Source organism: Leptodactylus fuscus, chromosome 2 (genome assembly GCF_031893055.1).
Source record: "Leptodactylus fuscus isolate aLepFus1 chromosome 2, aLepFus1.hap2, whole genome shotgun sequence".
Taxonomy (NCBI): domain Eukaryota; kingdom Metazoa; phylum Chordata; class Amphibia; order Anura; family Leptodactylidae; genus Leptodactylus; species Leptodactylus fuscus.
The window spans coordinates 23,976,839-24,048,927 of record NC_134266.1 but is presented as its reverse complement, the minus strand read 5'-3'; positions in this window follow the sequence as shown (position 1 = coordinate 24,048,927).

Below are 72,089 nucleotides of genomic sequence, written 5' to 3'. Positions count from 1 at the left end.
TATTTTGAGAAGTGACCTCGAGACTGAATCCATTTTTGAGTCAGGAAATAATTTATCTGGAATCTGAATTTCTCGGTATGCAGTATTGTAGACTTTGTGACACAGTCAAGCCAGACAAGGCATCAACTTGACTTTTAAAATTTTGGGGTCAAGTCTGGGGTCTGAATTAATTTGAGGGTCTGGGTTCTTAGCACTGAATTAATTCATGTTTCTGAACTGAGGTCTGAAGTAATTCAGAGGCCTAGTCTGGAGCCTGCATTTATTTTGGAGGTCTGAGTGAATTTGGGGGTTAGTTCTGGGGTCTGAATTAATTTTAGGGACTCATCTTGGATTTGAATGTATTTTAGGGTTTGGTTCTGAATTAATTTGCGGGTCTGAATTAATTTATGGGGTTCATCAGGGATCTGAATTTATTTTGGGGGTCTGAGCTCTGAATTAATTTAGATGTCCAGTCTGAAGTCTGAAATAATTTAGAGATCTAGTCTGGGGTCTGAATTTATTTTGGAGGTCTGAGTTTATTTTGAGAAGTGACCTCGGGTCTGAATCCATTTTGGAGTCAGGAATTAATTTAATGTCTTATCTGGAATCTGAATTTCTCCCTATGCAGTACTGTAGACTTTACCACACAGCCAGTGTGGTAGTCCCCCCATTGTGGGACTATTAAAGGATTATCTTATCTTATAAGGAATCAACGTGACTTTTTAAGTGGACAAAAATAATAAATGTTTAAAAATCATAAAAAAATAACAAACAGACACCAAAGACTTTTTCTTGGGTCCATTAGTTCCTAGTGAGGAACAAACCTCATGAGATTAATTTTGCAAATGTTAGGGGGTGGCTCAGTGGTTAGCACTGTAGCCTTGTAGTGCTGGAATCCTGGGTTCGAATCCCATCAGGAACATCATCTGCAAGGAGTTTGTATGTTCTCTCTGTGTTTGCGTGGATTTCCATCCCATTCTACAAAGACATACTGATAGGAAAAAAAAATGAACATTGTGATCCCTATATGGGGCTCACAATATACATAAAAAAAAATAAAATAAATTTCCAAATGTTTGCATGATTCTCTCGCAAGTTCCAATTCGGACTGAACTTTTTCAGTCTGGTCTTCTTTCCCGGAAACCATTCTTCACCTCTGGGGGTTCTTGTAACCTCTTCCGGTGTTTTCTCTCACATCACTCTGAGTATTTCTTCTATTTTGGTCACATTTCCCCTGGGCCTCTTCTTTTTATAATCTGGGGTCTAAAGAGAACCTAAAGTAGGTGACAAAGTACAAAAATTTCTGGTTCAGCCAAGAAATTTTTTGTGAAAATTTCAAAATGAATGTGACAAATTATGAACCGATTCACTTGTCTGTTAGTTACCTGGCTCCTGAAATTTGACGCTCTCTGTAAGCTACTAATTTTATTTTAAAAAAACATATTTAAAAAAAATGTATATTGTTTTTGGTGAACTTGATAAAAAAAATAGATTTTTATAAGGATGTTTTCCTATTGACAACTGTCCTGTAATGAATCTGTGTATTGTCTCTTTGGTCACATCCCAGTTTAAACCCGTTTTCAGGATCCTCATCTCTGGATCAGAATGTACAAAGAGTTTTTAGAAAGAGTGCCCCTCAATCTGGAGAACCCGTCCTGTCCTGCATTATACATACAACACATTGATTTGAATGGAAAATGTGTAATACCTAATACTTCCTGCAGTGGTGCTGTAGGAAAATGGAACACTAATGGATTATGACATAGAGAGTCCATTTTCCAGTATGTGACTATAACAGGTTGTTCGTGGATCCTTCCAGACAAAATTGACCCTCCTATTAAGTCACTTACAAATGGGGAGGGCCATTGGGGCCCATTATTTTATCAGAGTCTGAGCTCTTCGTAAAGATGTATAAAGAGATCTTTTTCTCACAAGTAAATTATCTATGTACTGTATGTAGAATTTCTGTCTTCATTTTCAGACACCTCCTATGGATATAATAAGAATGCACAGATATAGATGCATAATATCAGCACATACTTTACTAGACAATTTCCACCTTCGAGTTTTACAGTGATGTTGTATTTTTTCACCTTAAGAAAATTTATTTACAAAAGATGTTGTTTGTGGGAATCTTCCCTAACACTAATAGGCCATTAGTAATGCCGCCATCTATTATTTATTAATTATGGCTTCCATTAAAGTTTAATCTCCTCTGTCCAAGCAGATTCCAAACTACACGTTTAATTACATTGTAGCCATGTAAATCTTCCAGGAAAGCGGAATAATATGTCCCCATATCTTGTATTATTCTATCCTTGTCCATCAGCTGGATGAAAAAATACAAAATCTGCAAGTCAAATATACCGTGTGCTAACTTTCCGGAAACAGACAAAAAAGATCAAACTTTAGTTAAAAGCTAATGCACCTAAATGGCCTGATAAAGGGAATGTACAATAGATATTAAAGGATAAGAAGAGGGAACGGGAAGATTGTCTGTTAGTAATTCATTTGTAATCTAAACCTGTGTATTATATCTCCTATCTATCATCTATCTACTGTATCTCCTATCTATCTATCTATCTATCTATCTATCTATCTATCTATCTATCTATCTCAAATCTATCTCCTATCTATCTATCTATCTATCTATCTATCTATCTATCTATCTATCTATCTATCTCTCTTGTTCATATCTATTTATCTATCTTATGTCTATCTCTCTGTATAAACTATCTATCTATCTAGACAAAAAAAGTATTGGCACCCCTGCAATTCTGTCAGATAATACTCGTGTTCTTCCAGATAATGATTGCAAGCACAAACTCTTTGGTAATATCTTCATTTATTTTGCTTGCAATGAAAAAACACAAAAGAGAATGAAAAAAAAAGTCAAATCATTGATCATTTTACACAAAACTCCAAAAATGGTGCGGACAGAAGTATTGGCGCCCTCAGCCTAATACTTGGTAGCACAACCTTTAGACATAATAACTGAGCACAACCGCTTCCGGTAACCAGCAATGAGTTTCTTACAAGGCTCTGCTGGAATTTTAGACCATTCTTCTTTGGCAAACTGCTCCAGGTCCCCCCTGAGATGTGAAGGGGGCCTTCTCCAAACTGCCACCAAGAGATCTCTCCCCCTCCCCCACAGGTGTTCTATGGGATTCAGGGCTGGACTCATTGCTGCCACTTTACAAGTCTCCAGGGCTTTCTCTCACCACCATTTTCTAGTGCTGACCTGAAGTGTGTTTTGGGTCATTGTCCTGCTGGAAGACCCCTGACCTCTGAGGGAGACCCAGCTTTCTCACACTGGGCCCTACATTATGCTGCACAATGTGTTGGTCGTCTTCAGACTTCATAATGCCATGTACACGGTCAAGCAGTCCAGTGCCAGAGGCAGCAAAGCAACCCCAAAACATCAGGGAACCTCCGCCATGTCTGACTGTAGGGACCGTGTTCTTTTCTTTGAAGGCCTCTTTTTTTTTCCCCCTGTAAACTCTATGTTGATGCCTTTTCCTACTTTTGTCTCATCTGACCAGAGAACATTCTTCCAGAACGTTTTTGGCTTTCTCAGGTAAGTTTTGGCAAACTCCAGCCTGGCTTATGTCTCCGGGTAAGAAGTGGGGTCTTCCTGGGTCTCCTACCATACAGTCCCTTCTCATTCAGACGCCGACGGTTAGTACGGTTTGACACTGTTGTACCCTCGGACTGCAGGGCAGCTTGGACTTGTTTGGATGTTAGTCGAGGTTCTTTATCCACCATCCGCACAATCTTGCGTTGAAATCTCTCGTCAATTTTTCTTTTCCGTCCACATCTAGGGAGGTTAGCCACAGTGCCATGGGCTTTACACTTCTTGATGACACTGCACACGGTAGACACAGGAACATTCAGGTCTTTGGAGATGGACTTGTAGCCTTGAGATTGCTCATGCTTCCTCACAATTTTGCTTCTCAAGTCCTCAGACAGTTGTTTGGTCTTCTTTCTTTTCTCAATGCTCAATGTGGTACACACAAGGACACAGGACAGAGGTGGAGTCAACTTTAATCCATTTCAACTGGCTGCAAGTGTGATTTAGTTATTGCCACCTGTTAGGTGCCAGTTAGGTAAGTAACAGGTGCTGTTAATTACACAAATTAGAGAAGCATCACATGATTTTTCAAGCAGTGCCAATACTTTTGTCCACCCCCTTTTTATGTTTGGTGTGGAATTATATCCAATTTGGCTTTTTGACAATTCTTTTTGTGGTTTTCCATTGAAGACAAATTAAATGAAGATAATAATTCCAAAGAATTTGTCATTGCAATCATTTTCTGGAAGAATGAGTATTATCTGACAGAATTGCAGGGGTGCCAATACTTTTGGCCAACACTGTATGTATTTAAAACACATAGCATTTAGAGCAGCACCACGTAAAAATTTAAATTCAAATCCATAGGATCCAGTAATTGATCCCTCCAGTGCAAAATAGTGAAAAAAAACTGATTTGAATTTATTCCAAGAGCTACGTTCTGGTCCTCGGAGTGTTTGGACCTTTCTCAAACAAGACTTTAGTGCACACGGCACACTGTTATAGTGAAACATCTCCCAGTGTATAATACATTGTTAATTACATCAATTAAGATCAAAGAGAGTCATAATATCAAATACACACACACACAATACAGACCTAAAGTTTGGACACACCGCCTCATACAAAGAGTTTTCTGTATTTTCATGACTATGACAATTGTAGATTCACACTGAAGGCATCAAAACTATGAAGTAACACATGTGGAATTATATACTTAACAAAAAAGTGTGACACAACTGAAAATCTGTTTTATATTCTCGGTTCTTCAAAGTAGCCACATTTTGCTTTGATTATTGCTTTGCACAATCTTGGCATTCTCTTGATGAGCTTTGAGAGGTAGTCACCTGAAATGGTTTTCCATCAGTTTTGAAGGAGTTTCCAGAGATGCTTAGCACTTGTTGGCCATTTTGCCTTCACTCTGCGGTCCAGCTCACCCCAAACCATCTCGATTGGGTTCAGGTCTGGAGACTGTGGAGGCCAGGTCATCTGGCGTAGCCCCCCATCACTCTCCTTCTTGGTCAAATAGCCCTTACACAGTCCCGGAGACTTCAGTATGGTGCCTCATTCATACTGGCAAGCAGCACTTTTCTCTCTTTTTTGTGCGGATACCACACAGATCCTGTTATAATCTATGGGGTCTGTGGGTTTGCTTAGATAACTGCTTTTTTATGTGTATAGGTTTCCATTCAGGGGGTCCCCAAGTGGACTCCCTGAACGGAAGCCGGAACGCAAAAAAAACTGATCAAAAAGTCTCCTGTACCATCAAAGTACAAGATCTTGTAAAGAAACATTGAAATAAAATGTAAAAAGTTATCAAAGCCGGAACGTAGAGAAGGGTAAACTGTGACTGGTGTAAGGCTAAAAGTGATAGGGCGCTAAAGGGTTAAACTGCACATCAGGCCCCGGAGATGTGCCAGGAACATTTACTGGAGCCAGAAACACAAAATCTGCAATAAACAAAGGGACCATTTCAGGAGAGTTTTTATAATTTTAATGTGACTGTTAGAGGGTTAATTTATGGGGCACTGAAGATCGGGGACTCCAAGTGAGGGACCCCTTCATAACACCCTTATGGGACCACCATTATAGGGTAAAAAATTTCTTTAAAGCCACATGATCACATGTTGTGGAAAATAGACACGTCAATATTTAAATAGTTAAATCCCATCAATATTCGGTGTGACCTTTGCCCTTTATCAGTTCTTCTCGGAACTTGCAGACAGTTTTCGACAGAACTGGGCAGGGAGGTTGTTCCGCCGCCATCTTGGAGAACTAAGCCCAGAACTTGTGTGGATGTAGGCTTGTTCCAATCCATCTGCCTCTTCACGTCATCCAAGACGGACTGGATGATGATGAGATCATGTAGGGTGCCATACCATCACATCCAGGACTCTTCCTCCAAAGGGCAAAGGTCACACCAAATATTGATGGGATTTACATTTTTTTGATTTTTGTTAATTGATAGAATGAAACTATTAACCCTTCTCTTTCTAAAAGCTTTTCTTACTTCCACTTTGCACCGTGCTACTCGGTCTTGTCTTTGATGGGACATGATGGGAAGGCAGCCATCTCCATATTTTATGCGTATCATTCTCATTGCTAATATGATGGAAATTGAACATGTCAGCGAGTGCCGCCCTGGATGCTCTTACAAACCAGGAGAGAGGTTATACTGCTGGTGAAGGCTTTCTATTAGAATACAACAATCAATGCTGGGAACATTTGCTTATCAATAATTCATATCGGTTATAAACTACTCAGTGGCTTTAAAAAATTAACCATACGTGACACCGATATAGAATCAGAAGTGGATACCGCGTCACACCGGCAAATCCGCAGCGGCCGACCAAGTCAGTAAATAAGAGTTGGGAGCCTCATGGCTATAAATCAGGCCCTAACCCGGCGTCTGATACAATGTGAACCCTGTCCTCGGTCGAGTATTATCCTCATACCACACATCAATATTTCATGAAAACATTTCAAAATCAAGTCATAGTGTTGGGCATAAATTAGGAAACTGCGGTAATAAAGCATTTCGCCTTTTATCGGGTGGGTAGAAGAGTCACCATTAGTCGATGACTAGTCACGCCGCCCTGTACATTGTTTGCATCCGGGCTAATGTTTGTATTATTAATTACTTCCATAATTGCTCATCTTACAGCCCGTCATACAGGGATTTATGTCCTACTAATGATGGCGTCCATCTGGAAAACAATTACGGATGGTCGACATCCAGATAGCTATACAGAGGCTGGAAACATTCTGTGTCTGGTTGTCAAATGGAGGTGGAAAAAACAATTGGGCATGAATGAGCACTTGTATACAAGCGGTATCCGCATATTCACCCTTGTATTACATGAATGGCCGCTCATCGGAATATCCGCCATGTCATTCTACACTTATCCAAGCAACCACGTTTTGGCCGGGGATACCAAACCCATGATGATCACCCGACTTTCTGATTCTAATGGTACAAGCCCTTTAAGGGTCACACTGTTTGAAGAATTCATAACCGTAACATCATTGTGTTTTAGGGGAGATGGTTATAATAGGTACCATTCTGGGGATATTAGCGTTTCATTTTATGAAGATAATATTTTTTGGGAAGAAATATGCAAATTAAAATTTTTCAGAATTCTATATATTGATGACCTTATTTAGGTTAAGGTATCAGATAGATGGAAGTTTCATTATAGTCATTAAAAAAATTCTTAAAGGGAATCTACCAACCCAGGTCAGCAAATTAGATAGGTTACCTATTTTCCAAAGAGGTAAATTACACTAAGGGCTCGTTCACATCTGCGCCTGTACTCTGTGCTGCAGGTTTCGGTTTCCAGAGCAGGAGACAGAGACCTGCCGGCATGTTTCAAGCCCATTCATTTGATATTGATATATTCATTGATATGCTGGTTCTGGTGACACTAACCTATCTATCTGCAGGGCTGGGGTGATATGCTGGGGTCTGGTGACACTAACCTATCTATCTGCAGTGCTGGGGTGATATGCTGGTTCTGGTGACACTAACCTATCTATCTGCAGGGCTGGGGTGATATGCTGGGTCTGGTGACAGTAACCTATCTATCCGCAGGGCTGGGGTGATATGCTGGTTCTGGTGACACTAACCTATCTATCTGCAGGGCTGGGGTGATATGCTGGGTCTGGTGACAGTAACCTATCTATCCGCAGGGCTGGGGTGATATGCTGGTTCTGGTAACACTAACCTATCTATCTGCAGGGCTGGGGTGATATGCTGGTTCTGGTGACAGTAACCTATCTATCTGCAGGGCTGGGGTGATATGCTGGGTCTGGTGACAGTAACCTATCTATCTGCAGGACTGGGGTGATATGCTGGTTCTGGTGACACTAACCTATCTATCTGCAGGACTGGGGTGATATGCTGGTTCTGGTGACAGTAACCTATCTATCTGCAGGGTTGGAGTGATATGCTGGTTCTGGTGACAGTAACCTACCTATCTGCAGGGCTGGGGTATGGCTCAGTCCATTAAGAATGGTTCAGTCAAGGGAATTCCATCTCCATCCCTTTACCTAGGTCCTCTACCCCTGCCCATTCCTACCATATTCGAAGTACCAAATATAAACTGCTATCTCCTGGGTGAACAGAGTTCCCATTTCTATATTATTTAGCTTAATGCCTTATATAGCAAAGCAGGAACATGTTTCTGGTCACCCAATGAAAGGTTATATTTATGGATTCCACTAACTGGAAGTTTATCCACAGTCTTAAGAAGTAGTTTATGGAAAATCCTAGGCTACCGGGAATAGGGCATTGGGAACACAGACCCTTCTATTACCAAGCCAAGATTGAGAATTCAAAAGCAACTCAAAAAGTCACCAATTAAAGGTTTTATTGATTTACCGCCACCTGCAAAACAGTTCTGACTCTCAGACAGGACTTCTCTGGTTTTCCCACAGCTCTCCTGTGAATACTGAGGGTTCACTGCCGGCATCATCCCTGACTATACATCTCTTAGTAAATTTTACAACCCACAAGTGACTCCTATGAGGAGGTTCCTTGAAGCAGTCAATAGCTTTAGGTGAGTGTTGATAGTAAATCTGTGCTCACTCAGCCTGTACCAAAATAACTGGACAAGATCAGCCATACAATCCTACTAATATTACAAATGTGAAAGTTTGTGTGTTTGGATGTTTGTTCCTCAATCACGCAAAAACGGCTGAACGGATTTGAATGAAATTTGGCACATAGATAGATTGTAACCCCAATTAACACATGGGCTTTTTTTATCCTGGTAAATGACATGGCTTCACGAGTGTTATGAATTAATATTCACATACTATATTACACTGCTCTTATCTCAGTTTCTGAGAAAGCCAGGGCTGTTATCTCTCTGCGTAAACACACGATAACCCTCAGTGTACATGCATTTGCATATTATCTGATCTGCTTCAGACACTGCTGACACACTGACATGGGCAAACACCTTTAATCCAAATTGGCAGTTTGCCAATTTTCAACATACCTGGAACAAGAAAATCCAATTTGTCGCAAATGACAAGAGCTATGAAGGTAGCCAGAAGTATTGGAGTTCCCCTCAAGTGTACCTGAGGGGGATCATCGACGCCAACAACACACTCATTATATGGTTTCCCAGCAAGCTGCTGGGATACCGGAACAATCACGGGCACTGCTCGAGGAATGAGTTCAGCGGCAAGCCAGCTTGACAGCTGCCTAAATGCCGCAGCAGGCGGATCATCAACACCAACAACACGCTCCTTATATGACATTCCAGGGAGGTGCTGAGATGCCGGAACAATCACAGGCACAGTGCAAGAAGCAAGTTCAGCAGCAGCAGCCCAACTTGAGAGCTGCCAAAATGCCAGATCATCAGTGCCAACAACACGCTCATTATATGACATCCCAGCGAGCTGCTGAGATACCGGAACAATCCCAGGCACAGCACAAGGAACGAGCTCAGCAGCAGGCCATCTTGACAGCTGTCAAAACGCCGGAGCAGGCGGATCATCATGTTGACCACTTTATAACTTCATGCTTATCCTTATAGTTGTCTCTCATCTCTTAACTTTGTCTTTGTTTTTAGGTTGCCTCTTTGGTTTTATCTCGTGCCTGATCCTGACTACTGTAAGACAATGTGGCTTCTCTTCTGATTGTCTCTCCACTCTTTATTTCGGTCCTGCTCTAGTTATCTGCTCTGGTTATCTCTTTGGCTTCTTCCTCAATACTGTAAGACTACATGGTTGTCCTGGTGTCTCTCATGTCTTGATTTTGGCCTTGTCCTTCTGTTGGCTTCTTTTGTTTCAATCCATGTCTAGTCCTGACTACTGTAAGATCATATGATCGTCTCTAAAGTTCTTAATTTTGGTCTCGCCCTTCTGGTTGTAATTTTGGTTTCAACTCATGCCTGGTCCTCACTACTATGAGCCCTTATGGTTGTCCATCAGCTCTTGATTTTTTTGGAACCTCTTTGGTTTCAACCCATGCCTTGTCCGGACTACTGTACAACTTTGTGGTTGTCCTGGTTTTCTATAACCTCTTGACTTTGACCTGGCCATTCTGGTTGCCTCATTAATTTCAGCTCATTACAAGTCCTAACTACTTGGTTGTCCTTCTGATGGTCTCTTAACTCTTGATTTTGGCATTGACCTTCTCGTTCCCTCTTTGGTTTCAATCCATGTCTAGCCGTTACTACTTTGATTGTCCATCTGGCTGTCTTTTAGATCTTCTTAATATTGGTATGTCCATTGACCATATCCATTTTGGCACCGATATTATCTCACCTGTGACCATAGACCAACTGGTTGCATCTGCCATTCATGGAAGACTTCTATAGAAAATGGGACATCAGAGCACCCTAAAGAAAATACTATACCGTTCTGCAGATTAAGAGTAACCAACAATAATGTCTGCCTGGTTTAGCCTGCACCAGCCTGATGTTTCTTTAGAGGATCCACTGCCAAGTCCACCATTGCCGAGTCCTACAATCATCTCTACATAAAGCTTCTCTAGCTAAAGAAATCAGTATAAAGAAATTCATTCACTCCTACAGAACTTTCTGACTTGGTGAATGTGAGTATATTTTGTGGTGATGACTTCCATAGGCTATTGACTATTGAATGCCAAAGGAATGATTGGAACTTTTCAATTACTGTCTGGAAATATGAGCGTGGACACTAATGTTTGCCTCCGACTGCCAAACAAGCTTTCATATTTCAACATCTTTCCCATATAAATTCTTTAAAAATATCATTTCTTGTAATATTGTTATAGCATTTACTCAAATTATTGGCCGGTCTGGGGAGAACATTATTGCCTTTCAAGCACTGCCATTGACCTCAGAGGATGAGTGACCACCTGGGTTTCTGCAGTTTGATGTAAAGTAAATATTGCGGGTTCGTTTGGCAAGTCAATGGACAAAAACATTCATTTATATACAAAAAAAGCCGCAGCAGAAGGAATTGTCTTCAAGTCCTGAGATACACCTCAACTTGGTCATCATGAGACTTGACAAAGACCAAGTAAAGAATTGAACAATTTCTGAAACTTGATGGCCACCATTAAAGAGTTCACATGGGTTGTCACTCCACTCCATCCATGTAAAGTGTGTCACTGCAAAAGTAGAGGAATATCTCATGCAATATATCAAAAACAGTCACCAAAACCCTGGTCTGGTAGACCCAAGGAATATCAGTCGGATACTGCCCAAAGCTGAATTATTCCTGGGGCAGAACTCTAATGACAGCCATATTGGTTCTGAAAATTTCTACGTAGTGGAAAAGCAGCTTTTATGTTGCAGATTTTGCTGTGGTTTTTTGAGCCAAAGCTGAGAAGGACTACGAAATGAAAGGGAAAACTCTTTTGGAACATAGGAGGTGACCTATGGAAGACTCTTGATTAGATGCCACCTTGGAGATTAAGTGACCATGGCAGGTTTGGCTTCTATAATCTTCACCCTTCCATGGTCATGTAGACTTAGCCTGAGCAGCAGCCATTCTCCGCAGTGGTCACTTCGCGTCTTGTAAGAGGAGGTCCCCATTGGGGGACTCCCTTCTATAACATCCATGTCTTGAGGTCCCCATACACATTAACTCTCGTACAACCACCAGCCATATGTCTCCACCTGCCCATAAATCTGCAGACTTAGTTTGGACAAGCATACATGTGTTCTTATTGGGAAGACATAAGTAACCACAACTGGAAACCTCTGTTGGTGGCTTATCTTCTGGGAGAACAAAGGATTGTTCATATACATCATGTTTGATCCATCTTTCCCTTGACGTCAATTATGGTTATGTCATGAGGTGCACGTGAATAATCAGGATCAGCTGACTTTCCTGTTATGTGTTTTGGGTCCTTTAGTAGGACATTAAAGAGGGGTTTTCTAAATGAGACAACCCCTATGGTGCTATAGTGGAATTCTCTATATTTTTGTTCCTTGTTCTTATAGTTTAGGGTTTGAGTATAAGATCCCCTTCAAAGTCTGAGGATTCAAAAATGGACCCCATGGAATTTGGCTTCGTTGTAAATGCAACAGTTTTGGAAGTTCTCAGCTTGACAACAACAAGAGATTGTTCTGTCTAAAAACTATCTGTAACCACAAGTTGCAATGAGGGAATTAATGCTGTCATGGTTGGTTTCAGTCCACAATGCCACTACTGTGATACAAATGAAATTACAATTAATCCAAAATTACATAATTAATTATCCAGCATCGCTTCTCTTCTTCACCACTGATGCTGATTTGGTTTTCTCGCTGACGCCATCTTCTTAGGGGTCATTTTTTATACTATATTAATTAACTCTTTTACTATGAGTCTCCATCTGGGGTTCCAAGGAGGTTTCTGTCACTTTGACAGCTAGAAGGGTACAGCATGTGGCACTTTATTCGCCTAAAAAATTGATAGAAACCTAAACCAACCACATAATGTCAATTGGGTTTACAGATCCCTTCCTTTGTAGGATAGAATCGGCAGTGTTATGGCTTCTGTTAGCCCAAATGGAAAAGACTAAGATTCCTTGGATCCGCCAGATACAATGATTTTGAGGGCCCACCCTTCAATAACCTCTAGGAAATAGACTATAGTACCCTTCAAAATTGGGTGTCTTCTGGTATTCTGGTGGGCCAGTCTGACTCTGGCATAGAATGTTGCGCAAGGATATATCAGTCAGTTTTGACCACTTTTTTGCCATGTTGTAGACTTTTAGGAGAGGGGCTAGTCCAGGAACTGGAACAATTCTGGATGCCATGACCAGTGAGGCTTCAACGGACCATGGAAAGGACATGGGACATCACTACCTACAGTGCCATCCAGTGTCATCCAGTCTCAGATTGGCCTGCCAATTACCATAGGATCCCAACACAAGAAGACATCTACGCTCCAATGGTGCTTTATTATATGTTCTATGATATGTAGGCCCCCATAATATGTTATCTGTTAGGCTCAAGGAATCTCATTTTAACATTGGCGCTACCAATGGGAAAATTAGGTATTACATGGTGACCACGGAAATCAATCCATGCATTCTAATAATATTCTAGATCCTTTTATTCTCTACTAGGTCTTGCAATGCTTATATGAAAGCATTTTCTGATCAGGTCCTCCTTCCTCCCTATTAGTCAAAGCAGAGAGCTATTTTATAGTCCATTATGACTATTAGCACTAGAGGACCCTAATGTTCTGCACATCAAGGGATTGCCTATGTGCTGTATTCTCTACTATATGCTACAATGCTTATATGGGAGTATCTACTGCTCTGGCTCTTACCAATTAGTCAAAGCAGACTTAGTATGTGTCCACCATGACTGTGAGCACTAGGGGACCCAAAGAAGACACTCTAGACACCTAGGGCTGTTTTTCAAAGGGGTTGTACATGTGGCATTTTATATATTAGGTCATGCAATGCTTATATGGGAACATCTACTGCTCAGGCCCCTCCCTCTTCCCCATTAGTCAAAGCAGAGAGCTACTGTACAAGTCCACCATGGCTATTAGCACTTGAGGACCCAACATAAATTCTCTGGAAATCTAGATCAGTTTTTCAAAATGGGTTGTCTACATACTGTATCTTTTACTAGGTCATGAATGCTAATATTGGAGCATCTACAGCTTTGGCCCCTATCCACCCTATTAGTCAAAGCTGAGCCCTAATGTATGGGTCCACCATGGCTGCTAGAACTCGAGGACCCAACATAGATGCTCTGAACTTCTAGATCAGTTTTTCAAATGGGTTGTCTTCATACTTTATTCTTACATGGAAGCTTTTACTTATCAGGCCCTCCTTTCTCCCTATTAGTCAAAGCAGAGAGCTATTACATGTGTCCACCATGACTATTAGCACTAGAGGACCCAAAGTAGATGCACTGGACATCTAGAGCAGGTTGTGCTATATTCTCAACTAGGTCATGCAATGCTAATACGGGAGCATCTAGTACTCAGACCCCTCCTTCATCCCTATTAGTCAAAGCAGGGGACTACTATATACATTTACCAAACACCCAAGATAGATGCTTTGGACGTCAATGGTAGGCTCTATTATGTTTTAGGTTGACTATGCAGTGTCCAAACTGGACAATCCCTTTAAATCCTATTAATACTATAAATGTGAAAGTTTGTGAGTTTGGATGTTTGTGGGTTTGTGTTTGGATGTTTGGATGTTTGGATGTTTGTTCCTCAATCACGCAAAACCCGCTCGACCGATTTGGCTGAAAGTTTCCACAAACATAGTTAATACACCCGATTGCGCAATAGGCTACTTTTCGTCACAACAGCGCACATACGTTTGTGCCAGGACCCCCACAAAACCCAAACTCACACCACCATCTCTGCAATCTCACACACTTTGGACCATAGCAAGCCACAAAATTCATATTGCCCTCTACAGCCTCACCCCTAACCCCACACAATCTCATATACATACACTTTACCACTTCGCCCCTCCCCTTAACGATTCTCCAGGAGGCGCTCTTTAACGTTCCGGAGCAGCCATGTTTGCCGACCCCCACCGCTCTGACAATCCGCGACACCGCCCACCCATGTCAATACCCCTAGGCGGTCTAATAAATGCAAAAAAAAAGTTTAAAAAAAAATTAAAAACATATAAAAACAAATAAAAAGGATTAAAAATTCAAATCACCCCCCTTTCCCTAGAACACATATAAAAGTAGTTAAAAACTGTGAAACACATACATGTTAGGTATCCCCGCGTCCGAAATCGCCCGCTCCACAAAACTATACAAATATTTTTCCTGTTCGGTAAACTCCGTAGCGGGAAAAATGGTCAAAAGTGCCAAACCGCCGTTTTTTCACTCTTTTGATTCTGATAAAAATTTGAATAAAAATTGATCAAAGCAATACCATTTCCCCAAAATGGTAGAACTAAAAAGTACACCCGACCCCGCAAAAAAGGACGCCCTATACATCCCCGTACACGGACGTATAAAAAAGTTACGGCTGTCGGAATATGGCGACTTTTCAAAAAAAAAAATGTTTTAACACAGTTTTGGATTTTTTTAAAGGGTCAAAAAGTAAATAAAACCATATAAATTTGGTATCCCTGGAACCGTACCGAAACACAGAATACAGGGGACAGGTCATTTTGGTTGCACAGTGAACGCCGTAAAACCAAAGCCCGTAAGAAAGTTGCAGAAATGCATTGTTTTTTTGTCAAATCCACTCCATTCTGAATTTTTTCCCTGCTTCCCAGTACATTATATAGAATAAATAATGGTGGCATCATGAAGAAAAATTTGTCCCAAGAAAAATTAAGACCTCATATGGCTCTGGGAGCAGAGAAATAAAAAAGTTATGGGGTTTAGAAGGAGGGGAGTCAAAAATGAAAAACCAAAATCAAAAAATGCCATCGACGGGAAAGGGTTAACTTCAAATACTTCTGTCCCAAAGTCACTATGTAAAGTTTCTCACAACACCGTATATATAGCAGCTCAAATACAAAGTAACTTCAACACAAAAGTCTCACGTATTCTCTGAATTACAGCAAAAACAAGATACAAACTTACATTTCATATCCCATACCTTATACACAGTACGAAAACCTTACCCACGCCTGTATATACCCACTTCTACAATCACCGCAGACGAAGTCGCGGGTACCAGCTAGTACTGTATAATAGAGAATATATCTGCACGGATAATGGTCAGAGACCAGAAGATATTGATGAGATGCAGATGAAAATTTGCGGAGCTGTCACCCGCCTAACTCTTCAGCATTTAATTGATGCGTACACTACACAAAATTCAATTTCACAATTCTGCTTACAGTTCAGAAAACTAGGAGACGGACATCGGATCCCGCAGCCAATTCTATATAAAATTAATGATTAGTAGATGTTAATAATAACTGATTTCTCCGCCACCCCCCTCCTCCTGGAATAATTTGTCACTGGCAGGAAAATGCAAAGCCGTGATTAGTGAATAAAGGCCGTGCATAATTCTAACATTTGTTACTCAGAAAGTGACGTTTCTTTAAGTACGTCTGAGGAAACGCACGCGTATCGACAAGAGTGACTAACAAATTGGGAGAACATGAAATCAGCCTCATCCTAATATAACGATAGTATACTAACTGATATTCTAATATGCAGATGTTGTAGAGCTGAGATTATTTGGTACAATTCACAGTGGTTGTGTTATCTATGTGTTTACATAGGACTGCAGACAGTATTAATATGGTCATAATGGTGCCATAAAGATGTGTCTTTCCGCTTGGCCTGATATGTCCCGAGATGTGTGGTGTGAGATGATCATCTATTCAAAAAAATATGATCTTGCAATACCCTGTCACCAGATCTCTATCGTATACTAGCAGGAGGACCCGGATTCGCACGGGTATATTACATTTTATGTTTGTGTAGTGGCCCCATAGGAAATGTCCAATTTTGCACTGGTGTATCTTGTATGTTGTTTGTGTGTATGTCCATAAGCGTCATGTGATAATATGTTTCTCATTTTGGTTATCAGTGAAAAACCTGTGATCAGTTGTTATGGTTACCTGGAGTAAAGCTGTATCTAATCCTCTAGCATGTGAAACTGTGTGCAGACGAGTGTATCTAATACTATGGCATGTGGTACGGTGTGCAGACGTGCGTTTCTAATCTTCTGGCGTATGGAACTGTGTGCAGATGTGCGTATCTAATCCTCCCCTGTGTAGTACTTTGTGCAGACACACGTATCTAATCCTTCAGCGTGTGGAAGTGTGTGCAGATGCACATATCTAACCCTCGGTCGTGTGGTACTGTGTGCAGACGCACGTATCGAATCCTCCCCTGTGCGGTATTGCGTGAAGAGGTGCATATCTAATCCTACGGCGTGTGGAACTGTGTGTAGATGTGCGTATCTAATCCTCTGGCGTGTGGTACTGTCTGCAGACGCGCGTATCTAATCCCCCCATGTGTGGTACTGTGTGCTGAGACGCATATCTAATTCTCTGGCTTGTGGTACTGTTTGCAGACACACAAATCTAATTCTCCCCTGTGTGGAATTGTGTGAAGAGGCGCATATCTAATCCTACAGCGTGTGGAACTGTGTGTAGATGTGCGTATGTAATCCAACGGCATGTGGTACTGTGTGCAGACGTGTGTATCTAATCCTATGGCGTGTAAAACTGTGTGCAGACGCACGTATCTAATCCTATGGAGTGTGGAACTGTGTGTAGATGCGCGTATCTAATCCTATGGCATGTGGTACTATGTGCAGACGTGCTTATCTTATGCTGTGGTGTGTGGTACTGTGTGCAGACGCATGTATCTAATCCCCAGGCATGTGGTACTGTGTGCAGACGCATGTATCTAATCCCCCGGCGTGTGGTACTGTGTGCAGACGCATGTATCTAATCCCCCGGCGTGTGGTACTGTGTGCAGACGCATGTATCTAAGCCTTCGGCATGTGGAACCGTGTGCAGACGCACGTATCTAATCCTTCGGCATGTGGAACCGTGTGCAGACGCACGTATCTAATCTTTCAGTGTGTGGAACTGTGTGCAGAAGCGCGTATTTAATCCTCTGGTGAGTGGGACTGTGTGCAGACGCGTGTATCTAATCCTCTGGCATGTGATACTGTGTGCTGATCTGTGTATCTAATCCTCTGATGTGTGTATCTCAGTTTGGATATCAGTGTTGGATTGTGCATGTGGAGTGACCATGTGTATTGCAGTTGGAATATGAGTGAAAGTCTTGCAGGTTTGTATTGGCTAAGGGGGGGGGGGGCATTGTGTTTGGAATGCTGTATCTCAGCAACGGTACATCCGAGCAAGTTGGAGTCTCGTCTTAAACCTTCCCGGATACCTAAAGTATCTCTGTACCAAATTTGGTGGAGATCGGTCCAGTCGTTTGGTTTACAATAGAGAACAGACAGACAGACAGAAAGACAGAAATTCATTTTTATAATATAGAGATATATTGTATATGTGTGGGTGTGGCCACCAAGTGGTTGTGTTATGTGTTGCAGCCTATCAAGACTTTTCATAGTATGTCACATTAGTTTATTGAATCATCCGCATGAAATCTGAGCCCTTAAGACTTGGGTTACACATTGGGAAAATGTAGCAATTTACAGTATCTGAAATGTAAAATGTAATGTGTTTATGCTGCTGTCTTTTCCGCAACATTTTTTGGCTGCAGCTCGCTACGCAGGGCCTGAGCCTAAAGGGATTGTCCAGACTTATTAATGGATGATCCCTGCATACAGTATGATGCCCCATAGTGGCGCTTGCACAAAGTATCATACCCCATTATGTACCACCCATGAACAATTATTATTCAGACTCCAGAGTATAATAATTGGAGACCCAGGGGAGGATACAAACATAAAAACCACTCTTTCTTACCTCTCCTGGGCTCCGGCGCACTTCCTGCTGATGTTGGCCATCTTCAATGATGGACCAGACGTCACGTGAGCTGGCTTGCAACGCATAAGGACACAAGCCCAGCCCATGACATGTCTGTGATGACATCTAGTAAAGACCCCCCAAGAATAATGATAGCAGTGTTTGTGGGGTTTGTGGGCCCACGGTCTCACTTACCGATCGCAGCTCCTGCTCACGGGCAGTGCAGAAGAGGAAGCGGCAGGAGCCAGGCTCGGTAAGTAAATAGGGCCCATTACATGCTGGAACAATGGCAGGAACAACCTCCATCCGTGGTTCCCGCCATCTTGAAGAACTAAGTACAGATCTTCTGTGGATGTTGCTTACTCCAATCCATTTGTCTCTTCATGTCATCCGAGACAGACTGGATGATGCTGAGTTCAGGGTAATGGGTGGCCATATCCTCACTTCCAGGACTCCTCCTCCAAGTGGCAAAGGTCACACCAAATATTGATAGGATTTAGATACTTTTGCACAGTATTGAACATCTCTGGGTTTGGATGAGAAAAAACTAGACATATCTAAGCAGGGGTGAAACTACCTTTTTGCCCCCCCCCCCCCCGGAGGAGGGGGTGGAGTGGAGGGGGCGTGGCGGAACGAAGGGGGGCAGGGCAGAGTGAAGGGGGCATGGCGGAGCGGCGTTAGCAGGCAGAGAGCAGGCATGGAGAGGACCTGCTCTCTGCCTGAGCATGAGGGGAGGCCGCTGGAGCAGCGCTGCGTCCACAGGGCCTCCCCAATCCACCACTCGGTGACGAAGACGCTAAGCCAGTCCAGGACAGCTTGTCCTGGACTGGCTTAGGTAAGCAAAAATGCCGCCCTCCCCGGGGCCCTGGCATAGCGCCGCCTGAAGCGGTCGCTTCAGGTCGCCTCATGGGAGGTGCGGCGCTGTATCTAAGACTTGTAAGATGTGATAATATGGGGTCAGGCACTACTTTATGAGAGCCTCGTTATTATCTTACTTAGGGAACCATATGGAGACTTTGGAAATAGTTACATTGACTCGTTCTTTAGAGCATTCCAAAGACGGAACTAATATAAAAAGAAATACATGTGTAGAGTATATAACTCAGGCAAAATAGCTAAAAAAAGCCAAAAATCAGTAAAAACATAAGCAACCCCCCATATAAACAGCAGACATTTCAATGATCGGACTTCACATCGGCGCTCCTGGCCGTAAATAACACTGGGACACTTCCAGGCAAGGACTATTCTAATATTTGTAAGGAGAAAATATTGCTCTCCATAGGTGCTGAAGGCACTTAACCCTTCACCCCTTCCCCTCAGGGGCCAGAGAGGCTTCGTACAAGTTGGTTTTTCAGTAAATCCATTCTGCTTAGGGAGAGAGAGAGAAAAAATAATAATAATAGACTTGTACTAAGTGCTGTGTTATTATTGCTGAACGTCAAAAAACGAGACGTCGAAACTCACCGATAATGTAAAAAAGCATCTTAATGGTCAATAGACCGAGAGGGAGAAAAATCTGAGAATACGGATTAGAGAGCCAGCCATGAAAATTTAATATGTTTATCACAAAGCAGAACCCGTTAATTTACTATATTAATACATAGGAGAGAAATGTGGCTAGCGATCTTTTTGCTGCTAATGGTTTTCCCATAAATTTCCCTCCGTCCTCCCGTCCTCGGCTCATCGTCCTACTAAACAAAGACACTAAAGTGAATGAACTGAAGATGGAGGCACAATAGGTAAGACGGAAAGTTATTTTATATCCTGCAAAAAAAAATATACGATGGCTAAAAAAAAAAAAAGTCGCCTTCAGCTAATTACAGATCGAGCAACTAATTTCTTGCATCCAGGGGTCACGGAGGTCTTTAATTTAGATGCATATAAAGAGGGGGAATGGTGTCTAAAATTTCCAGTAATGCCATCTCCTTGAGATTACTGTATCTAAACCACAAAAAGTTTTGCATTTCCAGCATAATAGCCAACGCGAGGCATCCTGCCATATCATTTGGCATGGCGCGGGATCGTTACATAACTACGTAAATGAGATTGGCTCCGTGCACTCTGGTCTGTGTTATCTGCAGATCACGAGGGAGGTGAAGGCCGAAATTTACACCAGATTGAAGGGTTAAATGAAACCTTAGCTATAGGAGGGGACGTTACAGAGTCATTCGGCCCTTGACTTGACACCAGCGGCATAGCAATTCCATAACAATGCAATGTAATATAGTAACATAATAGATGAGGTTGGATGAAGACACCGGTCCATCAAGTCCAACGTTTAACCCGATAGTGTGGAGCCATCCATGTTTTGAGAACGTTGGTCATTCCAGTCACTGCGGACTTGTCACCCATGATTTTCCTATGCCATGTGGTTGATACAATTACCATATCCAGTAGTCTGACATCGGTTCTACACAGGAGCTCTCACAATAAAGACCATGCAAGAGAATATCAGGCAAGGAACAGGCGAAATACACAAGGATGACATCCAGATACTTACCACCAACTCTAAGTGTTCTCGTCTTCACTTCTCCATCCATCCCAGACCTCTAGACCGACTTCTCCCAACAACAATGTACAAATATATAAATGGACAGTACAGAAATCTTTCCAATGATCAGGGCTGTAACCCTGACAAGGGGCTTCCTCTACATGTACAAGGTTCTATCATGTTCATAGGCTGGACTTCTTTAGACCGAGAGTGGTGAGACTATGGAGCTCACCACCAGATGATATGGTGATGGAGGGTAGACGGCAAGAACCAAAGGTCCGTGACAGAAGAGGATCCGTGCATGCTAGCAATAGGACAAGACATAAAGCGGAATACCCAAAGAGGATTCTTTATTAAAATTGGTAGAACAGCACGACGCGTTTTGGGCCAAAATGGGCCCTTTCTCAAGTGCAGATTAACTGTTTATCTGCTGATTCTGTGGTTACTGATTTTGGCTTGTTTTCCTGGCTACCCGTTTTCTTACTAATTTGGCTTTGACTGAAAACTCCTGGACTCCACCTTGGTAAAGGACAGGTTTATCATGATATGGTGATGGCTGATAACTTATACAAGCTCAAGAAGGGTCTGAATGACTTTCTGCAAAGTAAGAATATCACAGGTGACAGGAACTAGAATTTTTTGGATAAGATATTGATCCAGGGATTTAGGCCGACTGTCATATTTGGAGTTGGGAAGGATTTTTTCCTGTGATGGGGTAATTGGGCCTCTGGATCAACTTGGTAAGTTTAATTATTGGATTTGATGGACCTGTGACTTTATCCAACTTTATCATCCAGACATTTTGTCCATTTGCTATATTTGGACTTGGAGAGGATTTTTTCCTCTGAAGGCGTCCACCACATCGGTTTCTTTGTCTTCCAGTTAAATGATGGACTTTATGTTTTTATCTATTGGATTTTCTATTGGTCTATCTATCTATCTATCTATCTATCTATCTATCTATCTATCTATCTCCTCTATCTATCTATCATCTATCTATCTATCTATCTATCTATCTATCTATCTATCTATCTATCTATCTATCTATCTATCTCTTATCTATGTATCTATCTATCTCCTATCTATCTATCATCTATCTATCTATCTATCTATCTATCTATCTATCTATCTCCTATATCTATTGGATTTTCTATTGGTCTATCTATCTATCTATCTATCTATCTATCTATCTATCTATCTATCTATCTCCTATATCTATCTATCTCCTATCTATCTATCTATCTATCTATCTATCTATATCCTATCTATCTATCTATCTATCTATCTATCTATCTATCTATATCCTATCTATCTATCTATCTATCTATCTATCTCCTATCTATCTATCTATCTATCTATCTATCTATCTATCTATCTATCTATCTATCTTTGAGCCTTGGACTCGTTCCTCATCTCCATGTGCCATTGTTCTTCCTTCACCAAGGCAGAAAACAATAAATTATCGAGCACTTAATCTTTTCCCTATGACTTTCTTACTTCAGCTCCCTAAACATTTGTAGACCTGTCAGAAGCAATTTCTTCCTTACAGAATACTCAGCTTGCCTTTGATCTTGAGCAGCGAGGGTTCTGTTCTTTGTAAATAAGGCACGCTGTATGGAAATAGCTGCCAGTAAGTGAGGAAGTCTCGGATCTGGCTCAATCTCAGGCGGCCTCATGGGAGACTATTTAACCGATCATTAGAGACACAACAAAAAGCCATTGTGGAATTCCGGCAATCCATGTATCCTCGGAGAGCCATCCCTCCAGTGCTCGATTATCTCTCCTCTGGATGCACAGCTCCGAGTTTTATTAACATTCTCAGATGTCTATAATGAAGTCTAATTGTATCCAATTGGTTATAGCGCAGGCCGTGCTTATACATAGAAGACGCAGCGAAGCTTCAAAGCTAAGTGTCTTGTATAATAATGCACAACACAATGTATTGGAGAGGCTTTCTAAAATATTACCATATGAGACGCTTTTAAAGGAACAGTCCACATGAAACTGATGCTGGGTTAGGCCTAATACTGAGGTGGGTGTGACTTCCTTCAATGGTGAGTTCCTATGCCATGTCTTGGTCCTCCAGGACCTGCACTAGGCATGGCAGGGTATGGGGTTTGCCTGGAGTCTTCCTTTTATAAGTTTCCTAATCACCTACAAGTTAAAGGGGTTGTCCACTTTGTATAACCTATTTTTGTTCTATTGGTTGTCTTCTAAACGTACCTGTGATGCCCAACTCAGTGATTTGCTGATCAGACATTTTCAAGCACTTCCTTTATGAGTTGGATACTAGAAAGTGTAGAAGATCCGGTAATGTGAAGTGAGGTGACTACTATATTTTTTAGGTTAGCATCCTCATGCATAGCTGTTTTAGATATATTGTAAGAAGCCCCTTGAGGCCATAGTGTGGAGAACAGGTGAGCCATAAGTGGTGATTGATCTGGCTGATGGAGAGATGGGGGAAGACCACATGTTGTTGCTGTGGAAGTAATGAATCATAGGTCAGTTATTATAATTTGGGCCTATGAGGAGCTGTGAAGGAGGTCACCTGCAGAGAGTAAGTGATTTCTGAAGTTTTGATAACAGGGCATGGAGCATGGGTGGAGAGTCCATGTGAAATATGGGCTTGTGTCCTCCAGAGCAAAATTTCAGGTCCTCAAAATTCCATAATAATTTTTAGAAATGAGTATCCAAATGGCTAATAAAATACAAAAATATGCCCCATAGCAAAAGTGAAGATGACTTTTCCTCTTCTAACTATGTATTTTCTACCACCACCATCATAGGAAGGGGACTTAGTAAACAGGGGCAAAACTCTCAGGATTCATTTTAGGTTCAGGACCAAGCTTTGTTTCAGGAGCAACATACACTATGTCTTATAGATAGGTTCCTAGGAGCCCTGACAGTGCTCTACACTATGTTTTATAGATAGGTTCCTAGGAGCCCTGACAGTGCTCTACACTATGTTTTATAGATAGGTTCCTAGGAGCCCTGACAGTGTCATACACTATGTTTTATAGACCAGTTCCTAGGAGCCCTGACAGTGTTATACACTATGTTTTATAGATAGGTTCCTAGGAGCCCTGACAGTGTTCTACACTATGTATTATAGATAGGTTCCTAGGAGCCCTGACAGTATTCTACACTATGTATTATAGATAGATTCCTAGGAGCCCTGACATTGTTATACGCTATGTTTTATAGATAGGTTCCTAGGAGCCCTGACAGTGTTATACACTATGTTTTATAGATAGGTTCCTAGGAGCCCTGACAGTGTCATACACTATGTTTTATAGATAGGTTCCTAGGAGCCCTGACAGTGTCATACACTATGTTTTATAGATAGATTCCTAGGAGCCCTGACATTGTTATACGCTATGTTTTATAGATAGGTTCCTAGGAGCCCTGACAGTGTTATACACTATGTTTTATAGATAGATTCCTAGGAGCCCTGACATTGTTATACACTATGTTTTATAGATAGGTTCCTAGGAGCCCTGACAGTGTCATACACTATGTATTATAGATAGGTTCCTAGGAGCCCTGACAGTGTTATACACTATGTTTTATAGATAGGTTCCTAGGAGCCCTGACAGTGTCATACACTATGTATTATAGATAGGTTCCTAGGGGCCCTGACAGTGTTATACACTATGTTTTATAGATAGGTTCCTAGGAGCCCTGACAGTGTTATATACTATGTGTTATAGATAGGTTCCTAGGAGCCCTGACAGTGTTATATACTATGTTTTATAGATAGGTTCCTAGGAGCCCTGACAGTATTCTACTCTTTATTGGATGAGCAAAAAAACCCAAACTTAAATAATGGAGATTTTTTTGTCAGTTTAACGCAGTGTTTTGCTGTTAGAACAGCAGTTTGTACGTATTTAACTAAAAAAATGTAAACTCTTACCTAAAAGGTAACAGAATTAACTTTCTGATTTAAAACTATGTTAAACACATGTCTCTTCTGTATTTATACTGTGCAATACATGTGGTGGCGGTCATTTTATTTTGTTCAAGACTAATCACTATTTATTCGGTTTCGGTGAAAACTGAACCATTTGGAATATCAATCCGTTTGCACATCTACAGAGCTTAGTATTTCTGTTCCCCTCCATGGTGGTTGCGGTAGCCTTTCCTACTGTCCTAAATCCATTGTATCTAAGGAAAGGGAGATTCCCAGGACAGTAACTCCAGTGAGTGTACATTTCTCTCCTAGGACCAAGCACTATAGGGGCCCGATGGATATATATTGGGACACTAGTATACATAGTACATGATGCTTGGGGGCTCTGCTATACATTTAGAAGTTATGCCTCTACACACCACTGCTTTGGTTCTTCTCTGCGAGAATTGTGGCCATCATGAAATGGGCTCTTCTTTACACAGGTCTCACTGGAGCCACCTTGGTACTTGCACCTTGCCCTCGTCACATGACACCGTAACTTATTTCTTGCATTCAAGTTATATACAATGAATCCAAACTTCTAAATTAGGGATGGGGTAATGGTGTGAATCCTGACAGTGACCTCCGCTGGGGCTCAGCAAACTACACAATGGACAAAAAAGCAGAGAGGACTGGGAATACTAAGAAATAATTATGTGACAGCCCTAAAGGCAAATCAGAGGCGTCTAATGAACTCAGCAAAGGGGTTAATACCAGTCATTGACAAATAACACTGCGAATCCCTGATATCAAACATCCCCAGCCTCCTGATACACAAACCATAGCCCCCAGGTAATTGCCGGGAGGTCACAGGGGCTCCGCTCGTTCTCCTGGGCCTGACAGGTAATTAACCATTTATTTTATTCTCTCTCCTAAGATATTTTCTTACATTAATTAAGTCACAGATCGAGACTCTTGGTTTTCATCACATGATTGTGGGTAACCAGCAGAGTGTTTATACTTTTAGACCCCCATCTTTTTCATTTTTAGTATTTTGTCTATTACGAGGGAGGTTCCTCTATTAGTCATCACCTCATTCATTTCAATGGACACAGTGTCATTCTTCTTTTACCCTGTGGAGGCGCTGCTGAAAGAATCACTGACTGCCAGCCTCTCTTGCAAAACACCTTAGTAGCAACGCATTAGGTTTATAAGAAAATACTTGTCCAAAGCAGACAACTCCTTAAATGGAGTCTTATTTTACTTACTACTTGTGGGTTTTTTATGATGTTGTACCTGGGAGTTCCAGGCTAGTTCCAATCCCATCTCATGTGATAAGAACCAGCATCTGGTCTCAAGGTGACTCCACCACCTCTCCAATTTTCAGAGGTAGTTTGCTATGAGGTCCAACAGACCATAACAAAACCAGCCCTCCTAGTACAAGTAACTATCTCTGAAAACAGGAGAGGAGGTGGAGCACCCCGAGGGTCTGATGCTGGTTCTGATTGCATGACCTGGGGTCGGAACCAACCTAAAATATACTGGGAGAGTTCAGTTCTGAAGTTTCCAGAATTATGAATATTTTCCACCTGCTGATACCCATTGCTGCCAGTAACTTTTGGCGGTGACTTATCTCCCATGAGAGCCAAAGGATCAGATATGTTGCAATCCAACACACTGAAGTCTTCCTGACATCTGCTCAAGGGGGAGAATCAGGGCACCCCTCTATACATTAGACAGTTTCTTCAAAATTGCTGGATCTGGCCAACATTCATCTAATGTGGATGGTCACTTTAGGAGGACCTTTTCAGTGGAGTCCGATAGTCTACAGATTTCTTAGTGGTGCATATTATAACAGTACAATTTGGTTCTTAGAGCTGGAGCCAATGTATGGCAAGTATGGGCTCCTGGACACAGAAAGGGGCCCCATTGCAAATACGATTCCAATATGGTTAATGTTTTGCAACGAAGGATGGACATGCCTGGTCTACTCCACCACGCTCTTCCCATGACTCTTGAGCCATTTCTCAGGACAAAGGAATCCTGTACAAGTTCTTGCAATCCAATAGTACCCAGGACTGGACCCCTACTCTCCAAGACCCCTTAGTGGCTGAATGAGATCTCCCTATGTTCTATATGAACTTTCGTGAATGCTTAAACCTCAGTAAGATCTAAGGGAGTGTTTGTAATCTTGCAAATAACCATCTCAAGAATGAACTTATTGACTTTTAGGAATTACAAGCAGTGGATTATAATCATTCCCTCCTCATCACTAGTGTTATATAACCCGTCCTACATAGATCTTTAGGATAACTTAATAACTTAACTATAACCAATAACTGTGAACTAGCTATCTGATATAGCAATAATGCTGCTCTTCTGTATAGACCACATGTCATTGATATCCTCGGACACCTCAAAAGCCAAGTCTGTGTACATAAGAATCCTCCCTTGTGGGCCCATTAAGTAAATGAGTATGTCTTATAGGCCCAGGAACAACTTATGATCTATAACATCATTAAGGTTTGCATTTAGGTCAATGAAGTTACGTGACATTATACAGTATCTCACAGACGTCAGTACACCCTTCACATCTTTGTAATGATTTCATTAGATACTTTCATGGGAGAACACTGAAGATCTGACACTCTGATATAGTGTAAATTAGTCAGTGTACAGTTTGTATAACAGGGTACATTAGGTGGGCCATCAAAATCACTGAACACACAGCCAATAATGTCTAAACCCAGGATAAAGATGGCCATGATGTCTTAAAGTTGGTGTTATCGCTCTCACACTCTCCCATATTGGCCACTGAGAGTTCAACATAGCACCTTATGGGAAAGAACTCTTGGAGGATCTGAAAAAAGAGAATTGTTGATCTACATAAAGATGGTTGAGGCTAAAAGAAGATCGCCATCACCCTGATACTGAGACGTCAAGACCTTACAGCGGTTTAGCAAGACAGGTTGCTCTTTGAACAGGCCTTGCCATGGTCGACCAGAGAAGTTCAGTGCCTGGGCTCAGCCTAATAGCCAGAGGTTGCGTCAGACGTTACAGGGTTGGGGGTCAGCCTGTCAGGGCTCAAACCATACAATGCCGCACATTGCACAAAATTAGTCTGTGTGGTTGTCGTGCCAGAAGGAAACTTCTTCTAAAGATGATGCATAAGAAAGCTGAAGACTAAGGACAAGGATTACTGGGACCATATCCTGTAGTCTGAGGAGACCAACATAAACTTATTGAGTTCAGATCGTGTATGGCAGTAACTAGGCGAGGCGTACAAAGACAAGTGTGTCCTGCCTACAGTCAGGCATGGTGGAGGAACACGATGGTTTGGGGCTGCACGAGTGCTGCTGGCTGTGGGGAGCTATAGTTCATTGAGGGAACGATGAATGCCAACATGTAGTGTGGGAAGAATATGCAAATCTGCCTTCCATCTCTCCCTAAGGACTGACAATATCCCCTGAACCCTGTCTAAGCCTCTCACCTCTACCAGGTTATAGTTCTCTCTACATCGGGCTGAAGAGATGCAAGTACATCGAAACAGCTGTCCTCGATTGAGAGACTATACCTGGTAATAATCCCAGCGTCATTGCAAAACAAAGGCCTCTTGGAAGGTCGGGCATGATGCAAAAGGGAGCAGCCTTTATTGGGTTGGTTCACTGAAATCCGGTCTTCCTAACTACATCAGGGAAGACAGGCTTGCACATTCCAGTGAGCGCCCTCTATTGGTTTGCAATACTGAGGCAGCAACTGACTTCTTAATTACATCATGGAAGGCAGATTTGCATATTCTTCCCATAGTTCCTTGCAAAGTGGAGTGCTAAAGGCTTAATAAGTCTCCACACACCTATATGGCGGTCTCTCCCTAAGGAGTGACAATATCCCCTGAACATGTAGTGTGACATACTGAAGCAGACCATGATCCCCTCCATTCTGGGCCACAGGGCGGTATTACAACATGATAACCACCCCAAACACCTCCAAGACGACCATTGCATGGCTAAAGAAACTAACGATAAAGGTTCTGGATTGGCCAAACGTGTCGCCAGATCTAAACCCTATTGAGCACCTGGTGGGTATCCTCAAGCGGGAGGTGGAGGAGCGCAAGGTCTCTAATATCTATCAGGTCCGTGATGTCATCATGGAGGAGGGGAAGAGGATTCCAGTGACCACCTGTTACGCTCCAGTGAACTCCATGCCCAAGAGGGTTAAGGCAGTGCTGGAAATTTTTTACTTTGTATTGCCACACAAAATATTCACACTTGGGCCACAATCTGTCCATTTTCACTTAGAGGTGTACTCACTTTTGTTGCCAGGAGTTTAGACATTAATGGCTGTGTGTTGTGTGATGTGATATTACCCTGTTATACAAGCCATACACTGAATATTGTATCAAATATATAAGGAAATTATTACAAAAATGTGAGGGGTGTACTGACGTCTGTGAGATACTGTAAGTATGCTTTAATACCAGCATACAGCATGCTCGCATTGTCATAATGTTCCCGATTTCTCCAGAATAATAAACCAGATTTGAAGGTGGATCTTGCTGGGCCGTCTGTTCTATGACTGTATAAGTCTTCTAACATGGTGTCCTATCAGTTTTCCTGGTGCTAATAGCTTCATTATGGCTGCAGCACATTTTACATTTCTCTCTGTGGCAGGGGGTGTGTACAGTACAGAGCAGTCTGCTACTGGTTTCTTTACAGGTAATTCTGCCAGGAGTAACTGTAAAACAGCCAAAAGTAGCTGTCATAAACGCAAGTGACAATAATATAGGAGATGTAACTAATAAGATCCCTGAAACAGAAAAAGAGAAATCAGAGCAGAATAAGAAAAGCTGCTTATACTGTCTATGACTAACATCCCATCAGAGATAACAGAAGCAGCTAGTCAGAAGTAGATAGAATCTCTCACTAACTATGTCCGCTCTGAGCAGGAAACTACTAAGCTGTCAGAAAAGTTAGTGACAATTTCAAGGTACCTTTCTGACTGTACATTCAAACCCAATGTCCCAACAGCATGCTAGAGAGTTGGAGGAACAGAGCAGATTGATATATAGTTTTATAGGATAAGATTCAGTAAACGTATTGTTTGAAATCGCTAATATAATAGGTATAAAAGGTGGAGACTCAGAGACGGTGTAAAAAACACAAAAACACAAAAACAACTCACCTTCCCTTACCTCCTTGGTAAAGTCATGCCCTCTGGGGTCTTTGTTCAGGCCTATGATTGGTCCTCAGCAACCACAGGTGCACTCTGAGCGTCTTGATGTCATGACGCTTGGTGTATCTATGTCACCATAGTGGCCCAATCACAGACCTCAGGGATGACCCTGAGCGCATGACACCATCAGCAGAGCACTGGCCCAACAAGGAGGCCCAAAATATATGAGGAAGGTGAGTATGAATGTTTTTTTTTTGTTGTTGTTTTTTTTTTTACTCCTCCCCTGGGTCTCCACCTACTATAGTCTGGAGTTTTAAGAGATCCCAGAGTATAACAATTTATCACAATGTTTGTCACAGTGGCAATTTGGTATGTTCAGGATAAACCCAGCTCATGACAAAGAGGTTCGTCCATCTTTATCTTCTGGTCATTTCGGGAGAGTTGACAAGTATACCTTCAGACCAGGGTTTTTTAGTTTTTGTGTTTATTTTCATCAACTATTTGTAATCTGGTATTTAACTGGCCATAAATATTATAGAAAGCCCTAGCTGCCCAGATATCTAACCAATGCGAAATATCCAAGTACCTTGTGCCCATCTTCATAAGTGGGCATGCATCGTGGTTCTTCCCACAAGAGTGGCTTGACTTTTAAGAAATTTATAGGAATCTTTTATCCTTCTCCTGTCTGTTCGTCCACTCTTGGCAAAATTTACAACAAAAAAATACAGCTTTTCTGCAACTTGGGCCTCAGCCTCGATGGGATATTTTATCTCCATTTCCCACCTGTGACATTTATGGCGTATCCACAGGATCTGGCCTAAATATTCTACGATTGTGGGTCCAAACTCTCGTTGTAGGGAGTGTAGAGAGGACTCTCTCCATCCACTTCTATGGTAGTTCTGAGAATAGCCTACCCCGGAGGTTGGAATATTCTTAGGGGTCCCATAGAGAGTTGCGCATGCGCGGCCGCTTCTCTACTCACTCTATCTGCAACACCTGGGCGGAGACTTATATCACTGCTCTGTATAGGACGTCCCCCTATTCTAAAGATGGAATTTTTATGCAAACCCGATAAGGATAACAATTAAAGTAGAAAAATAGGTGGCATCATACAAGTGGGCATCCTACATTTTGATATCTGGATCTGGTGACGACGATACATTCCTTTCCTCGGGTAGACATACATCTAATAAGCCGCACTTTCTCTTTAAGGAAATGGGTTTTTTTTTTTTTTTTACGGCCTCCCTTCAGTAGAGGAAAACTGTGATGAGCCATTATCCCTCAACCTTTTGTCTGTGAATTCAGACAATGGGGCACCATTAACATGCCCAAAGAAAGGGCTGCGTACATAAACCTCGCCACACATATTGGTTTTGACAGGTGCCAATGTCTAACAGCTGCTATTGCACTTAATCCAAGTGTATTACATGAATCTCTGGCCATCGGTATAATAATGATAAGCAATTATCCGCAAGTAAAGTAAATTATTTCATAAATAATACAGTAATAAGACATTACAACCCAGCGAGAGTCTGTGCGGCTGCAAAAGAGGAACAAAAATCCTCAAAGATGCAAAAAGCAAAACAACATCAAAACAATAAAAGAAAAAAAATCTCAACTTCAAAAAGTCAAGCGAAGGAAAAACAAGGCTCTCCCGGCAAATTGGACCGGCGGCGTCACGTGACCCAATTTGCGATAAGTAACATTGTTAAGGAGGTTTTACTGTCAGACATGGGGCTGTAAAATTATTCTGCTAATTAATATTTAAGTATCACCAGATAAAGAAATTGCGCTCCATCGATTTTCCGTTTCTTATCGTGTTCCGCCAGATATTCGGCTAAGAGCTGACATTTGGCATTAAGAGATCGGACGGAGTAAACAGTATTATTAGCTTGCATAATGCAATTATTTATGTCGTCCTCGAGGCAATTGTGTTCATAGGGATTAAATAGATCAAATATCTAATATTTCATGGTTAAAGGGGATGAATGGGATTGGAAAAAATAGGGTTTTCACCCGGAAACAGCGCCACTCTTGTCTAATGGCGGTGTCTGGTATTGCAGCTCAGTCTCATTCAAGTTACTTGTGAACTTGAAATTTAAAGGGGAAATAATAAAGGTTCCCCTGCTCTGGATAGACACCTCAATCCTGTAGTTTCCTGTGCAGAGGGCGGCTGGGGACGCTCATAGCTGGCATAGATTTTCGGCATCAGTTACACAATAGTTCGCATGTAAATGATCATAAATCTGGCAAGTCATAAAAGTGGCAAGGGCAGTGAAAAAAGAAAAGGTCACATTTTTTTGCGCAGAAAACTGGCATACGAGACATAATAAATGTGTCCCATAGAAGAATGTTTTCTAGACATGCTCTGTGCAGGGATGGGGAGTAGATAAGCCTGCCTGTGATGTAAATGAGGTGACTGTTGCAAAGAAAACTACAGAATTGACAAGTGTCAGTCTATTATTAGGCTTAGTGGTCAGAGCGAAAATTGCCGGATTTAGTATTTATTTTTTCACTATAGGTAGTGACATGGAAAATTTGCTCAGATCTTTACTCTTCCTAATTTTTCAGCTTCTATAACTGACTGTCCTCTTGCTACGTAATGCCGTGTATCTATTTCCAGTATTATTCACTTATGGTAACTTGGCCTGTTTTTATTGTTCTGGATGATCGTGTATGTGAGTATACAATGTCCATGCAGACCCTCATTTGCATTAGTCCCTTGTATAGCGCCGCAGCAGCTGCAGAACCTCTTGAACGTCTCCCTCGAAAGCTCCGAGGACTGGGTAAAGCCTTATTTTCCTCTGGTCCTGGCTCCTGGCGGCTGATTCTTGGGACCAGTCAGAAAGCTGTCAGGCTGGCGATAATTTCCTCCCATCCGATGGCAAAATCAACGTTTAAGTGAGACTAATGGAGTCTGTCTCAGGTTACCTCATCACCATGGCGGAGTGTTACTTTCCAGCGCAATTTCTAATTGTTGTCTCCCGGTTAAGTCGACATTGTACACAGTGTCAGGAGAGCAGCGCGGCAGACTCATTTCTTCTTAATAATTGCATCTAAGCATTAATCTACTTAGCAAGACGGCCCCGGAGTCGTGCGCTCGGGCTGCGCGCTGACACTGGGACACTCAATCTTGCCGGGTGAATCAGTTCGGGTTGAATGGCTTTTGTCAGGATGTTAAGTTGCAATCCCCTTGTGAGGTACATTAGATGTGTTCAAGGTTTGAACCCTGTCATCCCCGCTCCCACATGGTCTCATTTATTAGAAGAGTTTGCTAAAATCAGCCATGGGGAAAGGCAAAAATCTCAGTGACAAACTTAATGTATAACAGGTTTCTTTGTCTTCTCGTATTTGGAGGTATCCGGGCGTCATAGACATATTATGGGTGACACCTGAGCGGCAGCAATAAATAGGAATTAGGGTTGAGCAATTGAGTTCAGAAAAGATTGGATCCTGATAGGCGATCCAGCAAATTTCACGATCGGGATCGGCTGGAAAATTATCGGAAATCGGATTTTAAAATCTCAAGATCGGCTCAACCCGAAAAGTGACATTTCCCATAGAGAAGCATTGACTAGGGTTGAGCAATGGGGTTCGGTAAAGATCAGATCCCGATGTGTGATCGAGCAAATTTCACGATCACGATCGGCTGGAAAATGATCGGAAATCGGATTTTAAAATTGATCCTGATTGGCCCAACCCTAATAAGGAATATAATGGTTATCACCTTGGATTGTGACGGTGTAGATAGAAGAGAAGGGACCCCATAGCAAAGATCAAAATGGGGTCTCCAACTATGGTGCCGGGTTTGGTCCACTTCTCCAGAAAGCCCTGCACAAGGCAGATAGGACCAGCCCGGACTGGCCACATGGCTTTCCTCAATGTCTTTGAACCCTTGACATTTTAGGTCTTAAGTAGAGATAGGCGAAGCTCTCAGGATTAGATTGGGGTTCTGGTGGCTCTGGTTCCTTAATCATTTTGAGTCCAGATAGCACCAGAAGTGAAATTGTTATACCTGGGGTCTCTTCAGAGTATACTCACCTTCCCTCACTTCACCTAGTTTGTCCGAGACAAAACCCCAATTGTTTGGTTTCACTAAAAACCAAACAATTTGGAATATTTGGGTCAACCCGACTCGGAACAAATCAATTTGCCCATCTCTAATTTTAAGTCATGGATTTCTGGCTTTCTTCCCAAAAACAATCCTGATCCTGTTCAAGGGTTGTCTATGGTATTGCAGCTCAACCCTATTCAATTCTGTGGAGCTGCAATACCAAATACAACCCATGAACAGAAGTGGAGCTGCTTTAGTTTTATTTGGATTTCACCAATATTCTGCAACTTTGAGATTTATCGGATTGGGAATCCATCTCAAAATAAACTTCTATTTAATGTGTGAAGATAGATCCCTTTTTGAATGGAAAAATGGATTTATGTGCGCACTTCTGCTCCGTTCATAGTCTGTGGGACTGGTGGAGATAGCCGGGCACTGCGTATATCCTATACGCTATGTGTGTGTGTGTGCTATGTGTGTGCGGCGGAATAGCCTTAAAGAGGACCTTTCATGGGTTTGGGCACAGGCAGTTTTATATACCTGTTAGATATAGAAAGAATTCTTTCTATATCTAACAAGTCTGCACAGACCGGGAAAGTCCATCGGCATCCGTGCACTCTGACTAAGGAGGATTTATACATTCATTGGAGCGGTAGGGTGAGCCAAAATATATTTTTTATCTTGGAATTCAGTTTTATATACCACTGGAAAGCCGACAGTGTGCTGAATTCATTACATATTTGATATCGCCGCATCCGTAATAACCTGAACAATAAAATCAAAACATTATTTAACCCAAACTGCGAACGTCATAAGAAAAAACTTAGAAAACCGCACAAAATAATGATTATTCACCACCTTTCCCTTACAAAATGTTCAATAAAAGGTAATGAAATTGTCAGATGAAAACCAAAATGGTACCAATAAAAAGCAGAGGTCATCCCGCAAAAAATAAGCCCTCAACCGGCTCTGTCTACCAAAAAATAAAAAACGTTATGCCTTTCAGAGGATGGCGATGCAAAAATAATAGATTTTTTCCCCTAAATTGAATTTTATTTTAACACATTAAAAAATAATATAAATGAGGTATCGCCGTAACCGTACCGACCCGCAGAATAAAGGTAACATGTTACTTATGCTGCACGCTGCATGGGAAAAAAAATAAATGCTAAAAAGCAATGCCAGAATTGATGTTTCCTTTTACATCCCACCCAGAAAGAGTTAATAAAATGTAGTCAATAAGTTACAGGCACCCCAAAATGGTGGCATTGAAAAGTACATCTAATACCGCAAACACCAAGCCCTCATATGGCCACATTGCCAGAAAATAAAAATATAGCTTGTACAATGTGAACACAAAACCCCAAAAGTCGCCAAATTATTAGGACATAAGTGGCTGCGACTAGAAGGAAATGTGTAAGCTGTGTGAGTGTTTTCAGGGGACCCCCCATATTTAGAGCTTATGAGAGATAATACACCAGCGCTGATCCCCCAGAATGCCCCTCTTCCCCGTCCGTGTCATAGGAGCTAGTGGGAAAATAGATTGGGATTTGGTGTACCCAATTTACTCTGCACAGCTTACATATTCACTTTGGGGTTACTAATGCTCACCACATCACTTGATAAATTCTTTGAGGGGTGCGGTTTTCAAAACGGGGTCACTTTCTAGAGGTTTCCACTGTTTTGACACCTCAAGGGCTTTGTAAATGCGACATGGTTCCTGAAACTGATCACAGCCAGATCTGCCCTCTAAAAGCTCTTTGGCGCGCCTTCCCTTCTGCGTCTCGCTGTGCGTCCATATATTAGTTTACACCCACAAGTGGGGTACTATGGTAGTCCGGAGAACTTGCATAACAAATTTTGGGATGCGTTTTCTCCTTTAACCCCTTGTGAATGTGCAAATTCTAGGCCTAAATGAAAATATTAGTAAAATAAAATCAAATTTGAAAATTTCACCTCCATTTTGTCTTAATTCCTGTTAAGCACTTATAGGGTTGAAATACTAGGTATATGTTGTTTTGGCTTATTTAAGGGGTGCAGTTTTGAAAATGGGCTGATTTATGGGGGTTTCTAATACAAGGGTCTTTCAAAACCCCTTCATTGTTGAATATATAAAACTATATATATATATATAAACTATATATATATATAAACTATATAAACTATATATATATATAAACTATATATATATATATATATATATATATATATATATATAAACTTTCACTTTCACTTATAAACCTTTTAATGTCCGTAAAAAATAAAAGGGTGACTAAAGTTTGATGCCGACATAAAGCAGAGATCTGGGACATGAGATTTAGGATATAATTTTGGCGGTCTGACTATCTGTATGCAATGCACATCATTTCAAACTTTATAAAATGCATAGTTTTCAAAATTTCCACCAAATTTCCTATTTTTTCATAATTAAACACAAAACATATCAACCAAAATTTACTACTAACATGAAGTACAATGTGTTATGAAAAAACAATCATAAAATCACTTTGGTAAGTTAAAGCGTTCCAAAGTTATTTCCACATAAAGTGACACATGTCCGTTTTGAAAAATCGAGCTTGGTCAGGAAGTCAAAAAGTGCCATCGGCGGGAAGGGGTTAAATATATAGGAAGGAATGGGGAGATACCTCTTTACTTCATATACAAATGTCCATACCATCTCGGTCTGCAAGGACTATTAAAGGGAATGGGACGAGCAGTACCAGGACATTTCAATACCAGCAAAGACCAAACCCTGGACTCTGGAGGGGTCTGAGTGCTGAGTAGGACACATCGGTAGCTTCATAACCAGCTGGTGAACAGCGACATCCATGAAGAGGAGGCGGACACAATTGCAGTAGGATAAGCTCTGTGTGAGGAGAGGGAGGCTCCCCTTATACAGGCAAGGCGACCAAAGACCATAAGTGATAAATGTCTATTGATCGATCATTCTTCCAAGTGGTTCTTCATTCTAAGTCACCAGAAACTGAAACCTCTGACTGGGTGTCCGTTACCCGGTTTGTGCTTGTACTTCTTACTTATTGAACATGTTCAGTAACATTGTCAGTAACCGCGGCATCATCCTCTTGCCTATGGCGTAGTGAGCAGTCATATATGATACATAGCCGCCAGCCCCTAGGCAGGATCTGTAGCTCTCGTCCAGGTCACTCGGTGCTGTTGATAAACAAACATCTTATTTTGTGGTTGCATGCATTATTATAGCTGACAAACATGCCGCCATGTATCTACAGCGAGTACAGCCTCAGCCGTCCGCAGGGTTGGTTCTAACCAGTTAGCTACTTGAACAATATCTGTGTAAAATATCAACCCGCTGACAGCCATAATTACTGGGTTTGTATAACACAGAGGGTACATTACGCTCCCCTATGAATTTTGAGATGACAGGTTGTCTTCATTTAGCCTGTGGTTTGTTTAGGAGGTCTTGCCCTGGTGAATTGGTTGCACACAGCATGACAATCACAGGCGCTGTACTGCAAGGGGTGACGCTGATCGCGCTGGGCCTTAACCACAGAGATCTGATACATTTAGTGGTTGCTTTCTCTCTCCTTCTTCCTCAGCTCCCCTTGGTCTAAGGTTTCTTTAAAAAAAAAAAAAAAAATCTATCGTTTTACATATAGAAACTGTTTCTGCCATGTTTGGCGGCCCTTAGCACCACGTATATGGGTTATTTATTGTACAATTTATATAGAAAGGTTGTAGTCACTTTTGCATACTAAAGCACATGCCCGATACATAGAAACATTGCAGACCCATGGCGATGCCCTCAGTGCACCAAACAGATATAGAAGAGAAAAACACTGCAAAAAGTCAATGAAAAATACTCCCGAAACCAAAAAATGTGATGATATCTGCGGCTTCTTTTAGCCTCAGACCTGCTGGTAAGTCCTGGGTCTCCCTCACATCATCCTCGCGTCAACAGCAACTTGACAAGGACTCCTGGGAGCCAAAGCGTTGCTGTTATGGCTGAGGCCTAGTTATAGGTTTGTGCACCTTTGTGCACCTTCCATATTACTGATCAGTACAAGGACTTTACTAGGGTACACAATGCAGACAACGTCATGTCTTAACGAAGGTCTGGCCATTCCCAGAGATCAGGGGTCCCCAATGGCCACATAGCAACCAGCAGCAGAATGTCCGAATGTCCTCTGTCATTCAGGCAACACAGTCCGTTACTGTGGTGGGGCCCCCGAGTCTATGGCTCCCTGCCCCACTGTGTTTTTTTCATATAGTACAGGCCACTATAAGCCTGTGGCCTATGAGGGAGAGGATTGTTCAGGCCTACACTGCAACACAGAAAGTGGCAGGGGCAGGAGTGAGGTGAGGGTACATTATAGTATGTGTGGGGTCAGTGAGGCAGAATTATACTGTGTGGGGTTCACTAAGGAGGCTTTATACTGTGTGTGGGGGCCCAACGAGGGGCATTAGAGTGTGTGGGGGGCCACTGACAGAGTATTATACTATGGTAGTCATTAATAGTGCATGATACTGTGTGAGGAGCCATTGAGGGAACATTATACTCTGCGGGGGTCATTGTTGAAGAATTATACTGTGTGAGAGGGCATGAAGGGACAGTACACTATGTGGGGAAGCACTATGGTGGTATTATACTATGTGGGGGAGCAGTGGACATTATACAGTGTGTGGAGGCACTAAGGGTGCAGTATATTATGTGGGTGAGCACTAAGGTGGCATTATACTGTGTGTGTGGGCACTAAGGGTGCATTTTATTATGTGGGGGCACCATGGGTGTAGCATACTATGTGTAGGGACACTAAAGGTGCAGTATACTATGTGGGTGAGCACTAAGAGGGCTTTATACTAAGTGTGGCGGCACTAAGGGGGCAGTTTTAGGGGGCCACAACTTTACTAAATCTGCCACTGGGTATGAACAGTGTGTAGGGCCATACCCCCTTGTTAAGGGCAATAGTAACAATTATTTTCATTTTATTCATATTTTTCTAGGAGGAATAACAAAGGAGCGGCACAACATAAATATTACAGTAAATGGGAATACAAGTATTTAATAAAGCAGACGTGTCTGCAGAGCGGAATATGGGGCTTTGTGAATTATCTCGGCCATAATAAGGAGTATTGCAGGCTGAGGAGCGTTTCCCGGCTTTCTCCACATGTCCTGTATACGCTTTATGACCACTGTACATTGACAGGATTATCTAGGTCTGGTTTTTCGCTCACATCCAATCCTGATACATATCCACTTACAGTATAATCCATTATTCATCGGGTAATCCGAGAGGATAATATTCTTTTTTAGGTTCAATTAGCAGAAACACCGATCCTGTCAAGTGCCTGACAGCCGTCATATTCCTCCAGTCTACGACTGCATTGTGCCATGCGGATATAAGGGAGGGGGAGGAGGACTCCCTCATGAATATTTTTATTACCTTATTCCCCAGGGTTCGTGTTTCTTGGGTTGGACATCAGAAATGGAAATAATGCCCCATGTAAAATACTAGTAATATGTATTCAATATGAGAAATCCAAAATAGAAAACTGTCTGATAACCACTCTGGAACACTCAGGTGCTGACTTCACTGCAGCTGCATCTCCTTCCTTCACCTCCTCCATCTTTATCATTTACAGTTTTACACTAGTTGGATTTTTTGTTGTCTGAGCAGGTTTATTATCTTGAATACTTGTCTTTTCTCGTTCTGCTTTCTCTAATGGTTCATGTTCACCTTCCATGCCAACTCACTGGGTGGGCTCATCCTGATGATGTAAAAATTGAACCAATAGGATTTATTTCGCTGCGTCTCCCTCCTCCCTCTCGCAGCACAAATCTGAAATGCTGAGATATTGCAGCTGCATCTCCTTTCTCCAACTCTTCCTCGTTTATCATTTAAGGTTTTACACTAGATGGATTTTTTGGAAGACTGAGGTGAATTGTTATCAGAGGTAGATTATCTAGCTTTTATTTTTGTCTCCTACGTTCTGTACAAATTCTTTCAAACCATAATGACTTCTGGTGGATATTATTTTGTTAGAACCTGGGCCCAACGGAGAATCCTCTGGTATATATAGTCCAACAGTGTTCTGATATCATGTAAGAGGCATTATGTAGGGTTACTTGAGGAGACATCAAATTATGTAGGGGGATACTTTCTAAGGTTAGGTTCACATCTAGGGGGTACCCAAAAGACGGAGATCCAGACCCCTAAGACAATGGTTACCCACGGACACCGGCATGGAGAATATCCACGGCAGGTTCTGGGGCCGAGTCTCCAATGGAACTTAGCCTTACCCTGTTTCTCTCTTTCATTTCTCACAGTACTATGAGTCACTGACATATTGCAGCTGCATCTCCCTCCTCCACCTGCTTCTTGTTTACTATTTACTGGTTTACAGATGGATTTTTGGTGAGTGAGAAGGTTTGTAAACATTCTCAGATATGTAGCAGACAAAGAAAGGAGAACTACAGGCTACTGGAAGGTGTGGAAGATGTAATTTTCTACAATATGAAATACTTTACAGTTACACACACACATATACCTGTACTATTGATTTTTAAATTCATAACAACAGGAATGCTTCAAGAACACATAGAATTAGAGATGGGTGCACCTCTGTAGAATCATTTTGGGTTCAGATGATTCAACCCAAAGATTTTTTTTTAGGTCAAACTAGAAGTGAAATTATTAAACTCTGGGGACTCTTTAGAACTCTTCTGTCCTCCTGGAGGATGTCATCCATTCTGGGAGTCACCACTGGGTCTTATTTTTGGGCCTCATTGTAGTCACATGGAGTGTACTGAAGCATACCTCTCAACCGTCACGATTTCCGCGGGACATTCACGAATTCGGTGTCCTGTCCCGCGGTCTCAGTCGGCGGGAGGTATGTCCCAATTTCAACTCATCTGCGTCCGGAGGATGCCGATGAGTTGAACATATAAGCGAGTAAAGCAGGAGCTGTCACAGCTCAGCTCTTACCGCTGCGCTCCGGCTTCGGTGTGTGATGATGTCACATCAGGCCTACAACTATGTGAGTGGAGTGAGAGAGCAGAGAGAGTGGCTGGGAAGCGTTAGAGGGTGATTATAAGTATTTGTTTGTGTTAAACATTGAGGGGAACGTAATGTAGGGGGGCTTGTGAAACTTGGGGCATATGAGGGGGGGGGGGGAGAACGGCATAGCATGGCACTGGGGCAGATGAAGGGGGAGAACGGCATGACACTGGGGCAGATAAAGAGGGGGAGAATGGCATGGCATAGCACTGGGACAGATAAAGGGGAGGAGAACGGCATGACACTGGGGCAGATGAAGGGGGGGAGAACGGCATGGCACTGGGGCAGATGAAGGGGGGGAGAGCGGCATGACAATGGTGCAGATGAAGAGGGGGAGACATGAATCTGGGGGCAGAGATGGGGGACATGACTCTGGGAGCAGAGATGGGGGGACATGAAACTGGGGGAAGAGATGGGGGGACATGAAACTGGGGGAAGAGACGGGGGGACATGAAACTGGGGGCAGAGATGGAGGGGGACATGAAACTGGGGGCAGATAAAGGGGATATATGAAACTGGGAGAGATGGAGGGGGGACTATAATTTACAGGTGACTGTAGGAAGATTATACTGTGTGGGGGCACACGAAAAAAATGAATGAGAATGGGCAGAGTCAACATAAAAGTTGGCGGAGCTAAGTTTGCTATTTTGTCCCTCTTTCGGCTCTTCAAAAGTTGGGAGGTATGCTGAAGTGATGGCCCTACACAAGTGTTGTGACGGTGTGTTCCATCTGCCCACTGAGACCAGTGATTGGGACTCATGACGTCACCCAGGAGGCCAAAAGAGGACCCAGAGGGAGCGCCAGACTGTGCAAGGAGGCCCAGAAGAGGGGAGACAAGGGGAGTATAACTTTTTATTTTTTTAACCCTACCCTGGGTTCCCAACTATTATACTTTGGGGTTTGAAGAGACCCCAGGGCATAATAATTTCCTTTCCATTTTATGATGACCTTATTTAACTATTTGGGCTGAATTGTCCAAACCTGAAAAGAATCTTCCGCCTATATAAGTATAACAATTTAAATTCCAATTTGTGGGTGACAAACCACAAAAATTTTGGGTTTGGGTCAAACCTGAAACTTTTGAAAAATTTGTGTTGAATCTGGTTCAATCCGAACCTGTTTGCTGATTTCTATCTAGAACAAAAAATATAATTTCAAAAACAATTTTTAGATTTTAAAATAAATGTTTAGCTTTTGTATGTCATTCAAAACTAGAACGCGTCTTATACAAAGCAGTGGACGTAGCTATAATTGTGCCAATTGTTCCCTTGTTAAAGATGTGCCTGTCGTGAGCACAGGATCACGTCCCCGCCTGGATATCTCAGATTTTAGAGCGAGATGAGACCTGATAGTGATACCACAATCACACATCTCCTATTGATCACTTCTAACCTTGCAGAAGCGCAGCCCTATATTAACTAACTTTTACATCATCGCTGGCCCTGATGAGACCACAGATGTTAGCGGAGAGGTTAAATATCACTAGAGGTCAGTAGACATGACAGCCAGGTCATCGGGGGATCACTTCCTATAAGTGTTAACCGCAGCACTTTCTGTCACTGCTGGAGGACACGATCTTAGACAGTGAAGATCATGAGGTTCTTATGGCTTCTACATTTTGTGGCTTGCAAGGTCAGAAGATGCCATATAAATCTGTAATGCTTGAAGGGCTTGTCCAGGTTCTACTAAATTTTAATTGACAGCGGTCCATTAATATACATTAAGAGAGTTCTAAAAACTGATGCAAAAGGAAAAGTGGAGCAGAGGTGGAACTATAGGGGGTGCAGAGGTAGCAGGTGTACCCCAGGACTGGTGGCGAAGGGGGCCCAAAGCTGTTTTACCTATCTATATCTCTATTTGTCATCTATCTATCTATCTATCTATCTATCTATCTATCTATCTATCTCGTATCTATCTCATATCTATCTATCTATCTATCTATCTATCTATCTCATATCTATCTATCTATCTATCTATCTATCTCATATCTATCTATCTATCTATCTATCTATCTCATCTATCTATCTATCTATCTATCTATCTATCTATCTATCTATCTATCTATCTATCTATGTCCTATCTATCTATCTATCTATCTATCTATCTATTCCCGAATGAATAGGTCTAACCACTGAAGCGTCTCAGGCCATGGCCTTCGTATCAGCTGCAGAATCCGCCACAAGATCCAGCATGAGACTTTTTTTTTTCAGTGTCCTGCAGTAATTCTTTTCAATGGGAGGCAGAAAGAGGGAATAATCTGCTGCTTATTTAGGGGTGAAATCTGCTGCAAAATCAGCGCCAGATTACACTGTATTAACAGTACAATGAACACTTTCATCTATATTAATGGAAGTGCTCAATGCAGAAACTTAGTTGGCCCCCACGCAGGGGTGTACCTAGCTTTTATGCCGCCTGAGGCAGACGACAGAAAGCCCCCCCATAACCCGGGGGGGCGGAGAGGAGTGGAGGGGCGGAGCAAAGGGGGCGGGGTGGAGCGGACGGGGGGGGGGCGTTAGCAGGCAGAGAGCAGGCAGGGAGAGGACCTGCTCTCTGCCTGAGCGTGAGGAGAGGCCGGTGAATCAGCGCTGCGTCCACAGGGCCTCCCCAATCCACCGCTCACTTCCCGTGCGGGCTGCCGAGACAGTGACGCTAAGCCAGTCCAGGACAGCTTGTCTTGGATTGGCTTAGGTCAGCAAAAATGCCGGCCACCCCGGGAGCCCGGCATAGCGCCGCCTGAAGCGGTCGCTTCAGGTCGCCTCATGGGAGGTGCGGCGCTGCCCCCACGGATACATATATATGTATACAGGGTAAAAATGGTATAGGGTATATATTTATACATGGGTGTAGCTAGCAAAGACTGAGCCCCATAGTATACTTTTGTCTTGGGCCTCCCCACCCCACACTGCATAGTGCCCCTTTTCCTAGCTCCTATGTTCTATACCACTCAGTTTATGCACACTATAATGTCCCACAATGGCCCCTTCACACAGTATTATGTCCCATAGCAGCCCCTTCATACAGTATAATGTCCCATAGTGGCCGCTCCACACAGTATAATGTTCCATAGCAGCCCCTTCATACAGTATAATGTATTATAGTGGCCCCTCCACACAGTATAATGTCCCATAGTGGCCCCTCCACACAGTATAATGCCCCATAGCAGCCCCTTCATACAGTATAATGTATTATAGTGGCCCCTTCACACAGTATAATGTCCATAGTGGCCCCTCCACACAGTATAATGTCCCATAGTGGCCCCTCCACACAGTATAATGTCCCATAGTGACCCCTCCACACACTGTAAATTCCCATGGTGGCCCTTCCGCATACTATAATGCACTATCGTGGCCCCTCCACTCACTCTACTGGCCTCAACACTCACATCATGACACAAAATGACGCTGGCGTAACGTCCCATGGATTACGCTGGTGTTATTTTGCACACTGAATGGTCAATCCTCTCAGATTACAATTCATCAGTAAGATTCCTTCTCTTGCCCTGAGATTATTACCATATAACAGTGCAGGCGAAATGAAGTTCAGGCCGTTTAATTCTCAGTAATTTGAATTTGCTTCACGTTGAAGAGTTGGACGTTGTTCACATCTACATCAGAGGCGCTGGTTGACTTGGAGCCTCTGATGCTATATTTGCTTCTTATATTTTATACTGATATCCTCCATGTGCCCTGCCGTTCTGCAGCTTCTTCCAGGCCATTACTATACATGAGCCTATTATACAGAGTATCAGTGGACGGCTCTGTGGTGACTGCGATGACCCCAATGTTTATAAGGTCAGGTTCTCCAAGCCTAGTAGTCGAAAAATAGAATTATCTGAGCACATACAAGGCAGCCTATAATCGAGTTACATGAAATTAATGTAGAGACAAGTTGTTCACAAGCCAACGTAATATAAAGTAATAGCCGGCCGTACCCACTGTCATGTACTACCCATTTACAGCGACGCGTTTTAGGATAATCATCTGTTGTGCCTATTAATATCCAGGGGTGACCTGTGATTATGACCTTCAGGCTTCCCCAGGGCTTCTTGTGGTCGGAATAATGTACACAGCATGTATAGTTATCTTCTAGAGTTGTATTCAGTTTCATATAATATGGTGGGGGTGCCGGGTTACATAGAGCAAAGACAGGACAGAAAAAATAAAAAATAACTTCAAAAATGATATTCACCCTTTCTGGTCACCATGCTGGTCTCCATTATTTGGTGTCTCTCATCATACAGGAGAACCCTCTCAGCCAATGACAGATTGAGGCGTGTCACAGATGTGGCCAGTCATTGGCTGAGTGGGCAGTTCCTATGTGTCAAGAGAAAACAGGAAGTAGAGACCAGCAGGGACCCAGACAGTGTCAGAACCCAGGCCAGTGAACTCTTTAGGCCCATTAAGGGGGTTTCTGGGACTTATCCTAAGAAAAAATCATCAATATAAAAGTAATCAATATGTGATTGGTGGGTGTAGTTATACCAGTACTAATGCGCAGTGGGTTCTTTAGGGGAAGATCCCTGTAGTTACCCCAGTGATCCTAGTGGTAAGTAATTGGCTTCAACGTCTACTCCAAATGGGGTTATGTTTTGCTGGACATTTGGGGCCCATTACTGTGTCAGAGCCTGCACCCGTTGTAGACCCATTGCAAGGTATGTCTAACCCAATCTCTTCCTAACCTGTGTAGGTGTGAATGGTGGCATGACCCTCTTGACGGGGGAGTAAGGTTGACATCATTTAAAGAAAAGGGGGTTGGATTGGCTCAAACTGGCCTCCATCACTCCTATACACGGGCTGCCTCTTGGTATTGGATCGCCTTGCAACTGGCCCATTCTTTGTTGAGTTACATCATTCAGTATCAAACGGTTTGTAGCTAGGGGTGCACAATACTATCCAATACTAATATTAGAATGGCGCCCCCTTTAAGTCTAACAGCCTGCGTCCTGCAGCACATTTCGCCCACAGAGTGATGTATATGCTGATGTGAGCTTGGCTTGCTGATGGATGCCGCCGAGCACTCTTTGTAAATGAGTCATTTAGATGTTTATTACTAATTAGCATCAAACCACATTGTTTTCGTTAGCACTTACAGGAAATCCCATTTGGTATTTATAAATTTTTGTAAGTACCAGAGAGCACGCCATTTTTCGCTATTTCACGCCGCACTTCACGTAGAAAAGCAGCTTTAAATCATGTCAGTGTAAATCTATGGGTCACTATGCAAAATTAATGAGCTCGCAGCAGCTGAAAGCTAGGATCATTTACTTAGAGGGTCTGACACTGCCCGGGGTCCGCTGCCGTTCATGTATGGATCGTGTTTAGAGAGTCATCTCGAGTGCAAAGTGCCTGTCTATAGGGAAGGGACTGAAAATTCAAAAATTTACTTCAATATTTTGGAGCCCTGAAAGCCCCAGAAGTCAGCAGATATCGTTACTAAATGTAGTATGCGTGTTGTGAGTACCATAAATGATATTGAACAGTGTACTATACAGTGTACAGAGCCAGAAGCAATTGGCTTCTTGCACAGTGTAGGGGCAGGGCGCTAGTACTACAACTCATCTACTCAAGGAAGTCAATGGGAGCTGAGCTTCAGTACTGGCATCTTGCCACTATACAGGGCACGGAGCCAACTTCCTCCAGCTCTGTGCACTGTATAGTACGGGAACCAGATATATCACCAAACAGCTGATCTGTGGGGAGGGCAGCTGAAGTCAATGGAAGCTGAACTGTAGTACTAGATCCAGGCCTCTATACAGGACACAAAGCCAATCCGACTCTGTGCACTGTATAGTACAGAGGCATACCCTCAACGCTGATCTGCGTGGGGGCCTGCTGAACAGAAAAATGTACTTACACGGTATACACTTGACAGTTTTTATGTTTTTCAGTATATAATTATATACACGCCATGGCCACTTTATTTGAGACCATTTAGTAGAGTGTTGGATTTCCACTGGCTTTCATAGTTACAGAAATCCACAGTGGCATCCAGATGAGACAAGGTGCAACAAAAAAAACCTTCCCCTCACCTTTAACCGTCTGAATCTTTCACACCTGACAGGATGGGTTCATGCATTGGTGCCACTTGTTCCAAATTCTGCCCCTTCTGCCAGCATGTGGAACAGAAGATAGTCCACCACCATTTGCAGGGCTGTCCCACTGTTCCGGGCAGAGGGTACTCGGGGTGCGGATGAGTGGGACACAATGGTGAGGCAGGGAGCCGTCCTCCCAATATGTTAGGAGCAGGAGATGTCATCTAGTGACGTCACTTACTCTGTTGCTCCCTGAAGACTCTGGGAGAGGAGATACAAGAGAACAAGGGAATGGGAAAAGTAAGTAATAGGTTTCTTTTTTCTTTGTTTGATATTGTATATACTGTGGGGGCAAATGGAGGGGGCATAAAACTGTAGGTGAACCCTGGAGAGGGGCATGAAACAGTAGGAACACCTGTAGGGGGACATAAATCTATGAGGGCAACCAAGAGGGGGACATTATACTGTAGGCGCACCAAGAGAGGGACTTTATATGGTGAGGGCAACTAGAGGGAATAATGTTTGAGGGGCAGGTTAATATTTGATACCACTGCAGAGGCATTATACTGTGTGAGGGCCATCGAGTGTGCAAAATACTATGTGGAGACCCCCGAGGGACCATTATAATTTATGTAGGTCAGGTATGTCTAAGTGGGGGTGATCGGGGTCCACTTATGAAACCTTTGCACTGGACCCACTAATGAGTTAAAATGGCCCTGACCTGACCAGGCAGTCACATTCATGGTCTTGTAGGGTGTTAAATGTCACCCCTTCCATTAAATGGCTGATTTTTTTTCCTCTCAGGAAGTGACTATACATCCATTGGTCACATGGGAATGCCGCAGCTCAGTCCCATTCATTTGACTGACTGGTCAAGACGTCCATGCCCCAGCCCACCTAGATTCCAGCCCTTCTTCACTCAATATCTTAAAAAGTGGGGAGTGGGGAAAAAAAGTATTGCTATGGCGTCCATTTTTTGGCACTGCAGAGTTAATACATGATAATCCTAATATCTACAGAGCTTCAGCTAAAACTTAGATCCCTGCCCACCTGTATACCATACTGCAAAACCTATAGACCCCTGCCCATCTGTATATCATACTGCAGAACCTATAAATCTCTTCCCATTTGTGTATTCTTCTGCAGAACCTATAGATTCCTGCCAATCTGTATATCATGCAGGAGAACCAATAGATCCCTGCTATCCTGTATACCATGCTGCAGATCCTATAGATCCCTGCCAATCTGTATACCATGCTGCAGATCCTATAGATCCCTGCCCATCTGTATACATATAACATTGTGCCGTATGAATGCTACAATGTATTAGATACTGAGAGCACGCAGTCACTGTAGTCAACAACCCAACATGGGTTCCATCCTACACGTTATTTATAGTCATATTAGAGTAGGACTAGTAATAATAATAATAATATAGGTAAGTGGAGAAATACAGTACTAATGTTCTCGCGTATGACAGACATCGCCCCATGGCTGGAGATCTTATCATGGCGGTGGCACGCTTGTAGCAATTAACGCTTGTCATGTGACAGAGCTTGCACTGTTGACTTAGCCAATTAAGAGATCAATTAGTGAATCGGAGAGAACAGAGAGACGACGATATGTGACATCTACCATGATGTAAATCCTCCTCATTATCATACATGCATCTTACTTTGTAATGTGTGTCTTTTGCCAGGAGGAGCCAGACATTGAGCTATTTATTGCTTAAACATACTAATGGGGGTGAAGATATTTGGCCTCAAGATCACGAGTCCTGACAGGGGTTCCCAATATGCAGTGGTTAGTCCTATCTGCCAAAAGTGACCCAAGGAAGGACAATGGCTGTTGCAACGAAAGCATTATACGGTTCACTGATAGCAAAGGTTAGAGCTATTTAATACAATATTTCACATTTCACTTGCAATACTATGTCTGGCCACAGGGAATGCTGTTATTAATAATGGCATTCTATACTCAAGTTTTAATCCTTTGCCCTAATCCTACTGGCATAGACTTTAGGTATAACACACACCCTGTTTCCGGTACATGTGTCCTTGCCTCAGCCTCTTCTTGGTCCCATCTAGTTTAGTAAAAGTGTTGAGTGATGCATAGAACCAACAATGTGGCATATATTTGGCCTAAAGGTGGGCCATGTGCCAAAGACGCAATACATGTATGCCCATCTACACAAGAGAACTGGTGTAGATGGTTTAGTAAATTCCCCCAATAATTCACATTTCACTTGCAATACTAAGCCTAACCATACGGAGCGCTGTACAGAAGAAACATGACTATAACCAATGCCTTTGTCTTCTATTAACTCTTCTTGGTACTTGCAGACAATTTTTAACAGAACTCGGAAAGGAGGTTGTTCCCACCACCAACGAAGCCCAGATCTTCTGTGGATGTAGGCTTGCTCCAATCCGTCTGTCTCTTCACGTCATCCCAGACATACTGCAAATGTATATGCAATACCGTATGTGTACAATTGGCACCATTTTTTGCCCCACCACTCCTAGGAAAAACCAGTCATCTGACTATATTATGTTACGGGATCCAGTTTGCAGAGTATAAACCACTCCATAGACCTCCATTACCACTCGGCACAAGTCTCACTTGCAGATCCGCCTCTGACGTCTAACTCGAAATTTCTTTTCACTTCTTGTTCTTTCAGAAGGAAACCACGACCTCCTGGGATCTCAGTAGAGATGGTTATGGTTATAATCTGAGCCTGACCTGACCCAGCTGTCTTCTCTGTTCATCCTCAGGACTGAGCTCCGGCTTTCTAAAGCAGCTTTAATTATGAAACATGTCACACCATCATAGTAATAAAGGACCAGTAAACCCCAAGTCGGAGTTTTCTGCATGAAGGTATAAGGTTTTTCTCTTCTGTCAGAGGAGCCGAAAAAAATGGATAACATGGAGTTGCAGATCACATGACCTCCATCGTCCGCTAGGGGAGCGGAGAGTATCAGACAGTATGGCATAGGACTGTGCTGGGCACTTTCTAAAGACATTATATTAGTCAGTGGTTTTATAGGATTTTTTAAGCAAATTTGGGAAAATATAGATAGAGTGGCCAAGTACCAGGTCAAACCACCGACTGCAGCTCTCCTACTTATCCACAATCTGAACACTTCATACATGGCCAGAAGTAAAGCTCCAATTCACTAAAAAGTCATTTAATTCTTGTAAAAGTAAATGTACAACAAGTTACGGTATGTATCTAATAATTCTATAATATAATATAACATATTATATCATTTCATTCTCAAGCTGGAGTCATAACGTTTTTTCTAGCTGTGGTACTGACTACGACTACAATGCTATAACTGTAACTCTGTCTGGCCCTGAGTACGACTCCAGAACTCCCACTCTGAATATGATCTTGTCTACAACTACGACGCCACAACTTCAAACTCTGACTCTGGTCCTGACTACGACTACAACGCTAGAACTTGAACGCTGACTCTGGTCCTGACTACGACTACAACACTAGAACTTGAACTCTGACTCTGGTCCTGACCATGACTACAACTCCACAACTCCAACTCTTAATCTGGTTCCGACTAGGGTTGAGCGATCGGGATCGGAAAAGATCAGATCCCGATCGGCGATCGAGCAAATTTCACGATCGGGATCGGGAGGAAAATGATCGGAAATCGGATTTTAAAATCGATCCTGAAATCTCAAGATCGGCTCAACCCCTGTCCTAACTACGACTACGATGCCACAACTTTAACCCTTTCCCGACATCCTCCGTAATAGTGCGGCGCATGCCGGGTGTATAACTATGCGGCTGCTTGGGAGCCAGGTGGCCGTCATAGCCATCGGGTGTCTACTGCTTTACACAGTAGACATCCGGCGCTAATGTCTCCAATCGGTCCCCAGAACGATTGGAGGCATTAACTCTTCTGGCACCTCGGTCAAAGCTGACCGAGGCGCCATTTTCCAGGCAGCGCGTGGGCGCCGCCATTTTCTTGGTGATCGCCGGCACCCGCAGTAAGCTCCGGCGCCGACATCACGTTACTATGACAGCCGGAAGCCTTGTGAAGGCTCCACGGCTTGTCATTACATTGTTTTGCAATAGAAGTGCCGATATTTTGCAATGCATTGCATTAGTGATCAGACCCCCTGGGGTTCAAGACCCCTAGGGGGTCTAATAAATGCAAAAAAAAAAAATTTTAAAAAATAATTTTTTTAAAAAAAAGTATTAAAAATTCAAATCACCCCCCTTTCCCTAGAACATATATAAAAGTAGTTAAATACTGTGAAACACATACATATTAGGTATCCCCACGTCCGAAATCGCCCGCTCTATAAATCTATAAAAATATTTTTCCTGTTCGGTAAATGCCGTAGCGGAAAAAATAGTCAAAAGTGGCAAACCGCTGTTTTTTTCACTGTTATGATTCTGATAAAAATTTGAATAAAAAGTGATCAAAGCAAAAGTATTTCCCGAAAATGGTAGAACTAAAAATTATACCCGGCCCCGCAAAAAAAAGACACCCTATACATCCCCGTACACGGACATATAAAAAAGTTACGGCTGTCAGAATATGGAGACTTTTAGAAAAAAAATTTTTTAACACAGTTTTGGATTTTTTAAAGGGGTTAAAATGTAAATAAAACCATATAAAATTGGTATCCTCGGAATCGTACCGAATCACAGAATACAGGGGACATGTCATTTTGGCTGCACAGTGAACGCCGTAAAACCGAAGCCCATAAGAAAGTCGCAGAAATTCATTTTTTCTTCAAATCCACCCCATTCTGATTTTTTTCCAGCTTCCCAGAACATTATACAGAATAATTAATGATGGCATCAGTAAGTAGAATTTGCCCTGCAAAGATTAAGATCTCATATGGCTCTGGGAGCGGAGAAATAAAAAAGTTATGGGGTTTAAAAGGAGGGGAGTCAAAAATGAAAAACGAAAATCAAAAATGCCATCGGCGGGAAGGGGTTAACTCTGGGACTCTGTCCCTGATTAGACTTGAACTCTGACTTTGGACCTGTCTACGACTACGACGCCACAACTTTAACTCTGATCTGGCCCTGACTACGACTACGCTGCCACAAATCCAACTCGAACTCAATCCCTGACTACGACTCCACACCTCCATCTCCGACTCTAAATCCCTATGTCCAACCCCTTTAAAGTGTATCTCAGACAGGACTTTTATATTTAGGATTATATAACTCATCATTACAATAACATTTTGACTGGGACCCCATTTATGTAAAATGACAATTTTCTTTGAAATTTATTATAAAAAAAAATTCCATATAAAATTTATATAAAATATATTTAACAAATAGTAAAATTGCATAAATTTAAATATAAAGCTACACATAATAATCCATTATAAAGAAACTTAAATTCAGGACTATTGGTGGAAAAAATAGCCAAAATAATCTCCTTGGATGCCAGGAATCCAGCCGTTCATCAATGTGTTGTAGAATTGAACTTACGGTAAGTTTGGCTCCTTTGGCCTTCCCTTGTAAGAGATCTCTGCTGAGGTCAAGGTCGCTCTGACCACTCGCCGTGTGAGAGAGAAGTCACTGATTTTATAGACAGACGGCTCTGACATTATTAGACTGCTGAGTCACGGCAACATTTGGTTTTAATGTTCTTAAATAAATATATTTTATACAGGATGAATTTATTAACACAAGAAAGTTCATCGCGTCTTCTGCACAGGACACAGAGCGAGAACGCAAAACCGGTGATAGTAGGATTTCTGTCTAAGGACTCGCTAAAAATAGGATTTATAGCATTTACTGTATGTCACGTGTTCTCAGGATGCCATAAATGTCTGATAGACGCCACAGCAATAAGACATCGATGGAGAAGGGCGAGCACCGGCATGGACACCTCGAGATCGAGATATACGAGCAACGCAACTGAATCAAGTGTGGCTCCTTAATATAGTAGGGGACTGTCCCAGGTGGTAGGATGGAATTGGCAAAGGGAAAAGAGGAAGGAAGGAAGGAATTTAAAGATGTTGTGTCAAGAAGGACAGAGAAAAAAATAAAAGGAAGGAAGGTGGAAAGATAGAAAGAGGGGAAGATGGATGTCTTGTTCATAGTGGGAAAACTTACAGTGGGTGGAAAGGAAGGAAGGGAAAGAGTTCAGAATTTTTTTTACAAAGATTTGAAGTGGGTTTAAGAAGTAAAAAGAAAAAGAATGTATAAAAAAGGAAAAAAAAGGAAGGAAGAAGAAAGAAAAAGGAGGATGAATGAAGGGAAAGAAAGAAAAAAAGGAATGTTTGATGGATGTATGGAAGAAAGAAAGAAAGAAAGAAAGAAAGAAAGAAAGAAAGAAAGAAAGAAAGAAAGAAAGAAAGAAAGAAAGAAAGAAAGAAGAAAGAAAAAGAAAGAAAGAAAGAAAGAAAGAAAGGTTGGATGGAAGGAAGGATGGAGGGAAGGAAGGAAGGACGGAAGGAAGGAAAAAAAGGAAAAGGGAGGGAGGAAGGAAGGAAAGAAGAAAGGAAGGAAGGAAAAAAGGAAAAGGGAGGGAGGAAGGAAAAGGAAGGGAGGGAGGAAGGAAGGAAAAGGAAGGAAGGGAGGAAAGGAAGGAAGGAAGGATGGAAGGAAGGAAAGAAAAAAGGAAAAGGAAGGGAGGAAGGAAAGAAGGAAGGAAAAGGAAGGAAGGAAGGAAGGAAAAGGAAGGAAAGAAGGAAGGATGGAAGGAAGGAAGGAAGGAAGGAAGGAAGAAAAGGAAGGAAGGAAAAGGAAGGAAGGCAGGAAAGGAAAGGAAGGAAGGAAGGACGGAAGGAAAGAAAAAAGGAAAAGGAAGGGAGGGAGGAAAGAAGGAAGGAAAAGGAAGGAAGCAAGGAAGGAAGAGTTTAAAGAGCTGAGCCAAGAAGGACAGAGAAAAAATAGAAGAAAGGAAGGAAGGTGGAAAGAAAAATGGAAAGATAAAAAGAAAAATGGGAACATGGATGTCTTGTTCATAGTGAAAAACTTGTAGTGGGTTGGAAGGAAGGAAGGAAAAGAGTTCAGATTTTATTTTTACAAAGATTTGGAGTGGGCCTAGGAAGTAAAAAAAAAAAAAATACAAAAAAGGAAAAAAGGGAAGGAAGAAGATAGAAAAGGGAGGATGGATGAAAGGTAAGAAAGAAAAAAAGGAATGCTTGATGGATGGAAGGAAGGAAGGAAGGAAAGAAAGAAAGAAAGAAAGAAAGAAAGAAAGAAAGAAAGAAAGAAAGAAAGAAAGAAAGAAAGAAAGAGAGAAAGAAAGAAAAGGAAGGAATGATGGTTGGATTGAAAGAGGGAAGAAAGTAATGAAAGAGAGAACACTGAGATGTATGTGACTTCTTCTCCTCCTGTATACACCAGTCTTCCTCTCTCTGTATATAGTGCCGTTTGCTTTGTATGATAATGAGCCTCCCTCCCCACATCACATGACATGCCAGGCTCATACTGATACCAAGTTACCAATTATAATGTCATGCAAATTATTTGTAGATTAAGACCTGAGAAATGTTCTCAGGAAGATCTCCGGCCTAAGCAAGAATATTCTAAAGTGATTCAGAGCAATTAGAGGAGATGATCAGACGTCTTGGCTCTCATTAGCCGATGAGGTTCCTGTAGGCTGCACCTCCTCACAAATCACCATTGTGTCAGGGTTCTCCATCGCCCACATGCTCAAGAAGCAACAGACAGTGAGTCACATCTAGTAAAACAAAGGTAACTGTTTTCTCAGACGCTTTTCTTCCCTCCGCCGTCTTCAGATAACTGCTAAGTCTTCAATAAACACGATTGTTTTCTGGGGATTGTTCATTGGATCTTGGCTTGAGCTCAAAGAGACAAAAAAAAGCGCAAAAATGTAGTAAACAGAAAATAAAAAAATAAAAAATTAGCGGTTACAGAAAAAAACAGAGAAGCCACAATGGAATATATTACACAAAAAGTGCACGTTCTGTGTTCTGGGGGTTTATGGGCGGACGGGCCCTTTTTTGTAATAGGGGATAATTTACATGTCATGTGGTTTACCAAATGGTAAAATCTCGTACGACGGGAATCATTATTTTTTTTAAGTGTTATAAAAATTAAAGTCCCGGCCACAACAGTAAATCTCCATTCAGACATTTGAGGCCGTAAAAATGTGTAAGTAGTTAAAGCGAGCATCTAAAAACAAGAGGGTCACGGAGCAGCCTCTGCATCAGCAAAACCGCAGCAACCAATCTCTCAGGGACGGGTTTGGATTTTGTGAAGGACGTCGAGAGGCCGAGATGGAGGGTGATTAAGAGATGCCATAAAAATATGTGTACAGATATGAGGCCGATGATGAATTACGAGTTTAATGCTTCGGACAACATTTGGAATTTGTTTTGCTTGGTTTAGAAGGCTCGACGGACATTTAGGCTCCAAAGACAAATTTTTAACAGCTCCCTCCCCCCCCCCCCCCCCCCCCCCGACTACATGACTATGTGTAATTCTACTGTCTTCTAATGTGGCAGATGGAATTTTAAAGGGATCCTATCACTCACACACAATTTTTTCTAACTAACACGTCGGAATAGCCTTAAGAAAGGCTATTCTTCTCCCACCTTTCGTCGTCTTCTCCGCGCCGCCATTCGCCTACATTCCCGTTTCTTGTCAGTATGCAAATTAGTTATGTCGCAGCACTGGGGGCGGGCCTCAGTGCTCAAACAGAACTGGGGGTGTACCCAATGCTGCGAGAGAACCACCACCTCCATATTTGTCAGGAGCGTCCTCTTCTTCCGGCGGTGGCTTGTAACTTCTATGCCTTGGGCCGAGCAGACTGCGCATGCCCACAGGCCACGAGAAAATGGCTGCTTGCACAGTATTGTAAGAGACCATTTTCTCGTTGCCTTTGGGCATGCGCAGTCTGCTCTGCTCGACGCCTAGAAGTTACAAGCTGAACGAAGAGGCTGAAGATGACGCTGCTGAAGAAGATGGAGGCGGTGCTGGAGAGAGTTCTCTTGCAGCATTGGGGACGCCCCTAGTGCTGTTTGAGCACTGGGGTCCGCCTCCAGTTCTGTGAGAGAGCTAATTTGCATATCGACAAGAACCGGGATTGTAGGCTAACGGCGGCGCGGAGAAGACGACGAAAGGTAGGAGAAGAATAGCCTTTCTTAAGGCTATTCCGACGTGTTAGTTAGAAAAAAATTGTGTGTGAGTAATAGGATCCCTTTAAGCCCCAGAGGTATAAAGTAGGGGTGAGACTGCAACCTCTGCACCACTAAGTTACATCCTTAATTATGATTAATTAATAGTTATTAACCCCTTCCTGCTCTGCGCCGTACTATTACTACTATAGATAATGCTCAATGACGTAATAGTACGGCGCTGTATTGCTGCAGACACAAGAGCTATTACTTCTGGCACTTGTCTTTATTACACAGCTGAGGCCCGGAGTCACCACCGGAGTCTGAAAAATCTCTGCCTTTGCATGCCGTGATCAATAATGGTCAAGGCATCCAGGGTGTACGGGGGCAAGATCGTGAAGTCTGTGGGGTACCCATGGCAGCGAGTAGGCCAAGCAATGACCTCCTGACTACCTATTCCCATTACACATAATGAGCCTATGTGCGATGTCCTACAATACATTGCACTGAAGATCAAAGATCCCGGGTTCAAGAGACTTTTTAGCGTCAAAGTAGTAAGACATTAAAAAAACCTACAGATATTTGTTATCACCATAATCGTATTGACCCGCAGAATAAATTAAGAATTTTATATTTACCATGTAATGAACAGCGCATAATTCATAGTGGGAAAAAAAAAATCAACAGCAAAATTGCTGTTTTTTTGGCCATTCTCACCCAGAAAGAGTTAAAAAAAAGTTGGATTCTAAAAATGACACCATTATAAAATTCAACTAATCCTGCAAAAAACAAGCCCAAAAGTCAACCTAAAAATAAAAAAAAATAATGCTTTGTTCTTAAGGCAAAAATAGGTTGTGTCCTTAAGGGGTTAATACCGTATTAAGCTGAGGCCCCACATTGCAAAAACGTAGCTTTTTATGTTGTTGCTAGGGTTGAGCGAACGTGTTCGGAAAAGATCGGATTCCGATCGGCGATTGAGAAAATTTCACTGTCACGATCGGAATTCCGAACACAATCTTTTTAGGTGGGATCGAGATCGGTGATTATTTCCCACAATGCTTTGCTACTGGCCAAGCATTGTGGGAAAAGCTAACAATGTTAACCTTCACACTGAGTATACGCTCCGCTCATTCTGAGCGTATACTCAGTGTGAAGGCTCCGCTGTGGTTCCATAGGAATGAATGGAAGCAACTGGCACACAGCCTTTACCCCCTGCGCGCTGGCTGCATCCATTCATTCTAATGGGAGACTAGCTAACATCTCTAGTAGCTACTTACCTGCAGAGATGGCTGGTCCGGTGCCCGGAGTTCTCGGTCTTCTTAGCCTCGCTGCCCCCGCCTCCCAGGTTAGTGTTAAAGAGCTAGGAAGAAGGAGGGGCTTGTGGCTTAGGAGAGTGTGGGCGAGTACTGGGAGGAGAGACGTGACGTGACACACTCTCCTAACCTAGGAGGCAGGGGGCAGCGAGGGGAAGAAGAATGAGAACACCGGGCATCAGACCAGTCATCTCTGCAGGTAAGTGGACACCAGGGGGGACTAAGTAGCCAGAGCATTAAAAAAAAAATCCTCTGGCTACTTAGTGATTAAAAAAAATAACTACACAGCGTGGATTCTATCAATTAAAGCGTTCGATTCTTAGATTCCATGCTGTATAGTGAATAGGATTGTTTTTCAAATCCGATCTCCGATTAGTAAAAAAATCCCATTGACTTGCATTGGGATCGGAATTGGGATTCGAATGAAAAATGATCGGAAATCGGATTTCAAAATCGATCCTGAAAAGTCAAGATCGGCTCAACCACAGTTGTTGCAGAATTCAGCGACGAGGTGACCATAAAATTTTCCATAACCTCAAAAATGGCCGACTCTAACTGCAACTTCTTATCTAGACTTTCAGTAGGAAGCGCTGCTCTGGGGCACAAACTGCTGTTCTAGCAGGTGAAATTCTGTGTCCGTGAAGGTTTCGGAGCATTGTTGGACTTTCCTACAGAGATTTCGATTATTTCAGGCCTAATTCTATAGACTTCTCAGTAGCAGACACTTATGATCCTCGCCCCCGTATTTGATAAATTAGGGTGTCCTTAGAATAGCGATGAAGCCACTTGGGAAATGTAATGTTCTTCAGGACCCGAGCTGCTAATAAAGTAAGTGGCCGGAGAGGAGTCTGAGCCTATGAGGTAAGCGCTCCTTCAGACTTGTTAGCTCCTCAGCCTTAATAGGGATTAATTTTTAATCCAATGCCTGTGACAGCTCCATAGTCACTAATGAGCGCCGGCCACTTAGCTGACAATTTCCATCCACGCCGGAGTATTTATGCCGTCAGCTCCACTACGGCGGACGCGTCTCGCACATGTAATTACACTCGCAGAGCACTTAATAATAATATGGCTGTAAATGGGATTATTCCAATATCCATTGAAGTCTTTGCAGATTTTTTTTTGTTTTAAGAACACTGCAACCAAATTCGGAGCTGTAATATGGTGCCTATGGACGGTAGTAGGCCCATACTATACCCCCCCATGTACATCTAAATATATGAACACAAAGAAGAGCTAGCCCAAGCAAAAAAATGGACTCACAAGACATCTTCCCGTAAAGAGTCCACAGCACACAGGTACTGCTATATCTATAGGGTCACAGTTGTGAACAGACCCAGAAGCTGAGGAGCCCACTGGTCCTTACCCCACTAAAGCTGGTTATACATCTTTCGTCTCCTTTCTGATCTCCTTTGATGGCTGGAAAGCCAAAGTATTCCCCCTGTCCTCTGGTGCGCTGGAGTGAGGTTTAGGATACACAGCCTTCCACTGTCAGAAAGGAATAAAGAAATAGTAAAATAATATCTGTTTAGTAGCATATAGTCAAGGAGGGATTCAGTGGCACAAAAGCGGACATTAATACAATGTGGGGTGATTCAGCAGGGGATGGGAATGATGGGACGCTTGTGGGCACACCAAAATGAAGAAGTCGTGGTGGTCTGGGTCAGTTAGAGAAGGAAGGAAATGCTGCAAATATGGATGGATGGGACACATCGCAGTTGTGTTGAGTAGCACAGAACTCATTTGCATACCGGCGAAAACTGGTATTTCTACAGAACAGAGGCGCGGAGAAGATATCTAAAGGTAGGAGATGAATAGCCTTTCTTAAGGCTATTCTGACGTGTTAGGGACAAAAAAATTAATTCTCAATGATAGGATCCCTTTCAACAACATGCAGCTGTTTCAAAAACTATGAGTGTATTCACATCTCCGTCTGATTTGATGGCCACATGGCTTCCATTGAATTCAATGGGTCCGTTTTTAATGCCCATCAAAATTTATTGGCATCTTAAAAACAGATCAGTGAATTGGGTCAAAAAAGGACAATGACCCTCTAATAAAATGGGGTGAGCAAAGTTGTTAACCCCTTTAAGTTAAATAGGGGGGCTTTGACTTTCTCCAATCCAAATCTATTCAGTTATTCCAAAGTTATAAGTCCTTTTAGTGTTGATACAAATTGTTGGGTCTACTAGCGAAGTGAGTGGTAACACTGCATGACATAAGGAACACAGAGACCCCGCCCCAGAGAAACCACAGTGTTACTGCCCACTTGACTAGCAGACTCTAATTTGCATCAAAACTAAAAGGGCTTATATCTTTGGAATAGCTGAACAGATTTGGATACACAAAACACCAATCCGTAGCCACGTTGGTGACTCCCCTCATCCAATGATTGGCCACGGAGTCGCAGTGCAGACCAGCAGAATAAGGAGGACAAAGGAGCATTTATTTGTGTGTTTGTTTTTTAATTAAGCCATTCTGACCCTTTAACAAATTTTTTTAGCCACCCCTTTAACAGATATTGCTCAATTTCTGCCATCTTTACTCTACACCGGGGTACGTGGCACCTTGTAACATGTATCTTCCCGGGGGCTATCACTTACCAGTGAGAGGCACATACTTCCCATTGTATATGAATAACACGATTGTTCCCTATAATTGCCCTTTAATATAACAGAAATGCTCCGAGCGAAGGCAAACAAGACGGAATTTGTCTAAAGGACAGAAATCTCTTTGGCGGTTTGTTATATTTTCTGACATTTTAACGACCATTATAAATCCACGAGTTGGTTTTACAAGGCTGAGCTTTTGATACTTGGTAGATCTCTAGGTTCTGAGAAATGGTACAGCACGTGTGAAGGGCACGGAGTTCACATCTTACAAATTGTGCAACAAGTTGGGTCTTGTTCAAAGGACAGAAAATAAACTTAAAAGTGGTGAAACTTAAGAAGCTACATCTTTGTATGTCTTGTCTGTAGCCAAAAATCCTTCTATAAAGGCTTAAGAAATGCTTAAGAATGGAAAAGGGAATCTTATTTATCTCCTTTCTGTTTTATGCAGTTATTTGGTTTGTCTGTAAGGTTTTGTTGTTTGACTTTTTGGTTAGTTTTTGCTACATACAAGGGATTAGCGGAGGTAACACTGGGCCCCAATGTAAAATCTGATAACGTCCCCCAAAATTACCATATGGAGTCTCCTTGCCACAAGACCTACAAGAAGACTCCAATAACAAGATGGCACCGGGTTATAACTATTAGAGAAGATGGTTCTTGGCATATATTGGTACAGAACTGGGCAGGTGTGGAAAAAAATGTATTGTTAGCAATTGACAAAATGAAGAGAAATGTAAATCCTATCAATATTCGGTGCGACCTTTGCCCTTTGCCTTCCATCAGTTCTTCTCGGGACTTGCAGACAGTTTTTGTTAGAACTCGGCAGGGAGGTTGTTCCCGCCATCTTGGAGAACTAAGCACAGATCTTCTGTGAATGTAGGCTTGCTCCAATCCGTCTGTCTTTTCATGTCATGCCAGACAGACTGGGGGGCCATACTATCACTTCCAGGACTCCTCCTCCAAGGGGCAAAGGTTACACCAAATATTGATGGGATTTATATTACACTTTTTGTTTTATTAATTGACAAAAAGAAACTATTGACCCTTCTATGTCGGAAAGAACTCTTACCTTGTAGCATTTTTTTTCCACACCCATCTACCTCCACACCTTTTGGCACTGTAGGCTTCTCACCCAGAAGAATTGCTTCTAAGCTCTTGGTTGGGCCTGATCTCATGGGACTTTTCTTATACCCCTCCAAATAACAAGCACCTCTTTCTCGGTATACCCCTTCATGGAGTTTTCTATTTCTATAGTTCTTCTGGTAAGATTATGTATGTGGAACATCTGTCCATCTTCAGAAGAAGAAACACCATTACAGTAGATAGAACATGATTCGACTGGCTCCACTTCCTCCATACTGTTGAATTCAAGTGACTTATGGTTGCCCATAAAATTTTTGAGCAGAATGGGCTAAAAAAATTAAAAAAAAAAACATTGGTCACCTTACTTATCCCCCACAACTGCCATTCCAATCCTTACCATTCTCCACTCAACATGCCTTATCAGGTCACGGCTGCCGGTGATTGGTTGAACAACCATTTCCTGTTGTGTTAAGATGGAACCACGAAGTAGAGACCAGCAGGAAACCTGCTATATATTGGTTTTGCCTACTTTACCGTAACTACTTGGATCTACTCAAGCATGGATAAGGTCCAAGAAAGTTACGGAAGTCTACACAAAAAGAACACGTTTAGAAAAGTAACTAAAGTAAAACCTACGTAGTATAAGAGAGAGGAGCTCGGATTGTTCACTGCTTATTGCTCAGGTATCTTGGCTTGAAAAAACGTTACCGAAATGACAAGATGAGCTTCAAAGAGTGTCACATGTACAGCCCGGCCGTAAAACATCAAAGAGATTGAGAAACCCAACATCTGACATTCCAACTGGAGGTTATAAAGGAGTCACTATAGTCACATGAAGTGATGACAAAGGGACTTGTGAAACTTATATAAACACGTCTTCACATCAAATACACGGCATAAGCAATGATATAATACCTGAACGTTACCGGGAGCCAGTGCTAGGACAAAGGGAAGGCATTCAAAGACAAGATGCCAGGCTGCACCCATCCCTCCGAGACAATACAAATAACATGATGTCATGACTGCTGGGAAGGTTGTGAGTGATGATCGATTTTCCTTTTATGATAACTTTATTGTATTGCAACTCATCTTTTCATATACAAAGACTTATTTTTATAGTTCAGTAGCCAGTTTGTAGTGGCAAAGACGGACACCTTGATAGTAATGGGCCCCATGGGGAAACACGGTGGCTCAGTGGTTAGCACTGCAGCCTTGCACTGCTGGAGTCCCGAGTTCGAATCTCACAAGGAGTTTGTATGTTCTCGATGTGTTTGCGTGGCTTTCTTCCCTTTCTACAAAGACGTAATGATAGGGAAAAAAGGGACATTGTGATCCTGAAATGGGGCTCACAATCTACATTTAAAAAAAAAAAAAAAAAAAATAATGGGCCCACAGCAAAATCTGTAAGTCACCACATGTATCTTCTTGTTAGCAGAGGGGCATTTAGGGTGCCTTGTGGAGTGTAAATCCCTGGCACGCAAGAGGGTGATGGACTAGCGAGGAGTCTAGACTGGAAGAATGTACGGTCCCACCTTGCGTCTCATTGAACAGACAGTGATGTCCACCATGTGACAACAATGCCCACAAGATCATAATGTACCTTTCCCAAAGGAGAGGGAGACTCCCCTTACGCTGGTCTGCCTACCGAAGAAGAACAGTAAGAGGCACCGACCTTAGTACAGAAAAGAATCTTGAAAGTCCAACATGTTGTCATCTCTGTGTCCTTATTCCTGAACATTACATCCCTCCTATAGCTTGTGTTGCATATTTTGTCAAGTCAGGAGTGTACTGAAAAGGAATGGGGCATATATAGGAAGTTCTTAGGCTAAGTTCACATCTGAGCCAGAGCCGCAGAAACCACCAGAAATCTGCGGGGAGAAAAGTCCTGTACAGAAGACTTTTCTCTCAGCCATTTTTAGTATAAAGACAATGCACACCCGACGGACATCCAGTGGACCCCATTATAATCTATAGGATGTGCCCAGCTAACCAATGTTTTGGCGGACCTGAGTGATGGAGAGCCAGGCGCAGATGTGAACCTAGCTTTAATCTAATTTTTTTTCGATCCTTCTAGATCCTGGATGCATTGTATGGGCTACCTGTCCCAGGAAGTGAACTGTATATTCTGCATGACAACTTCAGTAAAGTTTTGTTAAACATTTATTTCCCTTCTTATAGGTTTTCGCCTCTTTTAATATACCACAAATCAGAGTGCTACTGCTTTAAGTGTTTGCGCCTCTGGGTTGTGTTGGTTTGTCCCGTCCTCTATGTTCTATATCACTGTTTGCGGCTTGTTATATTCCCCCTCAGTGTTCAAACCTTTCCCTTGGTTCAGCAATGATCAATTATAGGCCTCTGGCCAGGGTTGCAGGAGACCTAGGTCTCCACAGCGACCATTGAAGGTCAGTCTTATGCCAGTCTAGCTTGTGAGCAGTTGCTTGCCTGCTTGGTGCAGAGATACTCATACAGCATTGTGACTGGGCTTCGGTGGCCGCCTATACAGCCTGTAGGAGGATCATTATCTGCCCCAGGCTCATCTAGAGACAGCCCCGAGAAGGGATTTCAGCTGTCTGGACATTTGGACACCGTGCCAGGAGGAGTAGCATGGCGATACCTCGCGAACAGAGACACCGACTCACAAGGGGAAAACACCATTTGATTCAGGTGACCCTGACGTATCTATTTACAAGCTGGGTTTGATATGTTTGGTTCTTTTGACAGACTCCCTTAAGTATTGGCACCTTATAAGGATGTGAGTTTACCATGTATCGTCGTGAGGTTATAGTCTAAATTTGGCTACCCCATGCTAATGGTAATTTCGATAAGGAGCCTAATGGTGCAAACTTTTCCTCCAGACCATTACATGCATTAGGATTTCTGGTTTTCAATTTTGTGGGTTTTTCCCCAGATCCATTACAAGTAATATAACCCGATCTGGCACAAGTTGGCAATTAATTAAACGGCTGTTAGCTCGGGGTCAGAGTGCCGTGCCCGCAGCAAACCTTGGCCAATGTCTCTTTTTGTTCCTAATTTTAACCTAGCAGCAGGTCTTACCTCCAGCTGGAATCCATTATGGTCCAGCGGGGTTGCGTTTCACATGAGGTGGCCGCACTACACTTCACTTCACAAAAATCTACTGATTCATTTTCTTTAAGAACAAGACATCTCGATTCCCACTGTACGCCGTAGCAAGAAATATGCCAACTCACACTGTATTTTCAGCCAGCAGCTGCTTTGTGATCAGGGGAAAGCGTCGCCTGCCAAGAGGAGCTATTTATTCCCGTACAGAAATAAATATGCCAAGTCACCAGGGGTACTAGCCAAAAGGAATGGAGGCAGCAGCTGCAAAAAGCTAAAGACACCAGATAAAGGCCCCGGCGCAGCTTCAGGTACTCTTATAGGGTTTGTTTATCTGGAAAATCTAACTTCATTAGATGACATGAAAAAGTGGAAAGAGACACCGAAGCCGTAAGGATGTGTATCTAAGCTTGAGCTGTGTGATACACCGCTGGAGAATCCGGCTCATGGCGACTGGTAACAATTACGGAATTGCTGATTGTTTTGTTTTTTTCCTTCCCTTCCAGAAAAAGTAATTAAATAAATAAATATTTTAAAGAATAGCTAATAAAAAAATCAAAAAATTATAAGTAAATAAAATAAAATAAATAGTGACATTAAAATTTACAACTCATCCTGCAAAAAACAAGTCATCAAGTGTGCAGTGATGTATCAGACAGACGTGGAAATTATGTGGTCTGGTTAGAAACTGGGTCTTGTCACAAGAGGGCTTAAAGGGACTTCCTCTTGCGTCACCTCCGACGCCTGCGCAATTGGCTCTGCCAGTGAGACACCAGTAGAGCCGAGTGCGAATGCCGGCCGGCAGCCATTCTTGGGAGGCCGCTCCTGCATTGAACTACAAGAGCAAGAGCAGCCTCCCAAAAATGGCCGCTGGTCGTCATGCGCAGTCAGCTCTACTAGTATCTCACTGGCAGAGCCAACTGCGCAGGCGTCGGAGGTGACGCAGGAGGAAGTCCCTTTAAGCCCTCTTGTGACAAGAGGAAGACGACAAAAGAAGGGGAGGATCCAGCCGAAGATAGAGGCCTCGCAGGATCGTGTTCTCAAGCATCAGTGGTGACGCCCCCATCACATTTTCAGCGCTGGGGCCCGCATCCATCGTTGCCAGCGAACTAATTTACATATCGGTAAAAACCGATATTTCTAAGGAACGGCGCGGCGGAGATCACATCTAAAGGTAAGAGACGAATAGCCTTTCTAAAGGCTATTCCGACATCTTATCCACTAAAAAAGAGGTTTTAATGGTAGAATCCCTTTAAAACGGCTTCCCCTACAAAAAGGCTCTCAGAGGCTAATTTTGGCGTAGTGTACCTCTTGGTGAGAGATCGTTGACTGCTAGACAGGTCTCCACAATGCACCCAAAGACATTTTTCCCAGTAGACAGACTTTGAGGAGGGACATCACTGGAGTCAGAGAAGCGGGGTGGTCTAGGCTGTTCTGACCTAGCTGTTAGGTGTTGGCACAAGCACATGGTGAACAGGCAGCCCGGAGAGATCACCATAGAGAGGATTGTTTGATTCACCGACAAGCACAAGCAGCTCCCATAGTATCTTTGTCCACCAAGCAGACACAGGGGGCGCCTTCATACACGCTCTTGTCTCTCACCGCACCATTTTCAGGCGATTAGCAGAAGGAAATTTGGTCTTACGTTTCCTACCATTGACAGCCAGACCTTGCCAACTTCATTTGCAGTGGTGTCGTGAATGAGAAGCCTGGACTGTACATTTGTATCATCTTTAGTGATGAATCCGGGATCAGTTTGGGATCTGACAATGGTTGGGTTTGATTGTGGAGGCCTCATGGTGAGAGCTTCAATGCTGCTTTTGCCATGGAATGACACACTGCCCCCTGCTGGTGTGATGATCTGGGGAGCCATCACATAGGACAGTCGGTCACCCCTAGTGGTGATACGAGGACACTAACAGCTCAGTGATAGGTACAGGACATCCTGTGGCCACGTTTTGTCTCTCATGGCCAGGGAGGACATCTGGAATTTTTCAGTAGGATAATGCTCACCCGCATAGAGCACCACTTCCGTAACCTGCCCAATTACTACATTTATCAGAATTTTGGGAATCCTCAGGCCTGACCTTCATATGCTGTTCTGGTGGTACAAGGGAGACCTAACCTATATTAGGCAGGGGGTGTTAATGTTATGGCTGACCGGTGTACAGTATGTACAGTATGTAGCTAATGTATGATACAAATAGATAAGTCACTGCGGTCAGTGCTAATGTATATAAATATAATAAAGAGGTTTATCCTGAGTTCATCGTATATTTGGTTACTTCTAAACAAATCTATGTGGTCAATTATGTATGTGGTCGCGGCAGAAGTAATGTGTGTGGTCAGGGAGGGGTTAATGTATATACTTAGGGTTTTGTGGTCAGTGCTGGACTAATGGATGTCACCAGGACGGATACACGGGGGTCACTGGCGGGATAATACATGTGGTTAGTGTTGTTCTATGATGTGTATTATGTGAGTATAGATCTGTGGTTAGCGGCGGGTGACATATGTGATATAGCAGATAACTAGATCCAGTGAATTACTGCTCCTCCTGTCAATGCATGTGGTCACTTACAACATATGTAGCCACAGCTGGGCTAATGTATGTGGTCATGGCTGGGCTGATTCATGTGGTTGTCTATAGTATTGTATATGGCCACTATTCTACTGATGGAGAGCTAGTGGGGGTCTCACTTTGGCTTAACCTAGGGGGCGCTGTGGGCGATTATCTACCATCAAGCAGAGATGTGCTCATTGCATATTGTGGGCATCCTTTATGGCTGGGTAATGGGATCACTGATGTATTAAGTTAGGCCGCAGATGTACAATTACAGTGTAAAGTGTAAGTCCGAGGTCAACATGGGGTTAATGTATGTGGTTACCGTAGGCTGACATGTGCTATGGTAGGAATATAATAAGCGGACAGTACAGGGTTAAATGAGTGTTACAGTCCTGATATAAATATGTCTACATTAATCGGAGCCAGGGAAATTTTCTCCAAATTTTATAAATTTTGTTAAAATTAAAGTTGGTGCAAAATATCTCCACCCCATAAAGTCAGAGGCAATGTACTGGTCTGTTCAGGTACCGAGCAGCACCCTGGAATCCGTATATATGGAATGGACCATCTCACGAAGATGTTCATGGGTGAGAAATGCAAAATATAGAAATGGGGTCCCTGAGCTTGCAATGTTTATAGGTGTATTCCCTGGATGGGAAGTGACGGTATATCCAAAAGATGGGCTATCAAGTGGGGACTAGACAACAAGGAACCCCCCCCCCCCAGACCCAGAATAATGGGGCTGCAGCACTGGCCAGGAACATCGCTATGCAAGACTATGGGGGCGCATGGTCCTCTTCTGCACCAAATATGGGCCACATTGTTTTTTTTCCGCGCCTCACTTATGTTTGGAGCAATGGTATAATACAAGTATGTGTGTTTGGATGTTTGGATGTTTAGATGTTTGGATGTTTGTTCCTCAATCACGCAAAAAACGCTCAACCGATTGGGCTCAAATTTTCAACAAACATAGTTCCTAGGCTACTTTTCGTCACAATCGCAGACATACGTTTTTGCCAGGACCCCCACAAAACCACAACTCATACCACCGGCTCTGCAATCCCACACACTTTTTAGCATAGCAAGCCGCAAACTCCCTATTGCCCTCTCGGGCCTAGCTCCTAACCCCAGGCAGGGGAGGAGGCCGAGGCCGGGGTTTCGGGGGTGGGTGCAAAGGGGTCAGGGGGGGGAGGGGGGTTGGAAAGGGGACGCAATGACACCTAGATGGGCGAACGGACTTGGCTGAAATTGCGCACATACATACCTTGGGTCCCGGATTGAACGATAGGCTACATGGAATTCCCGTACACCACCGCAATTCACTCCCGTGACCAGATGACATCATCCCAGCCCATCATCAGCAGCTCACCTGGATGGGTGCCGCTTCTCTATGTGGGCGGAGCTATCGGCTGGCCGGCGTCCACAAGAACATGGCGGCTCTCAGAGGTCCAGAGCGTCCTGAACCAGCGCCCGTACTCTGGGGCAGTGAGAAGTGCGTACGCTGCCCCGCCTGTGTGGGATTACCACAGGACCGCAGTGCTCTGCCGTGGCCGGACAGGGGGTCGCCTGCGCCGCGGTCTGGAACACCGGTTCAGCCTGCTGTCCTGTGGCGGATGCGGCCTCTGGACACTGCATGTCCATCGGGGATATAGCCGATGTCTGCTCAGGGCTATCTACAGTGTCATTCGGCCACAGGAGAAGGGTTGTTACAACAGGCGAGTTAGGGGACTTTGCGAAGAGAGAGGGGTGGGGTGTTGGGAGTAAGGAGGTTGCCGGTCCAGTGGGGGACACGGGAATGGGGGGGCCTGGGCAGGTAAACCCAGGGGCCCCTGGAAGGGGGATGGGGCCAGGGTCGCCACAGCGCCCGCAGATAGAATGGGGGCACATGGCTTGCCGCGGGAGGGGGGCCCTTATAGGCACCCCTGTAACATTGGTGCACGGGGAGCCTGGGGTTTGGTGAGCCCGTGGACACAGGTTGGTGGGGGGAAAGGTGACACAGGGTCTGGGGGGGTGGAAAGAGGTCACTGGGTAGGTAAGACAGGGAAGGGGGCATGGGGTGGTGGGAAAAAGGGGGCACGGGGTAGGTAACACGGGGGAAGGGGGCATGGGGTTGGGGGGTGGAAGGGGACACGGGGCTAGGGGGAAAAGGGGCACGGGGTAGGAGAAAGAAGCGAGCACATGAGGGAGTGGGTAGGAAAAAAGGAGGTTGGCGGGCGCCAGGGGGGAGATGAGGAAAAGGGAGCCGCTGTGGACACAAGGCAAAGGAAGAAGCCTACAGGTGGGTCGTGCAGGGGGTCAGGGTTCCGCGGACGAAGTCGCGGGTACTGCTAGTTTATTATAACTCACACCACAGAACTAGCATGAAATATACCTGAGATCTAAACCAGTTCCTGAACAGCATGAAGACTCTTAATAATTCAGGGACTTCATAAAAAATGGCGCCCATAATCTTAATAAATTCCCACTATAATGTCTAAGAAAAAAAAAAATCTACAACTAAAAACTAAATTTGCTATATCAAAAACACACCATGAAATGCAAAAACAGTGAGTGGTTTTCGGCCATGTTTTGGGATGATGACTGTATATAAGTACAGTACAATAGTGATATTGTCAGCAGGGCTTGTGGTTATGTCCACCAGGTGCTACATCATGGCCTACATTCCAGCACCGCTGGGGGGGGGGGGGAGCCGGATATTTACATTACAGCTCTGCTACATTGGAGATACGAGGGTCACCACTGATGTTTTATGATGTGTTTGACTTTGTTGTTTTTGGTTTCTTAGTTGCGAGTCTTAATATCACAGATGGAGGTAGATTAGTATGTACAATGGACAGATACAGTCATGTGAAGAGGTAAGTCTTCCTGCGGCCACCTCCCAAGTAGATGGAATCTGTGAGGCCTCTTTCTAAGGGCCACGTGGAAAGTCATGATCAGACCGAGGTTCTTTGAGCCCAACAGATAAAATGATTCTGAGGACCCACCCTGTGATGATCCGTAGTAATTGGAAAGATACACATCACTCCATGGATTTGATGCTTGAGTAGGGTTCCTACCCTTATTGACCATTCCAGAAAGACTCGGTACTCCTCTGGTCCTATGTTGGGCCAGTCCAACACTGCGGGCACATGCTAAGACTACAGACGAGTCAAACAGTTAGTTTTGGCTCATAAGAAATTTTTCTAAGAATTTCAGGTTCAGCTGAACCAAAGTTGATTATTATATTCTGAGGTACCTTCAGGCTCTAGAGTATAATTAGAGGACAGGAACGTTGTTGCTTCTTGAGCAGCGCCATGGCATCCTCAAATCTTCTTCTTGCTGTCCACCATGTTTTCCAGTCCCTAGGTCAATGCTGAGGCATGTCGTCATATTAATTCCATGCACTAACATCAGTAAATGTGAAAGCGATCTGTAGGCCTGTAGATGTTTTTGAAGATGTCCAGGCATAGAGGACAGCATCATCCCAAATCCTAGAACCATGCGGAAAACGGTGTCAATTTGCAGTAAATAAACGCCACACGTCACATAACACTCTAAACACATGATCACATGTATTGTGGCATACATACGTAGCAGTAGTTGTGTGGACCCCAAACCCTACCCACCAATGGTCATACGATTATACTCTGTTGGCCATATGCAGCTACCTTGGCCATGCACCCTAATAATCTCCTGACCTCTAACATAACCATTTCACCTGATCATGGTTCTGATCTAGATCTGGTTCTATTAAAGGTCACATCTGTGTTGGAGTCCAATTGTTTCCTCCCCTTACGGAGTTCCTAAAAACTTGAACATGATCACTGACTGCCATGAAGATTGTATCTTTCCGCTTTTTTGAGGTATATATATTTGGTGGCATTGTCTATGCAGCCAATATTATACCTGATTTTCGAAGACGCAGAAGTCCCGTCTGGTTCACTTTGCTCCTCAGGCTTCCTCCTCTAGATGTTCCTCCTGGTCATGGACTTACTTCTAACAGGGTGATCAGCCAACGTCTGTGTATAATGTGTAGACGCCATATAAGTCTAAGAAGATTTCTATAGACAGATATGGAAACAATGAGGGATCCTGACATTGCTAGGTAATACTCTCATCGGTGTCTAGACTCTGTAACCACCACCACCCAGACGTTGTGGATGATCAGGAGGAGTAGATGAATACAAACAAGGAGATTTGTACGGCGGCCACATTGCATCTCTGCTTTGTGTTACACTCCTGTTTACATTGGACTTTTGCTCTCGTCTGGAGGGAGGATGTTACACTCTACACATCTCATCTTCTGCGTTGTCTTTTGGACTCTGATTTAATCTCGTTCTCGCAGGGAGGAAACCGTCATGTCAACAAATGTAAGAACAGGATTAAGAAGATTATTAAAAAATTTGCCCAGATATATACATGGCACCTTTAATGTTGGATGGTTTTGCAGGTCATAGCGTCCTTCATACCGGACTATGTTTGATACCAACTTACCATTGAGGTCTACAATACCAAATCCACGATTGGGGCGTCATGGAAGTATTGGAATATCCAATCATGGGTCATATATGGAGATGGACTTATAGTCTAAGTTTGATCCTATAGACAGTAAAATCTCTTCCAAAGATGACCTCTTCGAGAAGACCACCCTTGACCTAGACCAGATATTTGTCATCTCCTATGTACCGTATGATATATTGACCTGCTTTTAAGAAGATCAGTGTTCTTTTTTTTTTTCTGCAATTTTTGAGGGTTGTCTCACAAAGGTCCACCAAAATCGCTATAGGTCTTAGTTCTCCAAGATGGCGGGAACAACCACCCTGACCAAGTTCTGCCAAAAACTTCCTGCAAGTACCGAGAAGAACTGATGGAAGGCGAAGGGCAAAGGTCACACCGAATATTGATGGGATTTACATTCTTCATTCCAATGTGTAAAAGGGGAATTTTTGCAGATTTAGACTTTATTTAGAAGAACTTTTTTCCACCCCAGCAGCTGTATCAGAGCAGATGATGAAATGTGAGGAGTGATCCTGTGCCCGGCCCTTGCACCGCTGCGACACCTTATTACAGATACATAAGATGCGAGTCATACGGAAGGATAATAAGGGACTTTTCCAGAGCTTGAGCTGCCTGTGAAACCTGTGAGTAATATCACTATAGATAACTCCGGCTTATAAAGCTGTCCGGGCTCTGCTTAACCCCTTCCTAGACTGACTGGGGGAAAACATGGCACCTAGATATAGTTATTCCATAGGGTAATCCAATCTTTCGGTTTTATATGTCTTGAGTGAACCATGGTTGGAATGGACCCAAATTT